A 72089-nucleotide genomic window follows, 5' to 3' on the forward strand; every position below is an offset into this window, starting at 1 on the left:
ATAGACTAGAGTTTTTCTTTTTATAGCTCTTCTCTCAAAAAGATACTTCTCAAAGTCCATCTTCAAGTGGTCCACGAAGCCCATGAGTTAAAACATCTCTTCTGGAAATCCTGGGTCCAAAACTGGGTCGTCGGATTGCTGACGTCATCACCGGAATCCGGTCACTGTTGTCGGGATCCGGTCACCGGAAAATTTTCTCTGGCCACCTGAATAATCAGAAACTGTCGTCAAGAAATTGTATCCTTCCAGCACCTGAACTCTACTTTTCTGCAGTTCAAACATTCACAAAATACCATGCAAGCCAATTACCTGTTCTTGCGAAAACGTACCCAAAAGCGTAGCTCCAAACTCATATATGCCGCGGCCGAATCATGCATCCAACACATACCGCCTTCGCGATTCACTGAAATATTATGATCCCCACTTTCGATTCAGAAATATGATAACCAAAACTGGTACCACCAGCTCACAATTCTTACTGCGTTTCCGCACTGTTTCTGCAGTCTTGTTCATGCACTCTGTAACTTCCCTGTAAATTTCAACGCCATACATTCATTCATCCAAATCAGACACAGCAGTATACACTTCACTTCTGCATCAGTTAAAACCTCACATTTCCATGACCTTTTGCATCTTTACAAGCACTAGTTAGCTTGCAGACCTTCATATACTTGTCATAATTCAGCCACACTTCCCTGTAACTCATACATACTCCAGTACTTCAGCCTCGTTGCTGTCACTTTCTCCGCTGAGTATTTCCTGCCACTCTAAACACCCACCAGACAGCCTGCAATGCCTCAACTGTATCATTGCTTCTATGCATATCACCACCAGTTCCGTTGATTACTCACACATCGTGTACCAGTCACCGCACCACCTCAGATTGAATCAAAATCATTACAACCCATGGCAACATCCTGCTTTAACTTTATTCTGCAGCTTCGAATCCCTGTAACTTACAGCACCACACCAAACCCATTCTTATCTGTCTTCCAACAGCAACACCAGTTCATCCGCCAACTCTACTTCCATCTAACTGACTGCAAAACCCATGTCAGTCTCCATCCTAAATCGTCACAATTGCCGCAACCTAACCACCAACTCTGCATTTTAGTTCATGTCACGCTATTTCAGTCTCAAGTCTTCATTCAATTGCCATCACAAAAACGCAACTTCATGTAGCTCCAGTACCATGTCCCATCTCAACCAGTTTGTAGCTGTAGCTTCCAGTTCATGCCTTCTCTGACATCTGCAGATTCATTGCCTTGTATCATCTGCGGCTGCACCTATCTGTAATTTGAGTTCATATCAACCCCACTGCATCACATACCAACCAACCCTTGACAAACATTTCTTCTTGAGCTACAGCGGCCACTTAACAAAATTCATCTTCACTTGCACCAGATCTCATACCCCTTTCTCAGGTTAACACCAATGCAATTCAGACCTGCTCATAACTCATTCATTCTTCCAGCTGATCCTGTAATGCCAATATCTGCGGCAGCAAACACGGCTTCCTCTCATATGTTACATGACTGCAACTCAGCTGCAACCAACTTCTCTTCTAAGCCTTCACACATCACCACCGACTCCATGCTTTCAATTTTCTCAGCTCCCCTGTTGCTTCAATAGCAGCTACATAGCATGACAGCAACAGAATCTTCCACTTCTGCTTAGCCTTCAGCGCCACCACCTGAGCCATCTATCCTCTGCAATTCATACACGGACCAATTTCAGCTTCTCGTCTCGACCGCACTGTCACAGCAGACTTAAGCTCCCTGCAACAGCTGCAACTCTCCTCAATCTCTCCGCAGTTCACCAACACTTCTCGCCATTCCTTCCAACACCTGCAATCTCATTCAAGCACAACATATCCAGGCACAATCACCATCTGGAATCATTAGCATTTGCAGCTGCTCCACAAACCATTCTGCACTTCGTTTCCCATTCTCCATCTCAGTCATACCACCTGAATCACCATCTTCCCATCTACAACAGCACTAGCTAGTCTATTACAGCAGAAGTTCTTATCCTCCAATTCTATTTGTACTGCTCAACCTCATCTCCTCAAATTCTTCACTGCCAACAGTTGGCAGCATCAGTTGTGGCTCAACCCGTCATCACCTGCAGTCATACAATTTTCAGCTTCTCTTCACTCCCATGAGCACCTCACTGAACTGCAGCTGCAACCAAACCATTCCATTTCCAACTGCGGTTTCACTTGCACCTGAATCAACCCTGCAACACATCATTGAACCAGTTGCTGCACTATTCAGCTTAATTACACATCCCTGGCAGCAATTCCACCTCTGCAATTGTAATCTGCTTCAAATTCTTCCTTGTCCTGCATCTGTAGCTATTGCAATAACCACCAACACAACTTGAACTGCGCAAACTCAGTAGCTCAATCACAGCTTGCAGCCAACAACAATTAGCAAACAATCCCATCTTCCTGACAGCACTAGACTCAATTTTAGAACACCACAAAACCCATTTGTATTTATCTCCAACTGCATTTGAAGAATTATTTCTTGCCTAACTGCAATCTTCTCGTTCAACTGATTCAAACCCATTACCAACTTCATCAGCACCAGGTGAAACTCAATTCAAACAGACCCATAACATTTCTTCAGATTCACGAAACCCTAACTTCCATGACCATCCCTAAATCTCCATTTATCTTCACCAAATCCTCAAGATTCAGTACATCAGACTTTGGTTCTTCTTCCTGAATTCAACCTAAAACCCTAATTCTTCCACTGATCTGTTTAGCCTCTCATCTTCGAATTCTTCTTTAGCAACAGCTTCCTGTAACAAACTCAAGTAAAACCCTTCTCTCTGATTTTCCTTCTCAATCTCTCTCAAATTCATCTCTGGGTGAAACCAATGATAGGATAGACTCTGAATTTCAGGTCTTGTGTAGTAATGATTGTGGATATATGCACCCCAGCTCTGAATAAGACACCCAGGATGAATCTAGGCACCCATATCTTGGATAGAGGCCACCAAACTAGGGTGCCCCATTATTTTCTGAACTAGTATTAGTGACGTAGATTGTCCCCAGTCCTTGACTGGCTACGAATATCACTCGTTTGCAGAATGACCAAATTGCCCTTCTTGCTCAAAATGAACCCTTACTTCTTCTTTTGCTCTAAACCACTCCATTCCACCTAATAACTCAAGTTCAAATATAAAATACATAATTTACAAGAAAACTCGCAAAGAAAGCATAAATACTAGATATAAAAGTAGGTGTTTACAATACCTATCAACTCGGCTTATATATTAAGCCATGTGGGTTTCCTCAATAAACCCACCGGTTTCCACGATAAACCGTATGGGCTTCCATAATAAGCCATGTGGGTTTTCTCGATAAATCCACGTTTGGTTTCTTTAATAAACCACCGGCTTCCTCAATAAGTCCCGTTTGGGCTTCCTCAATAAGCCATGTGGGTTTTCTCAATAAACCCACGGGTTTCCACAATAAACCCGTTTTGGCTCCCACAATAAGCCATGTGGGTTTCCACAATAAACCCATTTTGGCTTCCACAATAAACCGTGTGGGTTTCCACAATAAATCCGTTTTGGCTCCCACAATAAGTCATGTGGGTTTCCACAATAAACCCGTTTTGGCTTCCACAATATACCTGTTCTGGCTTCCAAAATAAGCCATGTGGGTTTCCACAATAAACCCACATTTACCGATATCAAATAGCTTGTGCGGTTCACACGTACACTATTTTAATAGGATACAAAGTACAAACACACCCATTTTCCAAAAAAAAATCACCCGCAAACCCACGAGCGGAAATCTTTATGCGCCTCCCCATTTTGGGGGGATAAATTTCTCACACACCTATATTTTTTTAAAATTATGTTTGTCCCACGAAAAAATTTCAGTTTTTCTCTTTTTCCAGTTTCATGAAGTTGAGATGCAATTTGAGATAATCAATCTTAATAAACTACGACCAAACAATGAATTTTACCGTTTAAATCTTTTAAAATCTCCATTAAATTGATAATCATCAATCAATCAGAAATTAAAATCAGTTTTCCAATTTTCCATTTTTTGTAAGATCAATCATATTAGGATAAAACAATTGTACTTCAATTAATTTTAAAACCCACATTTAGATTTTTCAAAAGCAGTGATTTGTATCGTGAAACACTATCTATTTGAATAAATTTGATAAAAATAGAGCATGATCAATCAACCAGAAAAATAGAGTTTCCTTCAATGTCGGTAGAGAAGAAAGATTCTCGGATAGGGAAAAAATAATAAAAACTCAAACCTATACTTAAAAAACCAGTAGAAAATAAAGATCTGCCAAAAACATTCATAACTCCATAACCTTGTGAACTAAGATCTAAACAACCCATTTCTTCTTCGTTCTGGACAACCCAAAGTGTAAAGCTTTCGATTTGATTGTTGAAGAGCTGGGGTAAAGACAAAGAAATGGAGACGAACACCATAATTACTGTGTCCTTCTTTCGGTTTTACGTATGACCAAATTATTGTGTTATCGTTATATTTTAGCACCTATCTACACGCATACAAATGTATGTCACGCATTGATACGTGGCCAGCATAAAGTGAAAATTGAAATATTATAACATGACACATTAGTAAAAACCTACTTTATTTGTTATATAATAAACATTTTGGGATTCTAATTAACTAAAATAACATGTACATTTTAAAGCAGTTACCTTTTTCCTTTTTTTTTTTGATGCCCTAGATTAGTGATCCCTTGACTACGTCCAAACTCCTTAAATTGGAGTGGATTTCAACAATTACAGTGCTCGAACCCCTACCTCCACAGTTAGAGGGAGCATGCCAACCACCAGACCACTTGGTGATTGGCTTTACCAATTACCATTGACTTCTGTTAACCTATTATGCGGTAAGAAAATGTTCATAACCTGTTATGCATTTACAAAATTTGTTAAATAACTTGTTAAGCAGTCCCGAAAATGGTTGCATAACACGTTATGTAGCAACATTTTTGTTAGTATTGAAGCCAACAAAGAAAAAGGCTGCATAACTTGTCATGCACCTACAATAATAGTTGCATAACTTGTTGCACAACTTGTTATGCAGTTCAGAGAATGGTTTCATAACACGTTATGCAGCTACTTTTTTGTTAGTATTGAAACCAACAAAAAAAAGGTTGCATAACTTGTTATGCACCTACAATAATATCTGCATAACATGTTATGCATTGGAGAAAGTGGATGCATAAAGCATTATGCAACCATATTTTTGTAAGCACTGAATTAAAAAAAATGATGCATAATTTTTATGCATCCAAGGAAATGGATGTGTAACATGTTATGCATAAATTAATAGATGCATGAACCAAAATATGGTTGCATAACTTTTATGCATCTTTTGTTGTGTCTGCATAATGTGTTATGCATCGTTTTTGGTGGCTTCATAATGGTTATGTACCAAATTTTCGAAATTTTGCTTAAAAGAATAATCGCCTCGGATTTTTTCATAAAAAAACTTAAATTTGGTATTGTTGTTTGTACTCGTTGAGTAGCTCTCTTAAAAAGCTTTCCAACGATATAAAATTTGTAAAATTCCAAGACACGGTTTTTTAGATATGTTATATCCAAGTTGCGTTGCCAATTATACCCTGAAAAATTAGGATGCATAACCCGTTATGTAGATATTTTTCAAAATTTCATATAATTATGGATCCCACGGAAACTAAATAATCTTGGGCCTGACAATAAGAATATTATTTTTTTTGGGCTGCGCTTAATTTTCCCTTTAGAGAAATGAGATGGAGACAAACTGGCGTACTTTTTCGGAAGATTTGAAGCCAGAGAAATGAGACGGAGGCAAACTGGCGTATAAAAGGATAGACATTTGTGTAAAGACCCTTGTTGAATCTGTTGCAAAAATTGCCCCTACAAGCAAATAACATATATACTGTTTTAGGTAATGGAACTTCTTTTATATTTTCTTTTACAGCTTGTTGAACAGTTATTTGACTAACCTTTCCTATTTTTTAATGGCCAGGCACCTATTTAAAACTTCAAAACCAATGGTTTCAGGAAAGTAACAATTTAACCAATGGTTTCAGAGGTCGAAACTAACTAATTCAATCTGGAATGCTGTCATGTTATTAAGCTCGTTGGTTTTCACTAATCTTTGTTGCTAAATTTTTAGATGCATATAGGTGCGCTAAATGTTGACGCATACAACTACTTAATGGAAGTTCCATTAAATAGATCCATTATGGAACCAGACCCAAATTACTGAGCAAGATCTTGGCTCTCACATGAGGCTGCATGTGAGCACATCAACACAACTTCTCTCAGTCCTTCAATGCCGTGTGCAGCAAAATCTGAGACAAGCATGTGACTAAGATGGCCAAAATGCACACTTAGTTGGTCCTGGGTTTGTATGCTAAGAGGAGTGCACTGGTTGCAAGCTAACTGAGAAGATGAAGCAGAATATGGGGATGTTTTTCTCTATTCCTGCACAATTTCGGAATATGTACGAGGTTACAAACAAAACTTCCAAGAAAGTTTCTACAGTTGTTCACAAAACTTGCATTGGCAGCCAAGGGATTTCCCATGTCAACATGCCATGTATGTGCTGGTCAAATTTGGATCAAACTGATCCTTACAAAAGTATTTGCTATGGGTTCTGGTTAGTTGCAATGTATGTGCTGGTCAAATCTGGATCAAACTGAGCCTTACAGAAGTATTTACTATGGGTTCTGGTTAGTTGCAATGTATGTGCTGGTCAAACTTGGATCAAACTGGGCCTTGCAAAATGTCTGATTAGTTGAGATGAAATGAGCGTATGTGTTTGTGTTTCATGTTTGCAGGTATTGTAGTAAATACTATGAGATGAAATGAGTTAATTATTTGTGTAAATCTTGATTTTGTTAGTGAAAAAATGGGGTTTCCTTTTTATATGTAAGAGCAGCCAATACTTCGCAAGGAGTGTTATGCCTAAGATGAAAGTTTCTACAGCTTATACTTGGCACAACCTAAACTTAAGTTTCTCGGTGTTCAATGAAAGGTTTAAAAGCAGACGTGGAAACTCTCAAGAGAGAATAGTTACAAATAGAAAAGGGCTAAAAACCACAAAATCGGAAGTTAACATTCCACGGCACACAAAGCCATATTAAGTACTTCTACAACTAATAAACAACTCAAAAACCTAACAATGGGCATAATGAAGAAAAGCCTGTAAGGAGTGGTTCTCATCAAAATCTATTAGTAACAGAGTTGTGTGAAGTTGAAAACTCATGAATTCTATCTCCCACAAAAAGTTATCTAAGGTAACGCAAGCTATGGTTGGAGATCTATAATAGAGATTGATAAATCAATACTCTGACGGGCTAATGACATCATCAATCTTCAGAATCATCTTGACAACCTGGGTGGCAAGTAAGAGCTGTTGTTGCTTACCAATCAGTGTCTCAAAAACATTCTGTTCGCGCATGTCATTTGTTCCGACATCATTGCAGTCTATCCCGCAGCATGGGTTGTTCTCCTACATCGACCATCCAGATATGTTATACAGTCCATATCATTTCATTTACACTAATAAAACAAGATAAGAGAAAATGATAGAATTTTACCTTGATCTGCTGAGATTTGACTGAAGTAAGAGTTTCAATGGGTTGGAGTCCACTATTCTCTGCCAATGCCATGGGGACAGCATCCAAAGCATCTGCAAATGCCCTTATAGCATACTGCAAGTAAAAAAGAAAACCTAACGTTATGCATTCATTCTCTCCCAAGGAGGTGGAGAATCTCCCTTCCATGAGAGTGGCCTTCGGCTCACCCACAAAATCACAGAATACGCATCATGAGGAGTTAACACAGCCCTAGAATAGTGGGGTTGGCAGTCATTCTCAGAGCTACAGTGTCGTAAACCAAGCCAGTGAACATTAAGGTCTCCCTTTGGCTCACCCACCAAAATCACAGATTACACATCGTGAGGAGTTAAAACAGTCCTAGAATAGTTGGGTTGGCAGTTATTCTCAAAACTAGTTGTGTCTTTGAACATTCGTAAACCAAGTGAGTGAACAACATTACAGTCTCCCTTTTTAAGTCCTGGTGTCCTACTGTACCATAGGTTACATGCGTACTCTCATGCACAATAACTTATGAATTTTTTATTTCTCATCATTGATTCAGGAATTAGAGGGTCCTTGAAGATGTTCATGACATTTAGAAACAGCAAAGGGAGCAAAATTTGAAATGTAGAAAGTAAGAAAAACCAAAGGAACAACAGTCTTGTACCTGCTCAACTCCAGGATACTTATCCGCAGCTGCCTCTACTGCAACAGAGCAGGATATCTCTGCTGATCCACCACCGTATACAATTGAGTTGTTGCGAATTAGATTCCTCGCCACACATAGAGCGTCATGAATGCTACGTTTCGTCTCCTCTATCATCATTTTGTTACCTGAAGAATCATGAGACACCTAATATCAGATTTTTCAATGTTTTTGTTTACATTGTAATGTACTCCCAAATGTGGATCTTGGCAATGTTTATTAAGTAAAGTGATGCAGTAAAAAAGCCAATTGCCCCTCCTAACCAAATGGTTGCTCTCTTCATAAATTTTAATTCATTGCTTCAGAAATTAAAAACTAAACTACCTCTCTGAATGTGTTAGTGCAGTTCGCTTCTATCAAATAAACAAGAAACTGGAGAGTGAATTGATGTTAAGTAGCTGCGGAACACTGGATGTCAAAGTTACTCAAAACACTAAAAAGTTCCACCCGACAGTCCGTGAGGTCAGGCGACAGTTTGGGGGCCTCAAGAAAAAACTATGTAGAGAACAGATGAAAATCAAAGAAATAGTAAGCAGTCATACAATTAAAGATGCTATGATTTTACCAGAGAAACTTCAGCTCACGGATATTGGTCAGATTATATTTCTTGAGTCAAACGTTACAGCTTACTGTTTCATGTGCTTTAATAAATAAATAATAGATCCAGAGACAAAATGAGATTACACAAGAAAAATAGATGTGATTTGAGCAGATTCATCATAATCAACAGTTAAATACCACTTAATCAGCAAGATTTGAAAACGGAAAGAAAAGGGAAGCAAAAAGACCTACCACCGCGGATGAAGATAGTGACCGCCCTCGAATTCGCACACTGCTCAATGTAGAGCATTCGATCTTTGGTTGTACCAAAGGATTTCTCTCTAACTAACCCAGCCTAAATGAATAAAAATGGTAACATATCAGAATTCCTCCAACTGAAAAAACTACAGCAGATCTTCACTATTTTCGCAACAGATCCATGTAAAGAAAAATCTAAAGAGTAAAAACTAAGTATTGTTTCATTGAACGAACTACAGAGTAGTACTAGAATGAGTACCTTCCCCAATTTTTCAGTTGTTAACTCTTGGAACCTTGGCACAATCCTTCCACCTATACAGACAAAGACAACATGCCATATATAAGTAAGTGCGAAGGATAGATTCGCTTACAAATCTTTAATAAGATGAGTTCATGATAACCTGTAGCTATTGCAATGAGCTCTAGTTCTACTCCACCAACCCATCTAACAGCAGGCAAGTTCCGATTCATCAATAAATGATTTGCCTCATCATCAAAACCCCATTGGCAGATAACTAGTGTTGCACCAACATCCTGAAAATCATTTAACACGGATGTTGGAATAAATGAAAGGATACATTGCAGTAGTTAATTTCCTTAACCTACATATCAAGTAACACTAAATACGACCTGATTCACAACTGTACCTTGCATTTTTGGACCATATCATCAAAGTATTTCTTCTCCTGTAGACGCAAAGTTTCGAACTTCTCAACCGTGTCAATGTCAACCTTATGCTTAGTCTTGGGTTTTGGAGGCTCAAACGGGCAAGTCAAGATAGCAATGTGTGCATCTTGAATTTGTTTTGGCATCTGGGGATGGCTCATATCCTTATCAACTATAATTCCATAAATTAGCTCAGTGTCTTCCAGCATCCCCCCTACCTTCCCCTCTATTTTAATCAAGTCTAAATTGACATCCTTCCTTTCCAGATCTGCAACAGCCAAAACTGCTTTAACAGCAATCTCGGCTAAACTTCCTTTGCAGCGATTGACACTGCAGAACATTGTCGAGTAGTTAATAATTAAGCTAAGATGAAAAAAACAGTAACCCCCACTAGCAAGAAAATCTAGTGTCTCATTAATAAATTATAGCCTACATTTTCGATGATAAGGTAGTCATGCAAGTCTGCACCAAAGGTTCAATGTTGTTAGCACCAAAAGTAAACTTGTGAGATATATGTTCCAAATGCTCAACAGCAACTTTAGATGCCATCTCATAACCTTCTGCAACCCTAACAGGATGAATACCACGCTCTAGTAACTTTTCAGCTTGTTCCAAAAGTGCACCAGCCATAACGACAACTCCAGTTGTTCCATCACCAATTTCATAGTCCTGACTCTGGGATAATTCAACCATCAGTTTTGCTATTTGATTGTCAACGTCCATCATTTGCAAGATTGTAGCTCCATCATTTGCTATAACAGTAACAAAAAAAAATTAATCAGTAATTACCTCACTATTAAAAACAAGACAATAAGAGACTGCAAGATTGTGAAGCAACTTTCCCCAATTGATGTAAGGGTAGGGAAGCTAAGGTGCACTGACAACTATCCTAATATCAAAACCTACCAACTCAGGCACTTCATTGAGCAACTGCTGCAGCCAGATCTTAGAAAACCCAAGTTTCAAAAACTCGTATCTTAGTAAATGCACGTACAATAACTCAAAACTCAAGAGATCTATAAACTTCGGTACTATATGTAAAACACAAGCACATAATAAGGGACAAGACAACTATTAGATACAACAATAGGGCACAACTCCCTGATAAAATGATCATAAACAACCTACTAATAACTCATTATACATCAATGTTAAACACAACAAACACAATAAGTACAGAATTTTGAGAAGCTAAGGTATGCCAATGTTCTACTACTAAAAAATCTGAGCTCCGCAACTTTGCTAAGCAACTCTTCTAGTCAGATGTTTGGTCCATGTCAGCATATATTCTAAAGTATAAAATGAAAATCTGCTAAGCAACATATCCTATACATCTTAAAACCACAAAACGCAAGTTTCAAAACTCATTTCGTACTTGGTAACCCAGGTAGAGAAATAAAAATCTACTTCATAACAATCCTACCCTAAACTTCACAGCGAATCAGTGGATCTTTTCACTTCCTTTCTCCTGGGATACTAGCAAGATTATATGGGGAAAGGACCAAGGTGAGGCGTCAAGATATAGCTTCAGACGCGACTTAACAATACTTCAATACCTTGAAGCAAACCGAAACAATATAACATACTTCTTACTCAAAACAAAACCATATTAAGCATAAATGTTATCAAACCCTAGTTCAAAGATCACAAATCTGAGTAAAACCCTAGATCTTTATTCGAAGTAAAAGAAAGTAGATCAAGTAAGTTCCAGAGAGAGATTGATATTAACTGATTGTGATATCTCCATCTGGAGATTGCATGATTTTATCCATGCCTTTAGGACCAAGAGAAGTTCTTAGTATACGTGCAATAGCTTTACCAGCAGCAATGTTAGATTTCTGCGCATCTAAACCTTTTAACCTACTTTTCTGTTCTTGTTCTCTCAAGATTATGAATGGCCTCCCATAATCATCGAAGGCCAAAGCCATCTTCACGAAGATTCAGCTCTTGTCTATCAGAGCTTCAGTAAATGGAGACTGCACCGAGAGAAAGAAGAGAGAGAGGGAGAGATTAAAGACGAAAACCTAAATGGATCTTATTGGCTTAGTGTTTTTAAGGGGAAGTTTTTGTTTCTTTTTGGTTGTTAAAGTCGATATTGGGCTTATGATGGGCTGAGACCAATTAAGTCCATACCACTAGACGAATATAAGGACCGTTTTCTTGGGCACTATTCCATTTTGGAGGGAGACTACTAAGTGATATGAACATCTACCCTACGCTTTTAAGGGCTGTCTTAAAGATTAGAGAAGACTAATCTGTCTTCACCCTAATTAAGATTATAAATAATCCTAATAAAAGGAAGTAAAAGGGTTCGTCGTGGGTTATTTGGCTTTTGATACTTCCATTTTGTCCAACATTAATGTTTGGTCTAACATTTGTCCAACTTAAGATTTGGTACTTGAGAATAACGTTGATCTATGTTAACTGTGTTAAATATTGACTTTCATTAAGAAATTGAATTAATTGAATGTTTTGTCAAACACAGTCAACACAGGTCAACGTTATTTTCAAGTACCAAACCCTAAGTTGGACAAATGTTAGACCAAACACTAATGTTGGACAAAATGTAAGTACCAAAAACTAAATAACCCGTTCGTCGTAGTGGTCGTCAGTGATTTCGTATGGTTGTAGTTTCAAAAAACATTTTAGTTATGGATTTCGTATGTTTGTGTGTTTTAAACAATTAGATGTTGGAGTTTCGTAGTTTGGTATGTATAACACTTTTATATTTGTTTTAATTGGGTTTGTGTTTGAATTTTATGTTTGTTTTATAAATAGAGTCCAACAACTCTTCAATCAACACTACAGGGTGTAAATTTTTTGGCAGAGAATCGAACGTACTGTTCGGCAACCTTTGACAAAATACAGGTCACCGAACACAAAGTTCGGTGACCTACTAAAACTTACCAGGTTGTCGAAGTTTGGTTTCAGTTACCTGTAAGATTTGACAGGTTACCGAACAAAATTTTTTGGTTACCACGCAACATTTTCGTAGGTTTCCGAACTTTGCCATGTAGGCTGAAGTCCAAGGCCTTCTTCAGTTTGAGGCTACAGAGAATCGTTCGGTTACCTCTTCAAATCACCAAAGAACCGAACTCTAAAGTTCGGTTTGCTCGCAACATTTTCAAAGATTGCCGAACTATTCTTTGTGGACTAAAATTTTGCTTTGTCCACAAGTTGAAAAACTCATCCTCTTTATACATAATTCACAAATATGCACTCTTAAGTTTGTTTTAGAGTGGTTTGTTTATCATTTGTATGTTTAGTTTGGGTTTGTGGCTTCAAAGCATAGTTCGGTTACCTCACAATTTCACCTGGTAACCGAACTCTGAAGTTCGGTTTGCTGGCTATATTTAAAGAGGTTGTCGAACTATTCTCTATATACTCAAATACTGCTTTTTCCACAACTTTAAAAACTCATTCTCCTGATGCAGAAATCACAAAATTGCAGTCTTAAGTTTGTTTTAGAGTGGTTTGTGTATCATTTATATGTTTAGTTAAGGTTTAAGGCTTCAAAACACAGTTCGGTTACCTCATAATTTCAACTGGTAACTGAACTCTATATTTCATTTTGCTCGCAAAAATTTTCTGGTAACCGAACTACTAAATTTTAAATTACAATGCTCTTTATCTGACACAAATATCGAGTAACGACTTTTTTTTTTTGAAAATATAGTTGTTATACACCTCCATGGTATATATATCTATCTCATAGTTAACTTTTTGTCATAAAATCTCATAGAAATAGCAGTTGCTAGTCCTAAATTTACTATAGAGGAAGATCTTTCTCTTTGCAGAAACTACGTACTGTACTATCCAAAGAGGGGCGAAGAAAGAAGAATGAATGGTAGAGTAAAAGTTATTGGGGGAAAATTCATGAGAAATTATGCTCCAACACAACAAACCCTCGTAACCGTGACCATCTAGCTTTGTTCATTCGATTTGGAAAGGTTAGAGATAGAGTTGTGGAATTTATGGCTTTATTTCGGATTATAAGGCGATATCGACTTAGGGGTGAGACATTCGAGGACATCATTTCAACATCAAAAAATGAATGGCGGAGATGGAAAAGAAAGAATTTCAAATATGAAGATCATTTCCGCATCCTTAAAGACTTTTTCGTAGCTCGTTTTGGATATTAAATGTTATGTAAACCATGTTTTTTAATCTTTTAATTGAGTTTTTTAGTAACTTCCTATATAGTTCGGCAACGTCCTGTAGTTTTAGTTCGTAACCGAACTTCTATCCGTAAACTCAAATTTAGAAGTTGAAACATATCCAAAAATTTCATAGAAAAACTTAAGTTCGGCAACCTGTGAAATTTGACTAGGTTGTCGAACAAGCTGTTCGGTTACGGTGCAGATTTAGCAGGTTGCCAAACGTGTAGTTCGGCAATCTCTGTTTTCCTACTTTGTAACTGAACTATTCTCTGTGAACTCAAAAAAATACTATAATTAACCCAATAAATAATATTACACTTCAAAAAACATAGTATTTGATTCATAAGCATACTTAGTACTATTACATGTGTCATTTAATCATCCTCAAGAACAATTTGAACTTCATGTACAATTTCGTCCGACTTCTTCTAAGCTTTCCACGTCTCCATGTTATGCTCATACATAACATACCAACTCAACATTATGTCGGGGTTAAATCCAGGCCAATAAGAGGTTCTGGATATCGGAGGCAATGGACAATCGTCTTCTAACCAGAGGCCTATAAAGTGGTTATTGTTAATCAGTGCAATCACTAATCTCCTTCGTTTAATTTGATCGACACACACGGTTGTTTTGAGGGTGAATGTGAAACTAGCATATTTAGAGAAATAATGTACCACACAATTGGATGCCTTGGCGATTAGGTCTCCGCATATTGACATGCTCATCCAATAATCCGTTGTGACCGGATTGCCCCCGTGAAGACGACTTTGATACTTAAAAAATTGCTCGTTTAGACTAGCATCCCATCGCTCAACATTGTCTTGTAAAAAGTCGGATTCTCTTTTAGTTTCCCCAACAACCGTTGCCTTACATGAGTGATTGCACACCCACCATATAGCTTGGCACCATGTGAATGGCTCTGGTTATTGTACAACAACATGAAAACCACAATTACCATCCGGATGAACGTCTCGGTGGATATAACGTATTCTCTAATGTATAGAGGTATCTCATTCAAATAGTCTTTATTTGGAGCCTTAAGCTTCACGTCGATGGTTGGCTTGGTGGTGATGTACATATCAGACCTTTTTTCTTAAAATCTCACTCACTTGTTTCGCCTTTCTCCTCAATACTCCTACCCCGTTTCTTGGATTGATCCAAGTACTTTGCCGCGGTGTGCTCATGGTGCGAAGGATCTCTAGTATTTTCGGTTTGCTCACTTTTCTTCTTATCTAACACCTTTGCATATTCTCTTGGTTGTTTTTTAGTTTCTTTTTTGCTTGGCCTACCTTTGTGTTTGTCTTTTTCCGGTTCATGAACATTCTCCGAATTTTGTGGATATATGATTATCCTCATGTCATCCCAAAAAAATTTTTTTTGGAGTTTTTTCATGCCCCGATACATCTATATTACAGTTCTCCCCATTTCGTTATCACCAAACTCTTCTCCGGCTTCTTCTCCATTTTGAGGAGGGATGAAACTTAGATGCTTCAAAAATGGATCAATGTCGCTTAAAGGGATTACGCCATGCTCGTAGTTGGTTATCATATGGCGACAGTGGAGACCCATAGACTTCTTCATGTTACAAACACACACCTCATCCCGCTTGGTTTGCCACTTATCAATCAACTCGATTCTATAATCAACAACTTTATACATTGTCTAGATACATTGTAATGGATTCCCTTGAACAATTGGTGATTAGCATATTTCCGGTCATTATGAATATACGGCTTTTTTCGGACTTCTCTTTAATTCTATCAAAGTCGCGCTTGAAGTAATTTTCCATAGCATTCCACACGGTTACGAAATTATCAGCACATCCAAATAGATTTTTCTTCAATCGGTGGTGAGCCGACTCAACCAAAATTGTCGCTTGATTTCCCAAGTGTTTATATTGGTTGGTACAGGCATAAACAAACCTCTCTTTTTGCGGTTCCAACCATTGTCGAATAACATACGATACAACATCGGGATAATCGGGAGTATCCCAATGGGCGATAAACTCCGCAAGATTTAGATGATATTCTTCCTCGGTAAGAGGCCAACATAATGACTCCCATTCACCGCTGAAAGCAACCCATTTAGCGTAATTTAGTTCGTATTATTTTTCAACTTCCTCTTTTGCATCCGCTCGTTCATCTTCCGATAGATTCTTAATCTCATCATATTCTTTTTTCTTGGGTGGAAAAATTATTGGCTTGCACCTATTCATCAAATTGTACCATACAAAGCATATTATGTGCTAATGGGAACACTTCCTCTATTGCATTCATCAATGAGACTTCATTGTCGGTCACTATAATCCCGGGAATATCATCATCTCGGAAGATTGCCTTAACTTGTTGTAGTGCCCAAATGTAACTAGGTTCTTGCCCATCCCTTAAGAAACAAAACGCCACAGTAAATGGTGACTTCGCCGGAGTACGCCCAACAATATTCAACAGTGGCATCTCGTACTTGTTCATCTTATAAGTGCAATCCATTATTAGAACTTCATGAAAGCATTGAGCCAACTTGCCCCCATTGGTTTTGGAAATCTGTGTCCAACCAGTTGTTAGTGCTCTATGCCAGATTGGAGATTGTAAGTCCAAAAACATTTTTGAATTTTTTAATGGTTAGTTTCATGGGTAATGTGCATTTGTCATAATCACAATTTCTCTGTGCTTTGCACAAATAAAATAAGGGATGTATATAAATTGTAGGCTCACAGCTAATGATAGTCTAAAGGCTTAGGTGAGCTATCATGATGTGTATTGACACTCTGCATCTTGTGTGAACACTCGTCGGATGCGCAATGAAGAGTTGTGTTATCTCTCCGTCCAAATCCACATCCTTTTGAACCGCGTAGTCTTTCTCTTTGGCCAAAAAAAATAATTGTTGCATCACTTGTCTATCTCTCCATTCCTTCTTTCTAATTGTCTCAATTGCATTGTAAATGGTGGAAAAAGATGAGTGGTTATCCTTGTTATCCTCCTTTAGTGTTTGGAGCATTTGAAACGGTGAAATACTCATTGTCCTCGTTTTAGCTACCTTGTCCATCTCTTGAGGAGTTAGCTTTTCCGCCATGAAATGTCCTTCAAGATGCTTCGTACGAGGGTGGTTATGACGACCTTCCATAACCCTGTAGAGAACCCATCCATCCAAATCTTTATTGTAAATAAATGTTAGCTTGAATGAGCATTTAATCTTCTTTGAGAAAGTTTTGTTCTTCCTATTTATCTTTCCTTTATAAACATAACCCTTCCTCTTGTGGCTTTTCTCGGAATCACCGCTTCTCTCACAAACCATTTCAAAGCGAGATTGGCTTTCTCTCCCTTTTTTTTTCTTTTTTTTCCAAAAACTAAACTTTATTAATCAAAAAAGCATTCAAGATTACATACCCCAAAAAGAAAGAAAGAAAGAAAGGGAAAACAACAAAAACATATACAAACAAAAAGACATAAGCTAAACAATCTTTAATATGGCTGGTCAGGCCATTCCAATCTAGCCAAGCTACTTGGTTTGTCTTCATAAGTGATAGTTTGTCCCTTAAAGAGGTAAGCACCCTTCTTTGCAAAGTGGTCATCAGAAAAAATGATTTCCCTATAAACATGCCTGTAAGAAACTGACAGAAATTTATCATGAACTCTTTGCCATCTAGCCATTAAGAACCAAGGAATCTTTTGGTGTATTAGAGATGTTATACAAGCCTCACAATCTGATTTGGAGAATAATCTTGTATATCTGATGTTCAATGGCCCATTCTATAGCTCTAATGCTTGCATAAAACTCTGCAATATAGTTGGTAGTCACCCCAAGACCTCCAGATTCAGCAATCACAAAATCCCCATATTGATTTCTGGCAATAAAGCCATAACCAGCAGTACCAGGATTGCCTCTAGAGGCACCATCACAACATAGAAGAATGTCCTCACCACTAGGAAGATAGAATAAAATTTCAATAATTCTAAACCTTCTCAAGTTCCTGGGCTGAATCAAAAAATACTGCATAATGAATACTTCAGTGTCAGAGTCCCGCATGGTCCCTTTCATTCTACATTCACAGTCATGTGCCATCTTCTTTATCTTATTCTTCATCTTGACAAGGTCAGGTTTTTCATCATCATAAAAAATCTAATTTCTTAAGAGACATAATTCAGTCATAAGAGTATAAGAACAAACAATCCAGAGGTCTTTGATGATGGGACTATCATGCTTGCAAAGTTTCAATACATCTTCAAAAGATAAAGGGTTAAGAAAATGGAAAATACCTCCCAACCAGCTCTATAAATTTTTACTAAAGTTGCAGTGCCAGAGAATACGGTTCTTGAGTCTTCCCCATGATGACATATGAAGCATCTAGAAGTAAACTGAAAACCCTTCTTTATCAAATTTTCATCAGTAGGACAAATTTCCCTTGTGATTTTCCAAACATTAGCTGATACAGAGGGAAGAACAACAACATTCAATATCTTTTTGTACCAGTGGAGCTTAGGCATGGGCTTTCTGATTTTCTTTACTGCATCAGAGACAGTAAAGCAATCTGAGTGAGAATTTGTCCAAATCAACAAATAACCTGATTTTATCACTGGTAATTGAGCAACATAAAAGAATTGAAGTAAATCTTCTGGAATACACCATTGAACATCTGCTATTAATTGGTTAACTTTTAGATTAGGATGTAAGAGAATAAAAGGATGATCAGGAAATAACTTTATAATTGGTTCCTCATAAATCCAACTGTCCCTCCAAACAGAATTTTTTTCTCCATTACCAACAAGCCATCTAGTGTTTTCTTGGAAGTCTTTGATGACCCATTTGATCCTAGGCCAAACAGAGGATTTTTTGTAGTAAGATATCCAATTACCTTATTTGTCTTCATATTTAACAAGAAAGAACCTAGCCCATTCATCTTGAGAGTTTAACATTTTCCATAGGAACTTCATCAATAAGGCTTTGTTCATGTCTTCAAGCTTCCTTATACCAAGGCCACCTTCCTCCACAGGGGAACAAACTTTATCCCATTTTAAAGTGACACATTTTTGCTCCTCAGCATTCCCTGACCACAGATAATTCCTAATGATTCTTTCACAGGCAGCAATAACTTTTTTTCGCCGTTTATAAATAGACATATTATATATAGGAATGCTGCAAAGGACATGTTTAACTAAAGTAAGTCTGGCCTGGAAATTTAGAAATTTAGCACTCCAAGCAGTGAGTCTGGATTGCATATACTCCACTAGGTACAATAAATGAATAAATTTAATTTTACCCTGTACCAGCATAACACCTAAATATCTATCTAGGAAATAAGATAGGTCCATATGGAAGAACTCAGCAATCCGTCTCTTTATTAAATCAGAAGTTCCATTGACAAAACATTTACTTTTAGCAGCATTAATCACTTGACCAGAAGCAGCTTGATAATCAACAAGTAAAGATCTCAAATGGGTAGGATGAATGCCATTCCTAATCACCATTGGTTGAATTTTCTTCTCAGTGACCATTTTCTGAATGTTTCTACTAAGGACATCTTCAACAATTATAAAAAAAATGGGAGAAAGGGGATCACCTTGCTTGAGCCCTCTACCAATGCCAAAAAACCAATTGGGCCACCATTTAGCATAATAGAGATATTTGAAGATTTAAGAAGCACCAAAATCCAGTTACAAAATTTAGCAGATAAACCAAGTTTCTTCATAGATATATACATAAATTCCCAATTGATAGTATCATATGCTTGTGAGATATCCAGTTTAAGACTCAAATTACCCTCTCTTCTAGTAGTAGACATTTCATTTACTAATTCAGAAGCAAGAAGAACTTGTTCATGAATATTCCTATCTTTAATGAAGGCACATTACTGGTGAGATATAATTTTATGCATGAAGTTACTAAGCCTAAGGGTAAAAATCTTAGTGATAATCTTAAAACAGAAATTACTCAAACCTATAGGCCTGAAACTTTGAGCACTTTTTGCACTTCTAATTTTAGGAATCAAAACAAGGAAATTTGAATTCATACCACTAGGAATTATGGTGTTCTACCAACAAAATTGGATAGCCTCCACCAAATTGTTGTTGATGATATCCCAAGCTGCCCAGTAAAAAAAAACAGTAAATCCATCTGGACGTGGAGCACCATCTTGGTTAAGATAAAAAACTTTCTTTTTGATTTCATCTGCATCAGGAATACCCTCTAAAAAGGTGTTATCATCTTCAGTAATAATATGAGGAACAACATCAAAGATAGAATCATTAATTTGAACAGGTTGATACTCAAATGTTTTACTGAAATAGTCAATTAAAACATTTGCAATACCATGTTGATCAGTAATGATGTTACCAGAGCTATCTTCAATTTCAGCAATGGAATTCTGTTGTTGTCTCAACTTAATACTTATATGAAAGAAACTGGAATTAATGTCCCCCTCTTTAATCCAATTTACTCTAGCTTTATCCCTTAGGAAAGTATGATAATTATTATCTACAACATCATATTCACCTCTAGCAATTACTAGTTTTTTTAACAGAGTAATATCAGAAGGATCATTATCTGGTTCCAAAGTGGTTGCTACAACTTTGTCCTCAATAGTTGTAAGATTAACTTTCACATCACCAAACACCTCCCAGTTCCAAATCTTTAAGATATTTTTGAGTCTTTTTAGTTTATTCATGAAAATAAAGATAGGATTACCAACTAACTCTTCATTCCAAGAATTTATAACAACTTGCATAAAGGAAGGATGGGAAAGCCACATCTTCTAGAATCTAAAGAGAATATTAACAGCTCTAGGAATGACAACATCAGAATCAATGAGATAAGCATGGTAAGAAATCCCTCTAGCACCCACATGATAATGCCATCCATTAAAAGTATCTAACCATTTCAAGTTAAAGAAGGCTTTATCCAAGTTACAAAGAATTCTTTTAGAACCATCTCTGCCATTACACCAAGAGAAATCAAGGCCACTTTTTGGAGCTTGTAAAAGACCACAGAAATATATACAATCCTGAAAATCACTCATTGCAGAATAAAGAGGACTTCTACCACCTTTCTTCTCGTCCACAGATAAAACAGAGTTGAAATCACCCAATAGAAGCCAAGATTTGTTTAATAAACTAATATCACATAAATTTTGCCACAACTCCCTTCTATTAACAGTGTAAGAATTAGCATGGACACCAGTGACCAAAACTCCACCAATTTCAACATTAATACATTGGTTTGAAGAGGCAATAACATAAGAAGAACTAATAGAGCAGTTCCAAAACAACCAGATATTACTTTACTATTAGCATCAGAGGCATTGTGAATAATCTTATGATTCATACCAGGAAGTTTAATAATATTCTTCTTAAATTTAATTTTAGGCTCTATAACCCAAACAAGAGAAGAATTATTTGAATTAACTAAAGAATAAAGTTTATATTTGGCCTTTTGTCTTTTAAGGCCTCTGATATTCCAAAAGATTACTTTCATTTAAAAGGAGGGGGGAGATAAGGAGGAGAGAAACCCCCTTTTTGAACCACATGTTTTAGTACTTCTCTACCGCCTTTCCTAGTGACAATAGTTTTAGTAGGCTTTGGAGGAGGTTTTTTCTTAGAAACTCCGGCCACCTTACTAGTCTCTCCAATATTAGTAACACGCGGTATAGAGCATTCAATATTAGGAACAATAGTAACATGCCGAGGAATAGTACCAAATTCCAATAAACTTGAAGCACCAACCTCCTTGATTTCACCATCTTCAGAGCTAGAATCCTCATCATTATTATCTTGAAGAATTTCATATTTGTTGGGACTTAAAGGAATACCAGAAGTAGGATTAGTAGCAGTATCTACCTGTTGGGAAGTAACCAAAATCTCCAAAGTGGGAGGAACCACAAGTAATGTCTCTGCAACAGTTGGAGGAGGATCCCCTGAGGTAACTGTTTTTGGTGGCAATGGAGGTTGTGGTATCTCAGAATTTTGCAAAGTTGAAGATGAAATATTTGGGGTTAAAATGTTCAATGAATTAGGAGAAACATTTCCATTAAGTTTTTTTTGGATGGGTAGGAGTGTTGTTGACATTAACTCCAGTAGGGATTTGTTTGTTGAATCTGCATTCAGTTGATAAGTGTCCAATAATATTACACTTACTGCAAAATTTAGGTAAGTTTGTGAGCATTACCCCATGAGAGAAAGCTCCATATCTGGTGATGATCCATAGCTTATTAGGAATTTGTTTTGCCAAATCCACTTCATTAAGAACTTTAGCATAAAAACCACTTTGGTAATTTAAGGTAGATGCATCAACCCTGATTGGATTCCCAATTGCTCTGCTAATTGTGAATAAAGTTTTTTCATCCTAATATTCCAAGCTTAAACCAGAAAATTGAACCAAAACCATTGCTTTAGAGGTACGCTGATTTTGTGATCTAAAATTAGGGATCCAGTTCCTAAGATTAAGAACTTGATCAAGAACTTCCCATCTTCCATATTTGATATAAGTCTTATCTTCAACATTATCTAGTTTGATAGTAAAAAAACCTTTACCCAGTGGAAGCATCTGACATTGACCCTTTAAGCTCCATTGTTTTTTCAAAATAGACACTGCTTCTGGAAATTTAAGACGAATAAGATCAAGCCTACCAATTAGAGAAAAATACCAAGATTCATATCTATCATTGTCATGTTCATCAATCAGATTAACAGAAGGATGACTACTAAATTTTTTCGAAAGATCCAGTATCGGTGGATCTATTTCAGAACCATCAACTTTTTCCTCAAAAACCATATTTAACCACCAAAAGAACAAAAATTATTACAAAAAAAATCCCTAATATTAACCAGATGATGAAAACGAAGCACCAATCATTGAAATATGAAGAGGAAACACCTGAATTAGTGCTGTGTTGACCTTGAAAATGTAAGAACGATGAAAAAATGGGGTTGAGTCGATCGCCGATTCACATAGCTCAACTCAGACCGATTATAAAAAAATCTACATGTGTATTGGCTTTCTCTCCCATTCAAAACTAATATGCACATGTCTTTTTCTGCATGTTGTTTATCCCAACTCTTTGTCTCTACCGCATCTTTGAATACCAAGTCATTCATGTAGTGATGGGATGTGTCATCGTACAAAATATAAACTAGGGAAGGTTGATTTTCTATTGGGATTGGATCACATGCAACCTACGAGAAATAACACAATGTCAATACCAATCACAAACAAGAAACACTTACATGTTCGGCAATGTCAAAATTTTATCGACCTTGTCGAACAAATAGTTCGGTTATCTAATTTCGTGAAAATTTTTGTGATCTTGCCGAACTTGGAATGACCGATTTTCTTCTCAGAAGTTCGGCAACAAAATTAGTACACTCGACTAAACCGAACTCCAAAGTTCAGTTAGTTATTTTATAAAATTAATTTGCGATCTTGCCAACAAAATTAGTATACCGAACTACTAACTGTATACTCTATAAAAATAGTTCGGTTACGTTTTCTGGAAACAGATAACCGAACTCTCAAAAACCTCCATTAAAATAGAGTTCGGTTACCTGCGTCTGCTGAAATAAGTAACCGAACTGCACATACAGAAAAGTCCGGTTACTTTTTCTACAGAATAGGCAACTGAACTACTATGACCTAGCCGAAATTTGTTCCTGAAATTTTCTGTTTGGCAAATTTATTGAACAATTCAAGCTACATTAAATAAATTTGAGACATACCTGAGTACCCATAACTTTATCTTCTGGTTGTGGCTGTTAAAATCCATCAATTTGGTCGTTAGCGTCGTTGATAAAATCCATCATTTCGCTCGTTAGCTTGAGTTTGGGGTAAAAAGCATTCATCATCTAACAAATAACTCATATCCGGGTCGTTAGAAATATTGACAAATATAAGGAGGTTCTGATTCTAAGGAGGATGTATCATCACAAGAATCACTCATATCATATTTTTTTGAGTCCTCCTCCTCTCTCAATAATTCTGATTTAAAAAACAACAACTATCCTATTAATAACTCACTAATCACTAATTAATCATTACACTAACACTGATTAATCATTACACTAACTAATTTAATTACCAAGGGATTTTTTGGTATTAATAAAAAATTAAGATAAGGGGTGACTCAAATTTACTTCAAATATCCACCCAGAAAAGAAATAGTAGTCCCCCTCCATGGAGTAGTGCCCAAACAACGGTTCGAAAATAATGGCTCTCAAGCTTCCTCCCGTAGGAGGTTGGGAATCTTCAATCTTGGGATTAAACGCTATAAGGTCGATTCCTTTGAGGAAGCAAAGCCTCAAATTTGCCATTTTTACATCGATTATGGGCATGGTAAAGTGACAAATTGGCATGGCTAAGTGGTAAAGTTTGCCATTTTTGAACTGAGTATGAGCATAATAAAGTGGAAAATAGGCCTGGCTAAGCGGCAAATTACCACTTAGCCAGATGAGGTTGAGTTTCTACCGAGCGGTCAAGACTCCACCGCTCGGTAGAAACTACACCAAACAATCTAGTCCAGATCGCCAGTCGTGGAGCCTCGACCGTTCGGTGAATACTAGATCGCCCAGTAATTCTATTCCAACGGCCACAACCCCCTCCCCTCATAAATACACCATTTTAGTTTCATTTGAACTCACACCCAATGTAGTCAATCTCGGCCGAAATGACTGAGATATCGTCGATAATATCAGTTTCGACACTGAGCCGAGATGAATCACGTTATATTTTCGGTACGATATTCGACCAAAAATCTTGTCTGAGATGGGCCGAAACCGATTAGCTGAGATTAGGAAATTTCGCACTTATATAAGGTACCGTAGTTATTAGCCAATTCACGTTATTTCCCATCAAAAGAAAACAAAATATTGGTGTTCGCATCATCAATAACAGCCATTGTATAATTTTACTTGATTAAAATATTACTGAGAGCATGAAAAATAGATATATCAACTGCAATAGTACATTTAAAGCACGTTTAAATTGAAAACACAAAAAGAATTGAGCAAAGGCCAACAAAATTCGTTATTTCAGGAAAATGGGCCCAATGTAGTCAATATCAGCCGTATCGGCCGATATATTGGGGATATTTCGGATATCGTCCCAGAACGATACGATAAGAAGGATATCGGGGATACGATATTCGCCCGATAATATCGGCCGTTTCGGTCAAATATCGGCCGTATCGGTCGATACGAAATTTTCCTACATTTCCTGATATGAGACGGTATTGGTCGTTTTCTATAAAGTTTAAGGGTAATTTTGGCGAAGAAAGTCTTCCAGGTGGTAGTAGAGGTGCATGTAGCTCTCGAAGCAAGTCTACTAAAGTTACTCTTTTGTTTTTTTGATAAAATTGATGTTATCTATTATATCTTATCCGAAAATGTGTGGAGAAATGTTTAATATAAAATTATAGTCTCTAAATCTAGAACCGATATTTCAACGATAATATCCCCGGTATAAAATCGTACCAGTGTATCGGTCCCGGCCGAGATGAACCGATATCCGATATTAACTACATTGAATGGGCCATTACAGTTAGACTCTGCAACAAGGTATCAACCATGTGCGAGTCTAACTCAGTGTGACCCAGTGAATTATCCATACCGATTTATCCCAGTACTACCCTCCCTAGTCAGCCAAGTTAACTACTCTGGTCAGGTTACACCATTTTAGTTTCATTTGAACTCACATCCAATGTAGTCAATCTCGGCCGAAATGACTGAGATATCGTCGATAATATCAGTTTCGACACTGAGCCGAGATGAATCACGTTATATTTTCGGTACGATATTCGACCAAAAATCTTGTCTGAGATGGGCCGAAACCGATTAGCCGAGATTAGGAAATTTCGCACTTATATAAGGTACCGTAGTTATTAGCCAATTCACGTTATTTCCCATCAAAAGAAAACAAAATATTGGTGTTCGCATCATCAATAACAGCCATTGTATAATTTTACTTGATTAAAATATTACTGAGAGCATGACAAATAGATATATCAACTGCAATAGTACATTTAAAGCACGTTTAAATTGAAAACACAAAAAGAATTGAGTAAAGGCCAACAAAATTCGTTATTTCAGGAAAATGGGCCCAATGTAGTCAATATCGGCCGTATCGGCCGATATATCGGGGATATTTCGGATATCGGCCCAGAACGATACGATAAGAAGGATATCGGGGATACGATATTCGCCCGATAATATCGGCCGTATCGGTCGATACGAAATTTTCCTACATTTCCTGATATGAGATGGTATTGGTCGTTTTCTATAAAGTTTAAGGGTAATTTTGGCGAAGAAAGTCTTCCAGGTGGTAGTAGAGGTGCATGTAGCTCTCGAAGCAAGTCTACTAAAGTTACTCTTTTGTTTTTTTGATAAAATTGATGTTATCTATTATATCTTATCCGAAAATGTGTGGAGAAATGTTTAATATAAAATTATAGTCTCTAAATCTAGAACCGATATTTCAACGATAATTTCACCGGTATAAAATCGTACCAGTGTATCGGTCCCGGCCGAGATGAACCGATATTAACTATATTGAATGGGCCATTACAGTTAGACTCTGCAACAAGGTATCAACCATGTGCGAGTCTAACTCAGTGTGACCCAGTGAATTATCCATACCAATTTATCCCAGTACTACCCTCCCTAGTCAGCCAAGTTAACTACTCTGGTCAGGTTAGATTCAAATGGGCCGGGAATTGATTTGATGGACGAGTGATGATTTTAAATTAACCCAATTGATACTCTCAGAAGTTCCTTGAATCTTTGATTATTGTGTGCGAAGAAGAAGAGGCAAAAGGTTATAAGTTTCGTTTCCGCTGCTGTTATTAGTAGAAACGTTCTTTTTAATATTGTCTGCAAGTGATTTGAACTAATAATGGAGTTGATGCTGCTGTCGATTGTCTTCATGAAAGTGTTGTTCTTGTGTTCTTTTCTTGAGAAGTTAATCCGGCCAGGGTGGTGACTAATGCTTCTTGTATGAAGAAAATATGACAAAAGAATTACCCATAAGGTGTTTGTTCTTATTACTCAGTAGAGTTGTACCTTCAGACAGTACGGTGGGTGGAGCATTTGTTTTTTCAAGGAAGATTGATAGTTTCGCAGTAGTTAAGGCATCAACAAAAGAATGGACTGTGCGTGATTTTTGTGATCATATGTATCGCAAAAAGGCCAAGGTCTGGTGGTGGAGTTTCATGTTTCAAGTGAGAAACCAAAATTCCTTTCAGTTGAGTAATATGGATAAGAAATAAAAAGTTTTGTTTAGTTTATCTGTTCATTCTGTTTCTTACGTTTTAAATCAATGATTTGGTTATATGGATGCATCCTAAGTTTGTGGATCCTTTTATTTGTAATGGATTGGATGGATTAAAGCATGATGTGTCCGTCATTTACAGACTGGTGATTAGTGTTGTTTCCTTGAAGTGTGTTTAGTTCAGCATGGTAATGATTTGGTGTGGTACACAATACAGTTGACGCAGTTGTATTTGCTTATGTATTTGTGCTTTTGGGGTTGATTTGTTTATGTCTGTATAACATAATGGGTGAAAGAAATGTATGTTTGAGTATAGTACTCAACGTTTGGTTTATGGGTCATTAAAAGACATACATAAGTTTCATACTCTGTGAAGGAAATCAAAGGTGGTGCAGTCCTCAAGCTAATCCAGTTCGGTTTTATAATGTGGGTACACAATGTGTACGAGTTTTTATTTGCAAAGGTATGCTGGCAGCAACTATCCTTGAAGAGGTAAACAAAAATTGATGTGGGCAGACTTTTATCCATGTTCATCCAAGAGAGGTCAGGTGAAGTAGCTAAAGTAGGGGTACAAGAAGTTGTGTACACCATTTTGCTGGTACTCGGAATCATGGAAGTGGAGCATTTTGGTATCAGTGGTTTCTCGTATGTGGGTAATAATTGATTTTATTCCTTTTCTTGTTCTTGATAGACAGATTTTTCGCAGGCCAAGCAGTGGTCAGATGGGGTAATGCAGACCTGTAATGGTCAGATGCGATACTGCAGACAAGTAGTTGTCAGATGCAATAGTGAAGATCCAATTATGCTCAATTTTGACTTGCAGAAGTTTTATGAGTCGTTGGTGAAAAACGGGGTATCGAAGCTTGTTTAGAAATTGTTTGGAACCTAAGAAATAGGTTTGGATTGTGTGGCGCATACAGTTTGATCAGCAGTATCAGTATATCTCTCGGGTAGAGAGTTAGAAGCCAAGGATACAACCAGGAGTAACAGTGAACCAAATTCAGCCAGCTGCCCGTCGTTAATTAAGGTGTAAAAAAAACCCAAGGTGATTCCATCAAGTGAGTTAATGTCGTACTTATATGTAAAGCGAGGAGAAACATTCAAGAAAGAATAACTATGCTCGAAATTGTTGCAGTTGTTCAAACTGAACCAGTTTAAGGGACAACGCAGAATACGTTCTTTGTAGTTTGGGTTTAAGGGAGGTTGTTGAAATCATAGATTAAACCCAACCTAGAAATGTTTTTTAACTTATATGATTAAATGTCATGTTTAACTTCTGTAGTTCTATTTCTTAAGGCCGCATCGAAGGACTCCTACAAGTGCTCCACATATGGATCATCAGTCGACTGACCATTTAATGAAGCATATGCCTACTGGTCGCGAGGAGGTAGGATTGAGCAATCAAATGGCAACAATTAAGTGTTTTTTTTACTTTGTCTATCTCTTTTATGCATTCTAATTTTATTATTGGTACCCAATTTGTGGGTGTCATTGTCTAGTGTGGGACGTCCCTCCACTTTTGACTTGCAAGACGACCTTCCTAAAGTCGTCGTGAGATCTTGAGCCAAGGCTCTAATGTGACGAGCATGGATTCTCATCCACAGGAGAGGCTAGCATATAAGCATTTTAAGGATGCCTTGTAACATTTTTTCCAAGGGATTCAAAGATGTTTAAACATTTGTTGTATGTAGTACCGAAGTAATATGTAAAAGTATTAGATAGGTACCCCCGATTTATATTATTTTACCATGTTAAAGAGGTAACTAATGAATATTTTGAAACCCCCTTAAAGAAGTACCCAATTTATATTATTTGACATTGTTGAATAAGTACCCGATAAATATTTTGGGACCTCAAAAAGGTGCCCAATTTATAGTATTTGAGCTTGTAGAAAAAGTACCCAATAAATATTTTTGGACCTCCTTAAAGAGGTACCCAATTTATATTATGATACCCAATTTATAGAAATACCTTATTTCGGAAGAGTTTTACCATATCTGTACCTTTTGCGTTTACGTAGTACATTCTATGCTAAAGAAAAATCGGAGGTATTAGTTATGTATTGATCATATATGTTAAAAAAAAAAAAGAAAAAAAAAAAACTTCAGTATTCTACGCTATACCTAATTAGCTATCGTGGATAACATTATTGGGAAACCATGCTTTCATGGGCATATTTTCTGTGGAGAACTTCACTTTAATAAAGAGAACAGGGCATTTTGTCTTTCAGACGATCCTATAAAATTGGTACCCGATAACATGATCGTATAAATTTCAATGAGTACCTTATTTTTGGAGGTACTATAAATTATGATGGGTAACCCATTTTGATGGTAGTATAAATTTACTAGGTACCCATAGCAGTCTGTAGTATAAAAACCTTTGGGTACATTGTTTTAAATTCCAAGGGAAAAGGTCTTTGCTTTGCGGGTATATTTGTGCAATCTGGTAGATTTAAGGAGGTGATGGAACCCTGGTTTGATGTAGCAGTACGCACGGCTAAATGAATAATGTACACATAGGGGTCTTTATTCCTGAAGTTACATGGTGTTATGCCGTACTTCGTGGACAACGATATTCTCCGTAGTTTTTCACTTCTAATATTGAAAATACAATTGAAAGTTTGTAGCCACTTTCCAAACCACCGCTGGAACAAACAAAGGAGCTGTTGCGTTCAAGTTGCTTATCATCTAGAGTCATTCCAACTACAGAATCCTGGACAACAGAACGATATGAACTACTACGTAATGCCAAACTTGGCTTTCCAACGTCTGTGCTCTTATCACTGTAAGGCATCTCTCCTTGCAACCAATGGACTCATAACTGATACATGACAAGAAACAACATCAAATAACATGACAAAGAAATGCCTGAAAGTAGTAACAACTAAAGTATAAAAACAATACAACTCACGAAGCTCAGCCATATCTGTAAATAAGTACAACATGAACACTTCAATTGAGTGAGTTACAAACCAATAATGCACCCCAAAGCAGATGAGAAAAATGCGAAATGTTCCAGCAACAAAAGTGCTGTATCACGCCTCTTAAAAAGCTCAAACCCAAACAAGCATGTCCCCAAGTTCCAATCTATATGATAAAGCAAGATACCATAAAATTATGTCAAGATAAAATACATGCACACAGGAATATGTTATACAAAAGGGCATACCAAGAACAATTATAGCAGCAGAATTAACGGCCCCCAACCAATTTGACTCCTTAGCAGTCAAACCATACAAGATGGAGTAAACAAGAAGCACGAGCAGTGATCCACTATAAAGAAGTCCAAGACGAAAAACCCTACAAAATTATACCATGTCAACAAAATGGAAGGTGACATAACTGTGAACAGGTAGATCAGATTACAAGTCAATGAGAAGTGTTGAAAAAGTACACTTCCACACATCATGTAATGTTATAGTATGACAAAGATGTTCTGATGAAGTCACTAAACTATGTAATTGAAATGCTAAAAGCAACAACAAAAAAAAGCATCAGATCCCGAGAAAAGGGTGAATCCAAATGCAAAAAAAAAAGAACACAATGAGACAACAAAGATACCACGACAATAAACAAAAATGATGACCTATGAAGAACAGAGGGCGTAAACTTGCCTACTGAATTGTCGCAGATATAACTCATTCGGATCAGGTGGTTCTGCTAATTCAAGCAACATGTCCTAATTCAATACAATCAGAATAAGAAATTTTTTACGACCAACGCACATATTTATCCACATCCAAGCCAGTACCTGGGTAACATATATTTAAAAGATTAACGGCGGTAATTCGCAATGTTGCAGCAAGATACGATTTCCTATGGAAACTATTTTATGTTTGGTCCCTTGAATAAACATATGAAACAATCAAAATAAAGTAATGTACTGTGGTTATTACCATTGAAGATCATTCGGAAAATAAAGATCATGTTAATTGCTAAAGCAATAGCCGACACACCAAAAAACAACCCAGAAGGAGAATATCGCTCAGACGCACTCGAGCCTGCTGTAACATACACGGCACAGAATTCATATGCCCAAAAGGTATACAGCCACAAGAAGATGAACCACAACAGCCCCTGTTCAAAAGTAATAAGTCAATTGATTGAAAAACCTAAAAGCATAATATATCAATGAGATAGTAGAGCGCCACTATCCTTAATTTCAATTTTTTTCTCTTTCAACTTTTGATCCTTTTAGCTTCTCCTTTTTTTTTCTGCCTCTCTCTGTTTTCTCGCTCTTCTGTGTTTATTATATTATATATGGTTACTTAAGTTTGTTTGAACTAAAAGAAAGTTCGAACGAAGTCACAATGACAGAAATATGTCACAGAAGATATGAAACATTGAAGTCACAATTAGAGTTTGGAACTATTCTTTATTATCTCTGTCCCTTGGTCATAAAAGTTCCCTTCCCAAACATGCACTGACAAAATTATCGAGAATCAAATCACAATTCATAAAGTACGGACGTGCATTTTATAAAGCAGTGCTTAGCAAAACTTGGATCAAAATAACAATGGCAAATCTCATGCAGAAATAATTTAGTTTTACAATCTAGCAAGCTATCATTGAATAGTGAGAATGCGTAATGAGTAGGTGATGGGCTTCATGTTTTTTTATAAGCTGAATTTTAATTTTAGGGTGTGAGGTTCCATTATGCAGAAGTACATTGTACCAGTATGCATGACAACATCTCGCAGTGACAAAATTATTTCTATAACCAAGTTTCAAAGGGTCGCAGCATCTCCATATTTTATGTTCTGTTCAAATTTTAGACATTTTTGTTAAAATAAACGAAAGAGCTAAGCTCAAAATTGTGAACCCTAAATCCTACTTAACATTCCATTTAACTCTGTAAATAGATATTATCTTTCTCAGGTGTGAACCTACAAAGTGCATGGTGAATGTATATCTGATTCAAATGTCGTTCCATTTTCAAACAGTGGTCAGGTTGAATTAAACATACCGAGCTTGTTTATCACAAAATCCACCACCCTCACCTTCTGACATTTCTACATGACCACCAGAATTCGACACCTTTTGGAACATATTCAAACCACTGCTGTACATAGGTTCGTTGCCTGACCGATCGCTGATTCTCCCACCGGACCACAAAATTACATTAACCACATCATTGTCGTCACCACCTAATCATTCATACAAACAAATCAAACTTAGATGACGCAATTCATATTTATTTGTGTACAATTAAAATAAATCGTCATCGCATACTAAAATGAAATAACCATTGGTTCTCCTTTCGATAGCTGAGAATGACATACTAGAAAAGCCCAAAGGCAAATACATAGTACCGGTGGTCGTTGAAATAGCAACACCACAGGGAAGAAAACCAGAAACCTTCCGCCAAGATAGGAAGGCCACCCACATACCAGAACAGGATGTGACACCAAAGTGAAAAAATAAAACCCAGAGACTTAAACAAAGAGCGGTTTGTTGAAAACACAATGGACCCAATTTCCCTCTCCACGAGACCTAGGGTTCTACACGTTTAAGCATACTGTGTTAGCTTGTACAAAGCAAGTATCACATACTTAGTACAAGCCTCAACAAAGGGGTGACACCACAAACAAAGATAGAAACAAAAACACAAAAGAGCTAAAGGTCACTGGAGTACTGCCTCCCAATTATATACAAAATCCTGAAATTTTTATCCCCATAACTAACTATCTGAGGTTGCCAAAGAAACAGGTCTGTCTTAAATTTCAAAATAAATAAATATTCCAAGCACTAAGTAAACAAGTTTCAAAGTTTCAGATTGAGTGAAAGATAAACTGAACCAGAGAGTCGAGTATTATGTGCATTTCTAGTTCACTCTTTATAGTAACAAGTTAAAATCTAATTTCTTGCACCTTGTGTTCAAAACATACGGGGTTTTTACAATCCTAACTACACCCATACCAAAAAGAAAACAATTAAGGATAGGCTTCATTAACTCTTCCATTTACATTGCACACATTAGAAAAAAATCAAAATCGATTTATGGAACTGATCAAAACTTCAACATATCATCAATAGAAATAATTTTTCCAGATGAGATGTGTAATCCTTGAAATCAAGACTCACTTCTAAATCAATCGTAATACCCCTTGGTTTGAACCCGAATCAGATAACCAACTAATTACAACTCCAATCTGATTCCATTCAATTCCCTCACCTTCAACTATTATGAGGATTGAAGTATGAACCCAATGAATTTTAAATGAGAAGCACGGGAATTAGGGATTTAAACCGTAAAAAGAGGGTTTCAAACACCAGAAAATTGCTATTACAATCAACCTATTATCTGATATAAATGAAAAAATAAATAGAGATATATACCTATCCCGTCTAGATTTGATGAATGAATATCCATCTGTCTCTGAATCTCCGCAAAGTTACATAAGATGAAGAAGTGGGAGCAACTGAAACAGAAATATGGAGGGTAGAGCCAACCCATATAACCTAACCTAACCAGAGTACTGATTAGAGAGGGTAGATTAGGTACGAACCGGTTTTGGTGACTGGGTGGGCTGAACTGAGTTAGACTCGCACATGGTTGATACTTGATACCTTGTTGCAGATTCTAACTGTAATTGCCCCTTTTCCTGAAATAACGAATTTTGTTGGCCTTTGCTCAAAAGAATTAAACATAAGGCAAACCAAATATATAGAAAAACAAGATAAGAGCACAATCACATCGATCTTCTTCTATGTTTTTTCTTTCAATCTCAGTTAATAAACCTCTCGAAATCTCATATGGGATTAGCCCTTTTAAGCGTGAGTGGTGTTGCTGGTGCGTCAAGTAGCGATAATATACTAGCAGTTGGTGGCGGGATCACTAAGAGACGAAATAAATTAAAATACCATGCCGGTGGAAGGAAGAGAGGTTGAAATGTTGAACACGAGTAATTTCTTCAACGCAAACTTCTTAAGAAAATCGAACAAGTGGAGGTCATGCATTTGTATCCTTCCACGTGGTCTACAGCTAAATTGACCGATATATCAACAACTTAAATATATCAACAACTTAAATATCCAACCACATCTCCCACACCACATCGAGAGTTGCGCTTACCTTCTCTTTCATTGGCTGGTGAAGAAAACCTTCGTTTCTGATTGGCCGAAATACAAGTTAGCCCCCTTACATTTCGTGGCCGTCAATTTCTAAATAAATTGATTCGATCTAATGTTCCAAATTGAGCGATAACATTCACCCACTTTTATATTGGTAAGTCGACAAAATCTTTGATTCTGATTGGCTGAAATTTATTAAAAATTCTCACCCCATATTTACATCTTTTTAATATAATCAAAACCGTTGAATTTGTTACATGTAAACTGCTAAAAAAAAGATTTATTAAAACCGAGATTTGACGAGTTTATATGGGAATATTTTTTTAACAAATCTAAGAAATACTAAAAATAAATTTCCGCTAACACATGTTATTCAACTAGAATTCTTAAAACCGAAATTCGTAAAAAAAATATGTAAAAAGTTTATAGGGAAATATTTTTTTATCTCATCTTCAAGAGAAGGTGGAAAAAGTCCTTTAATTTGTGGGGTCTATACATAGAGTAAATATAGGATCTCAAATCTAAAAAATCATCTCCAACAGTTAGAATTTCAACCCTTAGAATTAGAAGAATATTAGTTAAAAGCATGACGTGGAAGTGCAATCGGAGATGTAAATAACACTTTCTTGAACACTTTCATATTTAGTAATTGGTCCCTCATAATTTGTAGGACCCTACTGTAGATGGATTTATGTCAAACTGGAGTCTAAAATCCTATGTGTCATTAAAATAGGTAAATCTACCCTCTATTAGAGATGCTCTAAGAATAGCAAAAACCAAAGCGTAACCGAAAGAATTAATTCAGTGTATAAATGGTAAGCACATCCGCTTATTTATGTAAAAATCTTATGATATTAATAGTAAATACCTACGTTTATTTGCGTAAAAATCTACCATTATTATCGTATTCTTAAAAACGTGATGAAATTCCAATTATATATTTGAAGTATCCATATAAAATTTCTGATATTTCTTAAATTTTGCAAGCATTTAGTCAAGTTTAGATAGGAGCCAGTTCATTATACTTTGCATTAGTATAAATTGATGAAATGGGTTGGTATGCCCGACTCTTCTTTTCATTTGAGAACCAATCATCCTACTAAGCAATTGTTAATCCATAAATTTCGGTTTTTCATTTTTTTTTTAATTTGGTGTTGTTTTTGTATTTAGTATGGTCTATTTAGTTTAGTCGGATCAGCAATTAGTTTTTTTTTTTTTCTTTCTGATACGCGAAAGCCGGACTCAGACCCCTACCCAAACCCAGTCAGTTGGACTGACCCCACTGCCAGGCCCAACATCGCTGAATCCATTATACAACTAATCTATTACAAACCTTTACAACGGCGGGGCTTGAACACCTGACTTCCTCCTTAATGGAGTTGATGAGATACCACTGAGCTATGCTCTTGGACCCGGATCAACAATTAGTATTAATCAAGTATAATGTGCTTGCATTTTCCTTTAGGAGCATGCAGGCCACATCTGGTGTAACCAATGGTGGCATGAGTTGTCTTCACGATGTCAAACTTACTCTTGCTATGTGGTCTGATGATGTTAGTAAATGCATACTCTTCTAACAATTAAGCTTTAAAATGTTGGGAGGGTCTGCTCAGACTTCCGCTATAATGTTATTTATTATTTCTGTTAGTTTTGTTTGACGGTTCCGAACAAAATCAAATTCAATTTGTAACCAACCATATACCAGAAGTATTTATTGTTAGTGCGTTTGGTGTGTTTATGCACAACTAGTGAAGACATGCAGTGGATGTTGCGGGCATAACGCACCTGTTATCTCAAAACACAAACAAATCGGTTATATGCTCCTTTTTTTATAGAAAAAAGAGAAACGCAGCTCAACTGAACTACTATCTCCTTAGAACAACAAGGTGGTCATCTGGGCTGTGATCAGCACCATGATGAACCCCTAAAGTATGATAAAAATTATTACAGTTATCCTTAATAGCAGAGTTTGGAAAGGACTGTAAATTTGACAAAAGTAACTGGAGATTAGGGCCTTTCCAGTTAAAGTTCTGAAGTAAGGTGGAATGGCTAGATATCTGAGCTAATCTGGCAGCATTAGTGTTTTGCTGAGGAGTTAACTTGATAAGCCTTCCTAAGACAAAATCAATTTTTCCAACTTTCATGTTGTAGTTTTGAGTAGGATCTCCTTGAAATCTCTTTTGAACTTCTAGTTGGTAACCTTTTTGAATGGCTTGTAGTATTTCTTCTTCTTCTGTTGCAAAATCTATGTTGGTATTTTGCATTTCCTTTCCTCAGGATACTTCTAAATGAGCTCCTCTGCTTGCTCTGCTGAGTCCAGTTGTAGAGTCTTTGATGTTTCTTGCAACCACACATTGCCCTGAGAAAGAGAGAGCAACAAACGCAAAGTTAGTATAAGATGGTAAATCACTATTAGCCATGCTATTGTTTACTTCCAAGATGTGCATGCTAATCGTGATTCCAAGTTTTCCCTTATTGTTTCTGGCCAGACTATTGAGACTTGAGTCCTGCTCATTGGTATTCTCCTGTTACTAAAGGTTGTTTACTCTGCTAAAAATGCATTGATGTTGAGTGATTTTCAGAGCAGTAGTATCAGCAGAAGGTTTAGTATTCCTGAAAACCCAATCACATTTAGCTTTTCAGATGAACCATCATATAGTAGCAAATGTAGCATTCCAATTAACAATGGGATTGTTAGAGTAGAAACAACTGTTGAACCAAGCATGGAAGGAACCATAAGCAGTGAAGAGTTGATGATTCTCCCTAAAAAGATTTGCCCAAACATCAGAGGCAGTTGGAGGGGCAACAAAAAATATTTATTTACTGGAACACACAAAAGAACATATTACCAATACAATAAGCCTACCATGTCCACATTGACTGGGGTTGGGTATATGGGGTCTCGAAAACAGATAGCGAGCAATCAAAAAAATATTTATTTACTGGAACCACAAATGGGTATGTTGGAGGGGCAACAATGCAATACATATTTCGGTATTAATGGTCCCGTGTTAGTTCATGATAGCATAATGAGCGATAGCGAGATGCCTGCATGAATCGAATCCTAAGTAATCGACTTGCATGAATATGGAGCAAATTTTTTTATTTTTTTTATGATCGGAAAAAAATAGGTGTAACGAGGTCCGAACTCAAATCCTAAGTAACCGAATTGTATGAGTATGGAGATTTGTTTTTTTCAAGTTGATAAAGTTGGAGCATGGAGCAAAAGATGGAGCCGGAGTCTCAGTAGCCACAACGAATGAGATGAAGCATGGAGCAAAAGATGAAGACGAAAGAGATGATAAAAATGGAGAATTGGCCAAAGACGAAGTTGAAAAAGATGGGGGTGCAGATGACGTGATGAAGTTGACAAAGGCAAATGTTAACTTGTATACCAGTGCAGAGTTTGAGGTACATTAAAGTAATATTATTTTATATTGGATATTGCAATCCATTTTTGGAAGTTTAAAATTCTTGGTAATCTTCCCCCTTAAAGGCCTTTACAAATAAAGCTTTCACATTAAACGATGATGAAATCATCACTTCCTAGTGGCCTAGAAAGGCCTTTTCTAATGCAGAAGCTATGGTGAGGACACTTGGCATAACTCTATTGGTTTTAAGAATTAAAATTTGGTTACAATTTGGATACATCAAATGCTTAACTGTCCGTCAATAACGGTATTGAAAAAAAAGGAGGTAAACAATACTTATGTTAGAATTTAAACTTGAATTATTTAGTTACACCGTGTTTACACCTATACAGCTATACTTAACTGTATGGTGCGCGTCGTTTACGCAACAATTAATTACACCTTTCCACACAATTAACTGGTAATATAATGGCAAGGAGTTCGTTCCCACAAAGAACAGGGAGTTTCTAGTTGTTTAAAAAGTAACTGAAATGGGGTTTTTCGATTTTCAAATTAAAGTAACTAGTAAAACAGAATAATAAATATTAGTTTAAAACAATAAGGAGAAAGATGACTGGGGATTCATTCGCCGTCACTGAACCGAAGCCTAATTTAATGCAAATTTATTTCTTGTTGAACTTATATTGTTACCAACCGTAAAATAGCAATAAGCTCTGCTATCCCTCGGATTCCTATTGTCACTGGATACAGAAGCGCTCGATTACCAGCTTCTATCCAACCAACCCACCAATAATAAGCTCTCAAGGTATAAATTAGTCGAATGCTTTACACTCTGTTAATCAGGTTGATCCCAGCATCAGACACATAATCCCGGCCTGCTTATTAGTGTTATCTTTACACACAATTGCTTAACAAAATCCCTCTGTCAACTCTTGCAATTTACTACTTGTGCAAAGAGTTCATGTGACAATTACACGTATCACCCAACCCTAAACTAGTAGAAGAAATATTGATTGGCTAATTTAATTGATCATTTTAAATAACCCCTCAATATTCTTAGATAATAAAAATAATAAAGATAATCAACAATAAAATAAAACTTGAAATAAATGTGGCTAAATAAAATAATGTTTCATGGTTTAGTACTTTGAAATCATCCCTAATCAATTAGAAAGTTTAGCTACTCTAATTAAAAAGTATTGGCAAATAAATAAAGAGGAATTAAAATGAAACTGAAAACAGAAGCTCACCACAAAAGCCAGGAGCCATCTCTCTCTGTTTCTCGCTACAAAGGAAAAATGACCGAAGAAGAAGTGCTCTTTTTTTTTTGGTCCTCTCGAAACCTGTATTTATACCCGAAATCACCATAGCTTTTCCCTAAAATCCGTAATAGACAAAGATAAGAAAGTCGGTGGAAAGTTTCCGCTTTATGTGGTGATGATTCAGAGTAACATAGTGCACCTAAGAAATGTGTACATAGTTCCCAATCCATTGGATCATCCAAGTACCGCTTCATATGCTCCGTTGATCTGTCCAGCTTTATTTGGCCGCGTTGCGTCAGATCATTTCCATTTCCAAAACACTTCTAACATTTTCTGTTCGCATCAGAGTTTGTCGGACTGTTAACAAAGATCGAAAAAGAAACTCTCTCTGTCCTTTGCTTTTGTGCTACGTACGCGCCATCCTTCTTTCATTCTCCTGATACATGAATATATGCATGACCTGTACACGGTTTGCTGGACAAAGTCTTCTAGGTAGCGGACATGGAGGCGCAGGTAGAGAGACAATAGGCTATGAAACTGCTGGTAATCTGAGTTGGTGGTTGCCACTGATGAGAACAAGGGGAAGATGTCCAAGGGAGTGTTTACTGTGGCAGTATTGCATTTGGGATGGAGCTGATACTGTTGTTGTTGCAGTAATGACTAGAACATGAAGCTGAAATGGTGCAGCTGGTTATGGAGATGAAGCAGGTGGTTAGTTAATGGCAGTTGGTCTTGGTGACTGAAGGCAGTGAATGGTTGAACCTGAGCTGGAGTTGAAGCAATTGCAGAGATAGTTTGGTGCAGCTGAGAGAGTTGCTGTTGGCTGTGATGCAGCAGACGATGTGGGTTATGGCTGAGGAACTACAGGGGTATTTACCATGGGTTCTGGTAGTACTGATGAGAAGCAATGGTGGTGTTGAATATGAATGTAGTGTAGTTTGGCAGCAAGTGGAAGAAGCGGTGTGCAAAGGCTAGTTGTGAACTGAACTTGCAGGCTCGGAGAGGTTTTGATTGCAGCTACAGATGGTTGTGCAGTGAACAAATGCAGTGTGTATGAGTTTTAATTACAGATATCGCAGGAGGCATTACAGGCATGGAGAAGGATGTTGACTTAAATGGAGGTGACTGAAGTGGTACAGACTGCGGGTGCAATTCAGTGAAAGCAACTGTTGGTACACAAATGAGAATGGAATTGCTGAAGAATTGAGCTGAAACGAAGAAGTTACATGAGCTGCAGCTGATGAAAATGACTGTGCCAGGTGGAACATTGCAGGTGATTGAAGCTGCAGTTCAGTTACTGGTGATGCTTGAAGTCGAGTTACAGGGCTGGAGTATTGGCAGGATATGAAGAATGGCTCAAGGCGATATTACTTGGTGTTGTTGGAGTTGCATTGCATTGCAGGAAAGTAGAGTGGAGTTGTGGACTATGGGGTTGGAACTGGATGTGCAGTTGATAACAAGAACAAGGACTGGAGAAGCTACAACACTGAGATACACAGGACATGTTGGTGTTGGTTGCAGTGGTAGGTTGCTGGGGTAGTAGATCAACACAGCTGGAGTTGATGCAGTTACAATTCAAATGTGACTGGAGTTGGCCTGAGCGATGAAGAATGAATGTATGGTTGCAGGGAATGAGTAAGGGAGATTGAGCTAGTCGTGTTTCTGGTAAAGCTGGAACTGTGTAAATTGGTTTGTCAGTCCTAGGAAACTGACAGGCTCGGTAACATTTGAACGACAGTATGGGCCTGTATTGGGATGGAGAGTGAATCAGCTGGAGTTGTTCAGATCTTGGCCGAGTAATATTTTGAGAGAACTTATATAAGTTCTCTGGGGGTCTATTATGGATCGATTCTCTTCTACTACTTTTGTTAAAGGGTTTAGAAACATGATAGGTTCTCTCTTCCTTCTTGTTATGAACTCCTATGCCATAAACATGAGTTAATTTTATTTTGGTTAAGGAATAAGTTGGATTTCCAAACATGTGTTGTGTTCACTAAATTAGTTTTGTCTCCTTACTTATCGTTTATGATTTACTGATGATATTGTTACATGATTTGAATACTTGTTTGGTTGAATCTAGAATCAATTGAGTGTGTTTTCATCTCTATTGCTAGATTAGGATTTATTATACGCAAAAGTGATAGATTCCTGATTACAAGTAGCATAATTGTGATTATTGCTTGTAGTGATACATCCTAGTAGTCACAAGTGAGTCATAACCTTTGTTAAATCGGATTAGTGCTTTTACACGTTCGATTGCTTTGATTGGCCTGATTTTATAGAACTTAATGCATCTAGGGAATTAAACTTGATTAGTACTTTTACACGTTAGGTTGTTCTCTAAGGTAGAATTCATACTCACATCTTTTAATGTGTTTGTTGATGAAAATAGGAGATTTGCGGGATATACTTGCGATCAAGGTATCCTAGGGATTTTGATAAAAGAGAGATTAAATATCAATTCTAGTTATTGCTAAAAAACATGTTTGTGAATGAAGATGAATCCTTAACCAATATCTGCTCTACTTGATTTGCTTATTTATTTATTTGTTTTGTTATTATTTTATTTTAGTATATAAAAATCAGAAAAACCCCCCGTTGGTATTTATTGGAAACCGAAACAATTTGACAACCTTAGTCTTCTCTGTGGGAACGATTCTTTCTTTCCCTTGCTATATTTATATTTTGAGTAGTAATAAAGTGTAATATATTTTTGACGCATACGATAGCGATCATATGTTATTTAAAGAATATAGTTTATGTACATAAGGTTATTCTTGCCATTAAAATATTTTATTTAATGACATCATCAAATATCTTTATTCATATGACCCTCCTTATTTTTTAGGGGTCATTTCAATAAAGTGGGTTAAAGAATTTTTAAATGGGTTTTAAACCCAAGGTCATTAGAGTAAGAGAAAGTGAGGAGAGGGCCAAACACTTAATTCCCACTAACTAGATGACCGTGTCTACGGTGGGACCGACAAAACGATGAATTTATCAGGAATTCATTTTCCGGATATCACTTGTACCATATCTCATACTTGTTTCTCGAAACCTCTCTCCTGCCTTCTCTCCTGCCTTAACGGCTATTTTTCTTCATCTTCTTCAATTTTTTCTTTGACTCTGATTTTAGCTCTAATGCACTGTGAGTAGTAGTCCTACTTGTGTTCTCCTCTGCGCTAGAGGGAACATACAATGGGAGGGGAATGATATATGTTCACAGTCTTGAACCGATGATTATAGGTGACCTTGAGCTGAATGTGGTGTTTTTTGGGTTTACTCTTTTCCGATTTTTTTCTGATTAATTTAGGGCCGAGTCTTTCATGAAAATGAAATGATGCATCATATTTGAGCATAACCCTCATTTGCATTCATCTTTTTAGCTTAGATAATAAATCATAACATAGGTAACTTCTTTCGAACATTTAATTGCCGGAGCTTTTGATAACGGAGGTGGTTAAAGTTCTTAGAACGATTTGGTGGTTGGTATTTCTCAGACCATGATAATAACAATTTATAATTGCATTGCCATATCATTTGCATAATTGAAGCATATAACTTCTGCCTTTTTAAAGAAAACTGCAATATCATAAGCATATAATCTCATCCTTTTTTAATTATTTAATCAGAAATTATTACAGTGAAACAAGTAAATTTCCATTGATTAGGTTTAACTAAGGATAGAACTTCATGAAATTAAAAGCAGACTTTTTCATAACTTAGATAAGAAAGAATGAAGATCATCTATATTCTTCCATGGAGGGTCCATTCTCTGCTTCTGCTTTCTCCATCTCCTCATAATGGTTCTTTCCTATTTTGTTCTTGTAGCGCTCTCTCGCTTGTAAACATAATAATAATCTGTTCCTAAAGGCATATCCTCTAAGTAGATTTTAGCATCCAAAGACTTACCTCTTTCTATCTTAAACTGAATTATTTTCTTAGCATGAGGGCAAATTTTCTTCTTTTCTTCCTGATTCAAGTTGCAATATGCTAGGTATTGAGCTTGATAGGGATTATGGAACCTCTCTCGGGAACAATGGACACACCGATAATAGTGAATACGATGGAGATGATTATCTCTCCATCGCATAATTCTGGTAGAAGAAACTAATGCATTGATTGGAATTTTATCATGATTACAGGCCACTAGGGAAGATGGGGAATTAGGATCTGGTTTTTCTCTCTTGATTTCTTTGATTCTGCCATTGTTGGGGTATTTAAACTATCAACAACCTCTTCAACTCTCTTTCTTCACTTAATTTATGGATATGAGTCGCTTCTTCTTCTGCTAGCGTGATAATTAGATTCTCTGTATTGTTTATGAACCATTATTATGAGTTGCTCACATAGATTTTGACTTCATCATAATATCATTCTTATTAAGAATTTCTAGCTAAGTGTGATACTGAAAGTCCCATCTCAATTAGAAGACTTAAACTAATTTGTAAAAGTCCAACAGAGTCCAACTGTCAGAATTCATTAGAAAGTTCATTACATTACGAAACATAATTAGGGAATTAAACAAAGAGGAAATCTAGGAAATTTTAGCATAACTGACAGAGAAATATAGGAAACTACAATCAACAGTTGAACTTTTTCCATAAGAGCTTTACATGGTTTAAACGATTATTTCACCCCTTGCCTCTGCTGCCATGGCGGCTTCAAAGTTTCCCTTTCCTTTGTTCCAGTTGTATCTGGCCTCCATCTTTAGGACATACCTATACTCAAAGCCTAGAGGCATCTCACTAAACAATATAGTTGCATCTATAGGTATCCCTTGCGCAATCTGCCGTTCAACATCACCCCTTACCTCCTCCCCTAAACCTTCTTTGATAGTGGGGCACAAATTACAATAAGCCAAGTATTTTACCTGTTCTGCATGGAGAAATAAGCCAGTACCACACAAATACCAAAAATAATATTGTACCCTGTGGAGATGATCATCTCTATAGCGCATAACTCTTGTCATTGATATGGGAGCTCCTTCAGGAATGTTATCATGGTTACAAGCCATCTTGTGAACTCTTAAATTTGTTTGTGATCTTAGAAGCTGTAGTGATTTAGTGTCTGGAAATAAGGATTGCTAACCCTTTTATAGCATTACTAAGATATATTGGAGTGTTAAACCTTCTCCTCTACTTTCCCTAGAATTCTTGGATTTCTCTATATTGTCGAGTATATCGACATTTAATGGCTCTTCTAAGATCGCACGCTTTCTTATTTATGGCCTTGCAAACTTCTTGACTTTGCCTTTCACCTTCTTTAGTTAAATCAACCTTAATTAACCTACACTATGAGGAGCAGGAATAGACTCTTGAAAGCCCTTTATTACCCTAGTCTCACCTAATATAAGTGATTTAAATTGATGTTAGGTATGTGGTAGATGGCTTAGGTATCTACGGGCACTATCTGTATCACGATCTCTGAATTTGAAATTTGAATGTAGATTACCCTCTCTCGGATCGATGTCTCTACCTTTATTTGGATTTTAGGGTGTTAGTAACTAATGGATAAATCAACTTTGGTACTTTAGCTTGGTTTTTACATTACCCTTTAGGTATATACATATTCACTGTGATGTTACCTTTTCTCAAGACTTTTAAAAAAATTTAAGACAAACCCCAATAAATAGAGTCAAAGGAAAAGTTTTATACCTCCTACCTAGACTTCCACAACAATATCTTTCCCTAATGGTTGCCGAATTTCTATTGGCCCAAAAAAAGATGCCTTTTTTTCTTGGTTCCTGGATTGATCACGGGTGTATGTTGTTTTGTCAAGGCCTCAGTTTGAATCTTGTAGTTATTATCTATTTATTAGCTCAGTGTTCCCCCTATTTCTTATTATTCCTTACCTCTTTTCTTCTTTTTCTTATTAAGATGGGTGAAAATTTGAACTTGTATAAGCACCTTAGTGGTCTTTCTCTTGCACAATGTATGGCTAATCATAATAACATTGGGCTTCTTCCAACCCCTCATTCTTTTATCAGGGATTTTGGAACCAAACAATATAGTATTCTTGCTAGAGTTTTTTATACTGTTATTCTTCAACAATGGAAGTAAGGGGAGCACTTAATAATTTTTGGGGTAGTCAAATAACGTTTCAAATTAGAGAAGTAGACCCAAACTTATTCATCATCACTTTCAGGAAAAAGGAGGATTTTCATTGGATGTCATCAAATGGACCGTGGTACCCTTTTGGTAATGTACTGGCTGCGACAACTGCTTATCAGGGAATGAAAATTTCAACTGATCTGGTAAAAGAGATTCTTATCTGGGCTTACATATTAAATATTAAATTTGAACACCATGCAGAGAAAATGTTAGGCTTAATTACTGGTAAAGTAGGTCAAGTTGCCAGAGTTTATACTGGAAGGGATTCACCAGACTTTATACCAAGGGTACTTCTGTGGGTGAATATAGAAAAACCACTTATTCATCATTTTATTGTTAAGGTAGGTAGATACCCAGTTACGTCCATTTACTTCAACTACATCAACCTGCCTTCAAAATTCAGTTCCCATTATCTAAGGCTAGGACACAAAGTTGGTGAATGTGATGTTTTGCTAGGGAAACCACTAGAAGATATCTATGATATAAATGTCAACTCACCTTACCCTAGTGATGATACAAACTGGATAAATAATGTTTTGGTCCAAGTCTGGAATCCCAAGGATAATTTCGATCATACAGGAGTGCTGGTACCAGTACAAGAATATTTAAATCAGCCAGGTGTGAGAGAAACATTCCATGACATATTCAGAACTTATGTGGATGAAGAGCCGGCTCTGCGTGATGACGATCATGAGAATCTTCATAAAGTCCAACCACCTCACTCTTCTTCGTCTTATCCTTCGAATGCCTATGATGTGTTAGGCCCTTTTGTCATCACTGAATCCCCGTCTTCTGCTTTTGATGAAGATATGCCTTTAACATCTTCTTATGTGTTGGGAAAGAGAACTTTCCCGTACAATCTCCCTGAGAACTTTATACCCATTCCTTCTTCAGATGAATCGTTCCGATTCGCGAACTCAGAAACTTTTCGAGTCTTAGCTAAATCGGAACCTGGTGCTATACCTATTCTAGAAGCCGGTTCTGAACCAGATTTTTCTATTCCGGTTCCAAATAATGGTTCCCCTAATAGGTCTATTTAAGACATCTCAATTATTAGAAGATTATCTTTTTCATCGCCTGTTTTGGGGGAATCTCTTGAATCCTTAATTTCACCATCTGTGCCAGTGAGTTCTGCTCTAAATTCTCTGGATTGCATTCAACATTCATCATGCATATCATATTCATTTCATACGCCATCGACTCAGCCGAAGTCTGCATTTAAAATTTCAGTCTCTAATTATGTTTCTTCTTCATCTTCTGAGCAATTATGCTCAATCCCTTCACATGACGGAAAGGTTTTAGAAATTCATCAGTATGGATCAAACATGGCTAATCATCGGTCAAGATCGAGTACTTATCATCCAATTCCCTTCCCGGAGTTAGTTCCCCAATATGAGGAGACACAGGTACTTCCTTCTAAATCCCTAACTTTTTTTACAATCCCGTTTAGCCTAGTAAGTTTAATTCTTGCTTATTACACGTTGTGCTTCATTTATTGAATCTAATTACTAGGAATTCACTTGTGATCTGTGCATCCTTTTAGCTCTAGAAAAAACAATGAAAATAATAGCTTGGAATGTGCAGGGTTTGGAAACCCCTTCACAAAAAACCATCTTAAACAAATCATTGATGTAGATAGACCTGAAATCTTATTCCTGTTGGAAACAAAATCACAAAAACCATTAGTTAGATCTCTCTTGAAAGACTACCCTAATATACACATAATAGATCTTAAGGAAATGAAGGAGGTCTAGCTCTGGCTTGGGTAGATGGTTTTGCTTATGAAATTGTACAATGGAACACAAATATGATAAATATCCTAGTCCAAACTAACCATGAATCTAAGAAGTGGATTTTAACTTGTTTTTATGGTAGTCCATACCCAAACAATAGACATATAGCATGAGACTTTATTTCAGTATTTTCCGAACAGGTAGATAAAAATTCTATTCCTTGGATCCTACTAGGAGATATGAACATGATTTTCAGTCAGGATGAAAAAGTTGGAGGCCTTCCCTTCAAAAACACTGATAGTGAGTACTATCAGAATATCCTCAATAATGCCGGTTTATCAGATATAGGCTTTACTGGATATGAATTCACTTGGAACAACCATAGAGATGGTATAGCTAATATACAAGAAAGACTAGATAGAGCTGTAGCAAACAATGAATGGAAATCTCAGTTTCAAAATGCTGAACTGTCACACTTAGTAGCTGTGGGTTCAAATCATAGTCCTATTTCACTTAAACTTGATTCTATAGCCACCACACGTAAGCATACCTTTAAATACTATGATACCTGGCAAAAAGAACAGTCATGTATACAAACTATTAGAGAAACATGGAAATCTAGTCAGACAAAGGATAATTCCTCTCTTTCGCTTCTTTCTAATCCTCAAGAGTTGCAGCATAATCTAGAACATTGGAAGAAAAACATCTTTGGTAAGCCCAACAAAGAAATTAGGAAAGTCTTACACTAGATAGACATACTTAACAGTTCGAGTCATGTCTATAGGAAAGAAGAGAAAATTAATGACAAACTTTTGTTATTAGAAAAACTTTACGACACTCAGGAGGCGATTGCCAAACAACAATCAAGAGATAATCTGGTTCAATTAGGAGAGAGGAATACAAAATTCTTCCATACTAAAACACTTAAGAGAAGGAAATGTAATAACATAGAGTGTATCAATCTGAGTAACGGAGAAACAACGTTTAAAAGAGAAGAAATCAAGAAGACTCTAAGAGACTTCTACCGAAATCTTTTCTCTGAAGATCAAAACTCTTCAATACATGATTTAGATTTAGATTTATTTTCTAACATTAAATGTACTATATCTAAAGAGGAAAACACAAGCTTAAATGCCATTCCTTCTTCTCAAGAAATTTTAGTTGTTCTAAGAAAATTAAAACCAAACAAATCCCTGGACCAGATGGATTTCCGGCAAGTTTCTTTAAAATGAACTGGGATATTGTAGGGGAGCAAGTAACCTATACAATTCAAAATTTCTTTAGAACAAGATAGCTAAACCCTGAATTTAATAAGACTTTCCTTTTTCTTATTCCGAAAATAAGACACCCTAAGGACCCAGTCAGTTTTGACTTATAGGATTATGCAACATTATTTATAAGATTATAGCAAAAATTCTAGCTAATAGAATCAAACCTCACTTGGATTCCATAATTTCTCCATTCCAAGCTGCTTTCTTGTCAAATAGACAAATTTCAGATAATATTATAATTTCACAGGAAATTATTCATTCTTTCAAGAAAAAGAAAATTAAGCACGCTGGTATGGGCATCAAGATTGATACGTCAAAGGCATTTGACAGCGTCAATTGGGATTTTCTCTTAAATCTCTAAAGGCATTCGGTTTTGATCAAGCTTTTTGTAATCTAATTAAGACTTGTATTTCCACAACCTCAATAGCAGTCCTGTTAAATGGATGTCCAGATGAATATTTCAAACCCATTAGAGGCCTCAGATAGGGAGACCCTCTCTCCCCCTATCTTTTTATTATCTGTATGGAGATATTTTCTAGGAGTCTAATTTTAGCAGAAGAAAACAGTGAAATTCATGGAATAAAGATAACACCTAAGAATATCTCCATCTCCCACTTTTTTTTTGCTGATGATTGCTTGCTGTTTATTAGGGCTGATCTGAAAGAATGCCACCAGATTTTAAACATTATAGAAAACTTTAGTAGAGCCTCTGGGAAACTCATCAATTTCGACAAATCTGGTATCTTTTTTAGTAAGAAAATACAACCCAAACACCAAAGGATGATTAGCAAAATCCTTAAAATCAAACATATAGACCTAAAAGACTCATACTTAGGAACACCGCTATTTGTAGATAAAACCAAAATAAAACTTTTTGAAGGCATAATAGAAAAGATGGAACAAAGAATCCAAGGTTGGATACGGAAAGTTTTAGCTCAATCGAGTAAGATGATACTGAATAAGGCTACTTTAGCTAACTTAGCTAGTTATCAAATGAGTTGTTTTGTACTGCCCAAAAAGATAACCAACAAAATAGATGCCCTTCAAAGGGACTTCTGGTGGGGTAAAGAAACAAATTACAAAGGCTACTACCCAAAATCGTATTCTTGTTTGTGTAAACCTATTAACAAAGGAGGCCTTGGATTTAGAAATGCTCATAAATTCAACTTATCCCTTATAGCCAAACTTGCGTGGAGAATTATGACAGAACCAAAAGCTCTCTGGGCATCCCAATTGAAACCTAGATACTTCAGGAGAACCTCGGCTTTTAGAGAAAATATTCCATCTACTAGTTCTTGGATATGGAAGTGCATATACAAAGGAATAATTTTAGTAGAACAAAATAGCATTTGGGAAATAGGAAATGGAATGAAAGTCAATATATGAGAGGATAAATGGATACCTGAATTGCCTGAAAAACTTAAACAATACAAAACTGTCCATAACTCCTATTTAATGCTTGTCAAGGATTTAATAGACACCAATACAAAAAGATGGAATGAATCCTTAATCTATTCCTTGTTCCCTAGTTCTATAGCTCAGAAAATTTGTAATATTAGGCTGGCAAAAGAAGATACTCTGAGATGGTTACTCAATAAATCTGGAAAGTTTACAGTTAAGTCTATGTACAATAAGCTAAATGAAAAAATCCTAAATAATTATAACTTGGGTCAACCTGATATTTTCTGGAAGAAACTATGGGAAATACAAACCTCTCAAAGGATAAAAAAAATTTTGCTTGGAAATGTCTACAGAATGCAGTTTCAACCAACTTTAAACTTTCTAAGTTTAAAAGTGATCTCTCCCCTTCTTGTTCTTTTGGCTGCAATGAGGCTGAAACAATAGAACATCTGTTTTTACACTGTAAGTATGCAAAATTTGTGTGGGCTACTGACCCTTATCCCGTAGTTGTACACTTTGACAGTACTATACATTTTTTAGATGTCTTTAAAGAATGGCTAGAGAAAGAAAATCCTCTGATTCCCATAGAAATCATTATGACCAAAATTTGGTTTATATGGAAGGAAAGATGCAACAGAGTTTTTGATAATCAACAACAAACTTGCCAGCAAGTAGCTTTAGAGATACAGAGACACCTAGCTTTCTGGCATAAGGAAAAATACTTAGTTAAAAGTAAAGATTTGGTATCAGGAAACAAAGGAGATAAAATCTGGAAATTTCCAGAATCCCTACATAATAAACTAAACTTGGATGTTGCTTGGATATCAAGCAGTGTACCAACAGGCTTTGCTATAATCTTCAGAAATGATGCAGGTGAATTCACTCAAGGAAGAGCAGGACCAATCTCAGCAACTACCCCAGAAGAAGCGGAAGCTCTAGGATTCCTTCAGTCAGCTAAATGGGCAAGAGCTATGAAACTTTCTGATTTTAGTATGGAAGGAGACTGTAAGAACCTTTTTGATTATCTGAAGGGAGAGCCATCTCAAATCACCTGGCAGAACCAATCCATCATGGAAGAAGTGAAGGATGAAATTTCTTTTTGTAACAATTTTAAAGGTTTCCATTTCATTCCTAGAACAACAAATAATGTAGCTGACACACTAGCTAAGGAGGCTAGGCTCTTCAGAACTGCTATTAACTGGGATGCCAACCCTCCTTCTTGTATTCAGTATGTTTTAGAAGTAGATAAATCTAATGTCAGGGTATCGTCCACATGCCCAGTACTAGATGTCTCTACTGGTTTTGATGTGAGGGTTACTAACTCCCAAAGTTAGTTCTTTTATTGCATTTTAACTTACAAAAAAAAAAAGGATATCACTTGTATGTAACATTGACAATCTCGAGATAGAATAAAAAACGAAAATTTAACAATCAAAACCTTGTAAAAGGTAATTGATTAATCCCACGTCCAAACATGTCAACAAGTATAATGGGATGTGCACAAATTTAAGTGATAAGCGCAGTCTTACCATTCCGTTGTCTGTTAAATTATAAGAAACCAATTATAAGGGATTCAAGATTTTGGTTTTGAGGGCTCACAAAATAACAGAAAAGGGGTCATCAAATAGTAATCTCCAAAACCCGTTATCCCAATGATTAATTAATGTTAATGATTATGTTAACTAAATTAGACAACATTAGTGATATGATTAGTAATAAGATTAGACTAATTATTTGATTTATGGTTAATACTTGAAAATCAAAATTAAAAGTTCCGATAAGAAAAATTATGTAATTTTTTTATATACGGTTGGGAATTCATACATATTATGCCCCCTCATTCCACATTTATAATAGTTGAATCCATAGGAGGCTATGGAGAAGAAAAGGAAGAAGAGGCTATAGAGGAGAAGAGAGAAAGAAGAAGAAGAGACGTTTTTTTTTTCGGTTTAGGTTTAGCTTTTGATTTAATTAGATTTAGGTTTGATAATTATTTTGATTATCGGAGGGTATATTTTTATTTTTAATAATAAAATAGGTTCCCCTCATCCACATTTATGATAGTTGAATCCATAAGAGCCCCTACAACCAATTCCTTCGGTCCCTATAATAGGATTCAATTATAATGGACCCAAACACAAACATTCATCCAGTTCCTTCCATGGCATGGTTAGTCAAAAGGACGTATTTGACATGTTATCGGACTGAGATTATGTCAGTGTTAAGTGGAGCCGAATATAACAATTAGGGGTGTGCAACGGACGGACGGTTGCGAATTAGGGGTCACCCGAGTCCAATCCGTCAAAGTTGTGAATTTGGAAAATCCAAGCGTGTTCGGTCCAATCAATCGCGGATTTGACATCCGCGTATCAGCTGGTGATACGGACGTATGCGGATTAACCGCGGATTTAGTAAAAAGAAAAAAAAAACAACTAAATCCATCGAGTTTCTCTGCACGAAGATTAACACCTGCACCAAAACATCGTTATTGGATGACTGACGAAGCTATATTGAATTCAAAGGATTCGTGGTTATATTTTGCAATTCAACAGCTTTCCCCATTCGATCATACTGTAACAGATGGTGACTACTTGGGGAATGGAGGCGTAGAAGAAGAATTTTTCAACCCGTATTTATTTCCTCCAAGTTCGTTAGATCTTTTCGACAGTGTTCCAGATTTCCAACTGCAAAAAAGAGCCGCAAAAGAGACTACCGATCACTCTTGTTCTGGATTTGGACGGTATGGACATCGAATTTCTACAGAGTTTAGGTTCTCAATTATGTTTATTTGTATATCATAAAAATACCATGTCATTTTCTTGTCTGGGAGAGTGTATTTATCAGTAAGATGTATGATTCTTGACACTCCCTAATCAGTATACTGTATAAGAGACGGTGGTTTTCGTACGAGGTTTCGCTTTAGCTAATGAAAGTGCATGATGCTTGCTTGTCCGACTATTTCTGTTCATAAATATTTGTTCTTTCTTTGCTATAGAAACGTTAGTTCACTTCACATTAGATACATGTGAAGGTGCAGATTTCAGTGTAAAGCCAAATCCTAGTGTACGGAAGAATCCGTGGATTTCAAAGTCCAACTGCAACCAAACCACTAAAAGTGCGAATTTGAGAATCTATCTGTATCCGGCCCATAGATCTTACGGATTGGGTTTCATCCGCAATTTTTCGGATGGATACGAATGAAATCTGCGGTTCCGGACATTTTGCTCACCCCTAAAAACAATCCAGTTCTGTGCGAATGACATCATTGGAATTTGGAAGAAAGAAGGATTCACTCCGTTATTGGGCCGAGCATGCGACAGTTCTATTTAGCCGAAACTTGGAGTTTTACCCGAAAAACCTGTCTTCCTTACCCGGTTTTCTGAAACTGTTTAGATTTTTCTTCTCTGTATTTTTTCTTTCAATTCCATTTTTTAAAATCGAAACGATTAAAGTCTTATAACAATCAATTGATAACTAATATTTGTTTTTATGTAAGCAAATAGAAGTATAACGCGTTTTGATTCAATCAATTCAGCGATTTTGATTTTTGTTTAAATTGACAATCTAAAATCTCCCAAATATAATCAGATGCATCAGTGAATGGGTTTCCGTTAATCTCTGTTTGATAAAAGAAATTGGAAGGTAGTTTTTGAAAGTTTGTAAAACATGATCGAATAAAAAATAAAATTGAAAACCAATTTCAATTTTGCGTTACTGGCAAAATACAATGGACCCATCGTATAGAAGGCCTCCTTACAGTCGGCCGATAAAAATCCGAGAGAAAATTTTAAATTGGAGAGACAACCAAGCACGTGTAGTATTCTTCTCTCGGAAAAGAGGAAAGCCTCAAAGGTGCATTACAGTTCATCGATTCAAGATCGCGATCAGTTACATGACTGATACGAAAGGTACCAACAGTTATGAAGAATTCATACAGGTAACACTGATAGTCAAACATACACCAGGGATAATTAAGAACCTCAACAACAGAGTTACAAGATCAATTCTGGAAAAGATTTCCTACCATTCCTACCTGATTCAAAGGTAACAGGACTAGTTTAAATGGTCTTGGCTGGATTAAAAGTAATACATCCAGCTAAAAAAACAAATCTATAATCAATAGAAAAGTCAGGATCTGGAAATCCAACCATTTCTCAAGGGTTTTATCAAAATCATGGTGCTGACATAGGTAAAGAAGGATCCATAAATCCAACCTATTGTCAATGATTTCATAGTAACAGTATCAAAGGTAACCGGTATAACTTAACTCGGTTCTCATGTGACTGACTCGATACAGATCGGTTTGGGTCTTCATCTGTCTCGGTCTCGTAGCACTGTTTGTTGCTGGTGTCTTATATATGGGCCTTTGTTGTATCTTCTGTCTATGTATTTGAATATCTTTCTGTTGGTGTCTTTGTTGCTGCTGGTAAGTAAATCGAAATCAGAGTCATGAAGCCTGAAGGTGCTTTTTGGGAAGCTTTGATGTTGTTTCTGGATATGTGTTTGTTGAGAATTCTTTTGATTCAAGAACCTATACTGCTACACTGAGAAAATCAACAATAACTTGTGAAGAACTTAATGAAACTTACAATTCCCAATTAATAGATGCTACTTTGAACAACAACCACTTGTGAAATTTAAAAACCCAGCAGAAATATTAAGTTCCCAAAAACAAAACCCTAGAGAAAAACAAGAAATTGAGATAGAAAAAGATGGATAAACTAATGAAGATCAGAAACCCTAAAAGAAATACTTATAACTAAATCTAATAACTAACAACCGAGATTAAGATGAAGAAAAAAACCCAGTGGAAGTTCAATCTAATCAAGCTAGATTAGAACCCAAAACACTGATAATTCGCCTCAAACTAACCATAGAGACTAAATAGAGTACAGGAGATAGAAGATTTGATTAGATTTTCCTGCTCAGATTCACTCCAAAGGAGCATATCTAAGCAGGAAAATACTCAGGCTGCTAGGGTTTCAGTCTTCACGGATGGAGTTTAAGAAGACATTAAGCAACATTAATGTCTTTTTGAAGTATCATAGATTGTGATTAAATTAATACGTAAGTTACACATAGAAATTTCTTACGATAGTGTCATTTTAAACAATTTGGTACGAAAGACCAAGAATAACATGGTCCCAAATGCTGCATAGCTGGCGAGTCTGTCTACTGCTAGCTTGATTGCCCCTGTGTAGTATGGCTGGTTTAATGTCGTGGAATTGATTGTAACATGGTGGTGATTTTTGTCTCTATCTATGCCAAGTCCCAAGGTGTTCGTTGCCATCATTGGTCTGTCACCGTTCTGTCTGCCATTGAAATAGCCCAACTCACCAGGAGTTATGTCATTACTTTGATTGCAATGGGCCTTGAGTTTCTACAAATAAAAATCCATCATACAAATCCTAAGCTTCTCCCAGCCCCATTTTATATATAATTTGAGGGAGAATTACTGGTTTCTGGTTGAAAGTTAGGCCAAAAGATTGAATTCTAGAACTTACGGTCCTTTACCAATAGAAATCGAGAGTTTCCAATCTATTTATCAATTTTAGTTCTCTTCTCCTAGGCTCCTCCCTTCCCTCCTATCTTCTTTCCTAGTACTAAAACTCTCAAAAACCCTACTGAAAGTCTCAACAAAATGGTAAAAAAAAGACGAGATATACAACCTGCTAGTAAACCATGGTTGACAATAGATGAAACCTGTCATAATCGCTATTTGAGTGCAAAAATAATCATAAAATAAAGCTAACTCCCAAGGATTATGTTATCTATGAGTCGAGGTTATTCATGAATCCAAACTTCAGTTTTCTTCAACTTTGTTTTTGAAAGTGGCAGATTCAAATGGGTTCCTAGCTCACGTTATCACGCCCCTAATCTTAAACCTACTTAGTCAATAGGATTGTAGCCTAATACCGAAGTAACAACATATAAATCATCGGCCTTAAGGAATATAATTACATAAATCAAAACAAGATTAATTCCCAAGAACTCTGATACTTTATAGATGAAACTCCCAAAAAATATTAATATATATATATATATGTGTGTGTATTGTTTTACAAACAACAAGAATTCATCTATATGAAAGATACAAAAACATTCTTAAGCGGCTATCTGTTTAAACTACGGAAGCAGATGTCTTCAAGTACACCATCTCTTCGGTAAACTGAAACTGAAGTGGGAACAAGTGAGCACATCATCCTAAAGGGGTTCCCAATGGAAATAAAATAACTCTCAAGTAATCACTGACATGTTTTACAGTTCTAAAAAATATAAATTGGAAGGAAACAAGAAGAAACTAATCATACAACAATTTATGCATCACGAAGCAAGTGTCACTCTAACCTCGCCAAACTCATTGGAGAAGACGACGCTAAAGGAACCCTAATCAATAATAATAACATCATCCACACAGAGTTCCCATACAAACCATGATTCAAAATATTACCATCAAGATCAGAAAGTTAGACAAAACAAGTATAATATGCACACAAGTGATGTACCTCAAATAAAATAGTATATATAATAGCATAACGGATGAATTACCGCCCTACTAAGATACTATTCAAACGGATGAGTTACCACCCTACTATATTAATAAGCAGTAATATTAAAACGGATGAATTACCGCCCTACTATATTAATAAGCAGTAATATTAAAACGGATGAATTACCACCCTACTAAATAATATTATCGACGGATGAATTACCGCCTTACTTAACTTAGCTAAGAGTCGTGGGGAAACACAGACACTCCTCGCAGGGAAATCTAACAATGCATATCAAACACAACACTCATAGCAACATCGTACATACAGATACAACATATATGTCATACTCAAGATACAGGAAATAGAACATCACAGTATAATCTATCATGCACTAAAATAGTAAGGACTCATCAAGCTCGCAGATAAAAACAACTTAATGATTACAAGAAGGTTATAGAGTTCCCACCTGTTTTGAAGGAAAACCACTCCTACCTCGAGATCCGCGATCCACCATATCATCCTTTGAATCGTTCGTTGTTAATAAAAGAGTAATTTTTAATCACACCAGCACGCTGAGAATTTAGCCAATAGACTCACACAATGTTCATAACATAATCTCGTACAAGTCTCTAGTTATAGGTTAAGTAAACTATATAATGGTTCCAAACTCATTTATGTCTTTACACCTTTTCATTCTTTTCCTTTAGCATAGCTAAGGTTTATTAATTGAACTAGCTTGGTTCTATAGTCCATTAGACAAGTCATAAGAAGATCTACAACTTTGTAGAACGAACCAAAGGCTAATTCAGAGCATAAGGGGTCCAAAACATTAATTAAGATTTCTGGCCCTAAGCCTAAGTCCACGGGCCTAACCCGACACGGTTCACTGAACCAGCCCACTAGCTTATTCAGGTCAGCTAACGGTCACTAACAGTCAAGGGTCCAACTAATGGTCAACGTCCAGTCAAGTCAAGTCCAAGGTCAAAGGGTTAACTCGGTCCAGGTCAAGTCAACTTGTGGATGGGGGAAAATGGTTCGTTGGTTTTTTCAGGGAATTGAAGAGACGAGCGTGTTGGCGAAACTCCTCAACCGAGCAAACTGTTCAGCCTCACACAGATGCACTGCAAAGGGAATGCTTAGATTCGAGAGATAAGTTTGTAGCACTCCGGCCTAAACCAAGTCAATGGCCGTTCCAGAGTCAATTCGGTCGCAAAGAGGGAAATGGGTTGATCTGTAGGAGGGAAGCTGAGAATTGTGTGGGATCAATGGTGATCAAGGATTGTGGATGTGTTGAAGGTTCCTGCAAGTTTTCTGTGAATTGATGAGTTCGGATAAGTTCTGGTAGATTGATGAATTCTTGAGAGTAATTGATCGCTAAATTCTGTGTAGACGAGTGTTGTTTTCTTTCAATCATGGATTCAGAGACTTATTTATATTGTCAGAATGGTAAACACCTTGATCCTTGTAAGTGTAAGGTTTCTTGAGTGAAAGAGTGGGGAAGTGGGAAATCGTAGTGAAACCAGTTCCAGGTTGTGCGGAGACGTGGTTAACCGTTTGCACGACTTACTCACATTTCTCATCGTGGATGAATCCACGTGCTATAGGCCGCCAGACCAAAACCCTAACTGATATCCCCCCATGTGACGTGATTGATGTCTCACGGATCGTGGAGTCTGCATGACAGACGTGTACTTAATTAGTCAGTTGTTGACTATTTAGACAATGAGTCTAGGTTTTGTTGAATTGAACATGAGTAACGAATGCTCAGTGATTCATGGATCGAACATGCGTGTTCTTATGTTGATATTGCTCGTCTGAGAAAATATTGTTAAATTCGAGCAACTAAGCAAGTATTGCTCGAATTAATGAATATTTATAGTTGGATCAATATTTGAGTGACTGAGCAAGTATTGCTCGATTCGACAAATTACTGATAAATTGCCGAATATTGATAGTTGGATCAATATTCGAGCAACTGAGCAAGTATTGCTCAATTCGACGAATTACTGATAAATTGCTGAATATTGATAGTTGGATCAATATTCGAGCAACTGAGCAAGTATTGCTCAATTCGACGAATTATTTATTGGTGACGTGACCCAATAAAATATTAATTAAATTATCGGTAGATTACCGAATATTATATAATTAATCCAGATGTTGATTGCTGAATCGACATAAATTTATTAGTGTTTGAATCTTGCTCAGAATGATGATTTGTGGAGCGTTTCTTCGAAACACTAATTTTTGATCAATTGTTCGTCAATTGATGAATCACTAAAAATAGGTCATGAGTGATAGAGGGACCGACCACATGGGATGATGGACGTCCATTTGGAGCCCAAGTGCTCGAGTGAGCATGCACCAGGGTCCTTAGTTGGCCAGTTGGTGAAAGAATGATGATTAAATGCGGGTTTCATCATTTACTGAAATAGTGCTCGTTTGAGCATTAAGTGATAAAACCTAATTATGGAAAAGTGAGGGACCGACCAAGAGGGCATGAGACCGGCCCTTGGTGGTCGTAGGACCAGCTGATGGTCGTTTGAGCAAACTCCAGGTTGGTTGAAAAGACTTTGGGCCTAGTATGAACGATTGCGCAAATTAGGTCAAAATTATGAAAACGTGTGGGACCGGCTTGTTGCAAGCCTTAGATATGCCCTTGGTCGGTCAAGGGAGCATGCCCGTGTCTCAGTCCTGAGAGTTTCGGCATTTTTTGACGTGCATTTGAGCAATATCTTGTATTTTCAGAAGAGTTCGATCTTTGAGTGGAATTCTCGATTTTGCTCGAATGAGCAAGTATGCCCGTTTGATCAATATTTCGTGAATATTAAAATAATAATATTTTAATTTAATTTTTGTGAGTAGCCTAGTCGGTCATGTGACCGTGTTGACTTTTGGTTGTTTTATGGTTTGAGCAATATTTGAGAAAATATGGAGAAACCATAATTTTTGCTGAAACAGGGAAGTTTCATAAGATGAGAGAAATAAGAATTTATAAAAGATTAGGGATTGCAATATGTGGGACCGGCCACGGCTAGGGTATGGATGGCCGGCTAAGTTGCCCGATCCCGCAACACCTTTGCCTGTTTTAAATTATTCTTTTTCATGAAACCATGAAAATATGGAGAAACCATGAGTTTTGCTCAAACAAGGGAAGTTGTTAGAATGGAGGAGTCTTCATGAGTTCATGAAAATAGCAAAAATAAGGAAAAATAATGGGAGAGGCGTGGGACCGGCCACGGCTAGGGCATGGCCGGCCGGCTGGCCGGTGGGCTCGGCCCATGGGCGCCTCTTCATTATTTTAATGTTATTATTTTCTCTCTCCTATTTTGTGTAGGATTCCTCATTCGTCCATATTTTGGATGCTCGTTCGCGCATTTGGGTGCTCGTGCATCATGGTTGAGTACACTTGCACCATTTTATGGGACTCACTCAGGAATAGTCCAGATGCCTGATTGTTGAGTATTTATTACTTATTTATGAAATTCAGTGGAGAATGACTCATGAAATTGAGCAATAAAAGAGAGTAGTTTATTATTATCAATCCATAGGGTCAGCCGTGGATTCGACCATGAATTCGAAATAATAATAAAATAAGTATTATCATTCCATGGGATTATGGATTCGACCACATAATCGGAGTAATGAGAGTAGTTATTACCATCCCATGAGATCAGCTGTGGTTTCGATCATGAAATCGGAGTAATGAGATTATTTGTTACCATTCCATGAGATCAGCCGTGGATTCGATCATGAAATCGGAGTAATGAGACAAAATAGATTATCTTCGAGGAATTCAGTGGTGAAGGTCACGGTAAAATTAATCTATTACAGAAGGGATATTATCCAGTTAAAGCTTCATACCCATTCTGAGGTGCATAGTCAGGAAACAGAGAGTGTTTCCGAAGTTCTCAAGACGTTATTTCTCTAAATATTACGGAGAACCGCCTGGGTCTATACACGGTCTCTCTACATATTCAGGGAACAGTGAGTGTCACCGACGTCCTGAAGGCGTTATTGCTCTCAATCTTACGTAGAACCGCCCAATGGTTCTTCTATGTAGAGGTGGGTCTCTCTCATGTAGTCAGGGAACAACGAGTCACCGACGTCCTGAAGGAGTTGTTGCTCTCAATCTTATGGAGAACCGCCCAATTACGTTATTCTACATAGAGGTCATGATGAAATGCGAGGTATCGAACACTCAGCTAGTGAAGGCCTTTCAAAAAAAAAATTCACCATGGATCGTAAAATATGAATCATCACATGCCTGAAAGCCGTGTCAGAAACATACAGTATCATGATTTTACGATTTTGTCCTTTGTTGAAAATCCACCATCTACATTAAGTCCCCTGCTTAGTGAGGGACAGTCATGTTCTGCAGTAAGCATTAAATGGTGATTTTCTATCGACGAGATCAACGGTTGAACTCAGTCGTACAAAGGTATTTTCAGAATCCTCAATTTGCTCCAATGGTGTCATGTACGAGCAAATGTTCGGGTGAGGACCCTGATAGTATGATAGAGTGTCATCCCGTGAGCACGGAGAGATGAGGTACTGCGGATTTGGACGATCGGGCATCCTATTTTGGTCGGTTTAATATTTGCGGGCCCGAGCCCAAAAAGAAATCTTTGTTTTAGGAACAGACGTTCGTTCGTTAGTTAAGAAACAAACAAAATATAGTGATAAAAATTTAGTCTATGCGCTTTCACGAAAGCCAAAATTTTATTTTTTAAAAATGTGAGATTTCACAAAAGGGAATAAACTCTCGTTTCAAAGGTGGATACTCATACGAGAGAATTTTTTTTTAATAGACTTGCGTCTGTTAGAATAAAAATATTTGTCTATGAGCTTTCATGGAAAAATTTATTTTCGATATGTGAGCTTTCATAAATTTTTGAAAATACACTTCTCGTTTCAAAGACGGATGCTCGGGAGAGGGAGCAAAAATATATACATATATTCTCAAAGTTACATGAGTTTCACATTAAAATATATATTTTTGTAAAATCAATGTTTTGATTTTGAACAATTGTTGAAAGTAGATAATTATTCACGGTGAAAAATGTCTGTATGTGAGTTTTCACAATTGTAGAATGGACGTCTGTCCAATTTTTGAAAAAACAGTGAATGTTCACACAGTGAAAATTTATATGAAATTAAATTTTGATTTTCAACAATTGTTAGAAGTAAAAAAAAATTGATAAAATATTGTTTGTATGGATTTTGTGATCTGATAGTGTATGCACAAAACCAATGAGTGTTCACTCGGTGGGAGTCACTCACACGGTGAATATTATGTGAAATGTTCAATTATGGAAGTTCATGAATTGTTCATAGTTTTATGAAAATCACGTTATGGTTTTGAATAACGAATTTTGTTTCTCTTTGCAGGTTTGAAAGAGCGAACAAATTCTCGAGATTATGATCACTACAGCTAGTGAAATTGTAAATAGGTAAGAGTTGGATGGTTACCATTTTTGTTGCGTGTTTGTTATTGGTATATCCATGACTCCATGCCTTTCTCCTCAGATAATTGTGACTTCCAGTTACAATCACCCTCCTGGTTCTTCCGGGGAACGCTCCAGAAATATCAAGTCAAAGATGAAGACTTTTGCAGATGTTCATGCCGAGGTGAACCAACCTTTCAGAGACGCTGGAAAGTTGATACATTGTATGAAACTCGATCATCATCTGAGAGTCGTCCATGGTGGAATCAACGCTTTCTTAGCTTTAGCGGATGCAGAAGAGAAGCAGGGACGATATGAGTTATTACTGAAAAGGAAAGCTGAAGATGAAAGGCTTGCAGCTTATCAGCAAAAGCCACCGGATTCAGAAAATGAGACTAGAGGCTGAAGATGAAGTCCGATCTCGCGCGGAAGGCGTCGCTTCTGATTCAGATGTAGATGAATGAAGAATTTCGTCATAATTCGTCATTAGAAAATTCAGATTTCAGGTCTTCATTGAAAATGTTGTAGAATCTTCGTCCAATGTCGGATTTTCGTGATCTACCCATGTTTCCTCATCCTAAGAAAATTTCCAAGCTTTAGTCAAGAATCTTTTCGGGTTTTGAGCATGTTTAAGGGCCTAAATCGACGAAACAGTAAACTTCCAGGAGGTTTTCACAAAATTTTCAGCTATCATGTAGTCTAAAGTTTTGGCCACATCCTTTTGCTCATTTCTCCAAATGATGTGAATTTTTGATATGTTGTAAATGACATCCATACGAAGAGAATGGTATGTGGCCCACCCCTAGATTATTCACCAATTTCTCCCAGCTCGCTGCTTTGTGCGGGACATTGTAAAATCATCTCAGACGAGCTTGTTGTAAAACACTCTTGTTGTGTCTTTACACCATTCACTTGTGTCTTGAACGGTTGGTGAAGGATTTTAATATCATTGATTCATTTTATATCAGGACCCCTTGATTGATATATGAGCATGGTGCTTGCAGTGCCATCTTGCTTCTGTCAGCCGTAGAAACATCACTTCTGAAACCTTGGTCACGGGACCATAACTGAGGTTGCTCTCAAAAGGGGGTGATGTAATGACCATAGTTGCATGTCCTGGTGGTAGTATTATTTTTATGATGAATTATTAACACATGAGAGTCTGGTGCCACGGGTCTTGGACTGTGAAACTGATCATCATGATCAGTGGACCGTCAGTCCCCAGTATTTTGTTAAATCTCTCTTTTTCGTTTTCTCTTCTTCTGGAAAGACTTGGATAGAGGACCCATGTAGAAAATTGATGTAAAGACCTAGGTGGTAGAAGTTGAAGGTAACTTAATGAAGGACTTGGTTGAAAGACCTGGTGGACACCGATCGACTGTGGAAGTTAAGAATCCCGTCCAAGAATTGTTGCTTGCATGTTGTATGCTCTGGAAGCCGTAGGAACCTCATACGACGTCGGAATTCGATGCTTGACCCCAACTTTTGAATCTAAGAGACTTAGTTATCACATGAAAAAATAATGGCTCAATTTGGAGTTGTATAGGCCATCCAACGAAGCGTGCACATCTGTAATTTGTAATCCCGTACAAATTTTTCAGATTTCGTAGACCTGACAGTAAAGGCCATATCTTTCAGCTTGTATGTCCGATTGATGCACTCTTTTGGTATGCTATAGAAGAGACATAGACAAACATTTTTAATTGAGGAAACATTGTCCCATTCATCATCCATTGGTACGTTTTTGTAAACCCATGGCCTGAAGTGTGTTGTATCTCATTTGTAGAGGTGCTGAGAACATCTTGTAGAAGACTTGGGATTGTGCCCGCCCGTCGTGCAAGCTTCGAAAAGACTTTCATGTGAAAATATTTCATGTTTACACAACTTAATATGAATCATTAGTGCTTGGAGAAGTCCGCTTCATCGAGCAATACTTCAGAGAATGATTAATTGATGAAGCGAGGATATTGCTCATGAAACCGTTGTTGATGCTGAGATCACAATTGAATTATCTCCATAAATTCTTATTGATGCCGAGATCATGGATGGAGTTCCTCCAGATATCCTTGTTGATGCCGGTTCGAAGTTGCTTCAGAGACTGAAAAGGATAGAACCATGATTTTATGTGATCAGTGAAGAGAAGAAGTTCCTCAGTCATGCAGGGGCTTGTGATGTAAAGAAGTCCCGTTGATGAAGTTTCACGGAATCACCTTAGGTTTATCATTGTATGTTGAAGGAGTTAGTGCCATTCATGTATGAATGATGTTGCATCTGCTTCAGAAGTCTTATCATGGGATAATGAAGACTTATCGATTATAGTTCAGTTACACTTTGATCGTGCTGGTGTTGAATCAATGTCGAGATATTTGTGTTGAAGCCATATGCGTCATTACCTAAGATGTACTCTTTGATTGAGAGTACAATTTGAAGGCTTCTTAGGTGCTTGAGCGTTGAAGCGTCATATCCCTTGAGCATGTCTTAGGTTTGATCGTCTCGGCCCCAACTATCTTCTGTTGATTCAACATTCCTTTCGTTGCGGTATTGGGATTCAACACTTGTGCAAACATCAGAGCTTTCTGATTTTGTGGCACACATGGACACTCCTGCAAGGTTATGAAGAAACGTCCAAAGTGTTCTTTGCCATGCTTGGACATCATTTCAGTGATGAACGTATCAGTGCTCGATTCGGAGAAATGTCATATTCAACCACTTGGTAAAATACAAATGCGGTGAAGTTACCATTCATAATATCTTGCAGAGTTGCTAGAAGAATTGAGTCCCCATGCTAGGGTAGCATGTGAGGGAATAAATGACATAGACATGGGAGGAATGAGAATTGCCTGAGTGCGAAACCTATTGATGAATGTTTATGCATCTTTTGCAGGTTCTTGCTTCAACCTCGTTAAAGTTCGAAATTCCACCAAGTGCTCTGATGATGGAATGTCCGCCGAATCTTCTAGATCAAAACTTTCTTTGTTGGAGAGATGTTCAACCAAAGGCGCTCTGTCAGTACCCATCTTTTCAGCGTGGATCCACGCTCATCTGAAGAACATGTCATATCCTGGATCTTCCTGATTATATGAAACTTGATTTCTGTCCAGATTGAACTTATGTTCACTTTGAGAGTGATGTAGCCATAAGTATTTCCGAGCGTTCCTTCAAGGTCCCTGATTGAGATGGGATCACGAGTAGCTTCTTGTCGAGTGATACCTGCGGATCTGAGGGTTTTCAGTGGAATGATGTTGATGGCGGTGTAAGAATCGATCAACATTCTTCCAAATTCATTTCCTCTGAGATGGACTGTGGTAAGCAGTCCCCAGTCGTGCATCTCCTTGTCTGTGGATGAAGGTTCAAGGAGCATTTCCGGGATGGACGGACGTCTGAAACAATGTAATTCGGTGTCTTGAACATGTTTTTCCTTTGTTCCTTGGACAGATAGAGCAATTTCAAAGATATGCTCTATCAACGATTGAACTGCTTCTTTGACTGGTTGTTCAGAGAGTGTAAAGGCTATGATTAGGAGATGATTCTTGTGTACTCCTTCAATCCCCAGTTGAAGATATTGTGGATCAACCTTCTCTTTGAAGATGTGCTTCAAAATATTGCAGTTACTTGTTGGATGATTGATGAACCAATGAAGGCGACAATACCTGGATTCTCCATTTCTTCTTCAGTTAGCTCTCTCCTGACGAACGACAATTTTATTGCACCATCTTGAACCCAGAATTCTAGTAACTCGATTACTCCTTCATGAGAAGAGAGAAGTTTGAGTCTGTATGATCATTTCCCCGTTCGTTGATGTCGGGTCAAGGTTTGTGCATTTCAGGATTGGTTATCTTTTCTTCGTGCCTTCAGAGGAGCCTTGGATATTGGAGAAGCGCTCTGTGTATCCGCTTTCCTTCCATTCTTTTCAGAAACAAAGTTTTTTAAAGGCTAGAGATTGTACTGATTGTTGACTAGGCGTCGGCTGCTTCGAGGTTCCTCGACCTTGCAAACTTTGCTCTTTCCAGTAAAGCAGGTGCAGTAGTCGCTGATCATTTGGTTTCTTCATGAAGCTCTGAGAAAGTATGAAACCAGAGATTTTACAGCAAGGCTTTGTATACCGGGATCATTCCATTGATGCACAAGTCCCCTAGTTGTTGTTCAGTGACATTCGGGTGACAATCCAAAGCTTGGACTCTGAGCCTCTTCACATAATCGTTCGGATGTTCATTGCTCTTCTGAGACATTATTCCTAAGTCGGAGAGTGTAATCTTCTCTGAGACGAAGAAGTATTTCCGGTAGAAAGCATTAACCATTTTTCCACATCCAGTGATGCTCCCGGGTGCAATGTTGTTGTACCATGTGTATGCTCGACCTGTCAGAGATTTCGAGAATTCCTTCAGACGGACTACATGGTTGTGTTCAGATTCTCCTAGTGCTTCCAGGAATCGAGAGACATGTTCTCGAGCATTCCCCATTTCGTTGTACATAGTGAACGTTGGAGAGGTGTAACCCTTAGGGAGGGGATTCTTTGTGCAGCAGGATATGGAGGTTGATGACGATGAAAAAATGGTGTTTTGTCTTTTCCTCAATCCTCCATGAAGCGTTCCAGGTCCTCACGGGTGATGAAGCCTGCAGGTTCCTTCATTGGTGGGTTCTCTGCAGCCTTGTGGACTTTATCATCATCTGCTACACGGATTGGAGTGACTTCAGGATCAGCGGTCGAAGATGTTTCTTTGGATTTTCTCTTCTCCCGAGTTTTCTCTGACATCTTTTGAGTGAGAGTTTTGAGATAATTGCACAACTCTTTCTGTGTGTTAGCCATGTCAATTTGATTTTTGGAAAGAGTTTCTTGTACCTTCATGAGATCACCTATGGTGGGTGATTTTGTCTGATTTCTTCAAGAGAGTGGCCGAACAGGGGATGGTCTCCAATGTTGGTTTGAGGAGGAGTGGTATCACCAACACCGATGTTGGAAGCAGGAGTAGTTTCTGAAGTACCACGATTGTTGCTAGTGCTAGCGTTTTTTGGGTTAGGATTTGTGACTGAACCTGACCTAAGATCAACCATTTTGTGAAAATGTGAGATTGGAACCAAGAGATTAATCTCCCACTATGGTCGCCAATCTGTGGATGGGGAAAAACGGTTCGCTGGTTTTTCAGGAAATTGAAGAGACGAGCCTGTTTTCGAGACTCCTCAACCGAGCAAAATGTTCAACCTCATACAGATGCACTACAAAGGGAGTGCTTAGATTCGAGAGATCAATCTGTGGGACTTCGGCCTAAACCAAGTCAATGGTCGTTCCAGATTTAATTCGGTCGCAAAGAGGGAAATTGGTTGATCTCTAGGAAGGAAGCTGAGAATTGTGTGGGATCAATCATGATCAAGGATTCTGGATGTGTTGAAGTTTTTATGCAAGTTTTCTGTGAACTAATGAGTTCAGATAAGTTCTGGTAGATTGATGAATTCTTGAGAGTAATTGCTCGAGAAATTATGTGTATACGAGTGTTGTTGTCTCTCAATCATGGATTTAGAGACTTATTTATATTGTCAGAATGGCAAACACCTTGATCCATGTAAGTGTGACGGTTTCTTAGGAAATTGTGGTGAAACCAGTTCCAGGTTGTGCAGAGACGTGGTTAACCGTACACCCACTAATTTACTAACTCCTTCAACCGTTTTCACGACTTACTCAAATTTCTCATCGTGGATGAATCCACGTTCCGTAGGCCGCTAGACCAAAACCCTAATTGATATCCCCCCATGTGACGTGATTGATGTCTCACGGATCGTGGAGTCTGCATGACAGACGTGTACTTAATTAGTCAGTTGACTGTTTAGACAATGAGTCTAGGTTTTGTTGAATTGAGCATGAATGACGAATGCTCAGTGATTCATGGATACAACATGCGTGTTCTTATGTTGATATTGCTCGTCTGAGCAAATACTGTTAAATTCGAGCAACTAAGCAAGTATTGCTCGAATTACTAAATATTGATAGTTGAATCAATATTCGAGCGACTGAGCAAGTATTGCTCAATTCGACAAATTACTGATAAATTGTCGAATATTGATAGTTGGATCAATATTCGAGCAACTGAGCAAGTATTGCTCAATTCGACGAATTACTGATAAATTGTTGAATATTGATAGTTGGATCAATATTCGAGCAACTGAGCAAGTATTTCTCAATTCGACGAATATTGATAGTTCGATCAATATTCGAGCAACTGAGCAAGTATTGCTTAATTCGACGAATTATTTATTAGTGACGTGACCCAATAAAATATTGATTAAAATATTGGTAGATTAAGGAATATTATATAATTAATCCAGATGTTGATTGCTGAATCAACATAAATTTATTAGTGTTTGAATCTTGCTCAGAATGATGATTTGTGGAGCGTTTATTTGAAACCCTAATTTTTGATCAATTGTTCGTCAATTGATGAATCGCTGAAAATAGGTCATGAGTGATAGAGGGACCGACCACATGGGATGATGGACACCCATGTGGATCCCAAGTGCTCGAGTGAGCATGCACCAGGGTCCTTAGTTGGCCAGTTGGTGAAAGAATGATGATTAAATGCCGGTTTCATCATTGCATTAGGTGATAAAACCTAATTATGGAAAAGTGAAGGACCGACCAAGAGGGCATGAGACCGGCCCTTGGGGGTCGTGGGACTAGCTTATGGTCGTTTGAGAAAACTCCAGGTTGGTTGAAAAGAGTTTGGGCCCTGTATGAGCGATTGCGTAAATTAGGTCAAAATTATGAAAACGTGTGGGACCGACTCGTTGCAAGCCTTAGAACCGCCCTTGGTCGGTCAAGGGAGAATGCCCGTGTCACCATAATTCCCATGTCTCGGTCCTGAGAGTTTCGACATTTTTTGATGTGCGTTTGAGCAATATCTTGGATTTTCAGAAGAGTTTGATCTTTGAGTGGAATTCTCGATTTTGCTCGAATGAGCAAGTATTCCCGTTTGATCAATATTTCGTGAATATTAAAATAATAATATTTTAATTTATTTTTTGTGAGTAGCCTAGTCGGTCATGTGACCATGTTGACTTTTGGCTTTTTTTATGGTTTGAGCAATATTTGAGAAAATATGGAGAAACCATGATTTTTGCTGAAACAGGGAAGTTTCATAAGATAAGAGAAATAAGAATTTATGAAAGATTAGGGATTTCAAGGTGTGGGACCGTCCACGGCTAGGGTATGACTGGCCGTCTAAGTTTTCCGATCCCGCAACACCTTTCCTGTTTTATATTATTATTTTTCATGAAACCACGAAAATATGGAGAAACCATGAAAAACTATGGAGAAACCATAAGTTTTTCTCAAACAAGGAAAGTTGTTAGAATAGAGGAGTCTTCATGAGTTCATGAAAATAGCAAAAATAAAGAAAAATAATGGGAGAGGCATGGGACGTCCACGACTAGGGCATGGCTGGCCGGCCGGCGGGCCCGGCCCATCGACGCCTCTTGATTATTTTAATGTTATTATTTTTTCTCTCCTATTTTGTGTAGGATTCTTCATTCGTCCATATTTTGGATGCTCGTTTGCGCATTTGGGTGCTCGTGCATCATGGTTTAGTACACTTGCACCATTTTATGGGACTCACTCATGAATAGTCCAGATGCCCGACTGTTGAGTATTTATTACTAATTTATGAAATTGAGTGGAGAATGACTCATGAAATTGAGCAATAAAAGTGAGTAGTTTATTATTATCAATCCATAGGATCAGCCGAGGATTCGACCATGTATCGGAATAATAATAAAATAAGTATTACAATTCTATGGGATCGTGGATTCGACCACAGAATCGGAGTACTGAAAGTAGTTATTACCATCCCATGAGATCAGCCATGGATTCGATCATGAAATCGCAGTAATGAGATTATCCATTACCATTCCATGAGATCGGTCGTGGATTCGATCATGAAATCGGAGTAATGAGACAAAATAGATTATCTTCTATGAATTCGTGGTGAAGGTCACGGTAGAATTAATCTATTGTAGAAGGGATATTATCCAGTTAAAGCGTCATACCCGTTCTGAGGTGCATAGTCAGGAAACAACGAGTGTTGTCGAAGTCCTGAAGACGTTATTGCTCTCAATCTTACGGAGAACCGCCTGGGTCTATACACGGTCTCTCTACATAGTCATGGAACAGTGAGTGTCACCGACGTCCTGAAGGCGTTATTTCTCTCAATCTTACGGAGAACCGCCCAATCGTTCTTCTATGTAGAGGTGGGTCTCTCTCAAGTAGTTAGGGAACAGCGAGTCACCGACGTCCTGAAGGCGTTGTTGCTCTCAATCTTACGGAGAACCGCCCAATTACGTTATTCTACAAAGAGGTCATGATGAAATGCGAGGTATCGAACGCTCATCTAGTGGAGGACTTTCGAAAACAAATTCACCATCGATTGTAAAATATGAATCATCAGATGCCTGAAAGCCGTGTCAGAAACATGTAGTATCATGATTTTACGATTTTGTCCTTTGTTAAAAATCCACCATCTACACAACTGAGTTAAGGTCTGGACAACTGAGTCCAATCGGGATCAAATCCTAATTACTGAGTTAACTCAACTCATTCAGATGGGTGAGACAGACTGAGAAAACACCAAACAGACGAGTCAGCTAAGCTAACTGGCTGACTGTCTCAAAGCTTAAGCCATGGGCCAAGACAGTCCACTGATGAACCATAAAATCTAACTCCATCTCTGGAAACACTCCCGCAACAACAATTCAAGATTCAAACTCTCTAACTTCAATTTAGGTAACACTACACCTTCAACTTAAATCCCTACCATCTCAAACTAAACTCAACTACCCCCATCACCATGACTGTACCACATAGGTCAATTGAAAACAAACTCAATGCACACTACACCAACCGACTCGATCCTAAACAACTTTAGCTCATATCAAATACAATCCATGCAACCCACATTCACCATCTCAGTAACATCACCAACACTTTCCTCATCAAAACCTTCACCATTCATTCATATCCCTGTAAAACATCACCACCACAAGTACCAATTCCTATAACCTGCCATATACTCAGTTAAGGTCGAGTACAAAACTAATAACCCATCTCCCATATCTCAACAGTATCATCACCTAACTGTCACAATAACATCTAACCTCATTCTTCTACTGGCATAACTCCAACTCTTCTTTCAATCATTTGCATTCAGTACTAACACCTGCAACTCAGCTCACCACCTCCGAGAACTCAACAACAGAACAACAACACCATTTATATACATATCAACAACTTCTCGGACCTGTAGTTTCATCTTCAACTCTGTACAATAAATATCAGCAGCTCATTCATGTTTTCACTTGCATATAGTTCTCCCTAAATCATTCATCTAATTCAGATTAAAAGAATAGACACCCATTTATAAATCGATCAACCTTAACCAATTATGTTCTTATCAGAAGCTACATCTTCAATTCATCTTATCCACCAGCTTCTTAAAATCTAAATATCTAATTGCATTCTTCTCATTCTCATCTCAAACTCTACATCACTGTCATATCTCAACTCTTCTCAATTTCAATTACTCAACAAACATTCCTAATAGTCAATCAAAACTTCTTCCTTTGGTACAAACACAACCACATCAAGAACATACACAAACCCATCATATAATCTCCAGCTCTTCATTGACTCCACCAATAAATCCATGTTCTTCTTTATCTTCAAACCCAGAACCTCAACAGTAGCAGCACCATGAACGTTGATTCATCATTCTTCCATAACTTCTATGTCTCTATCATCAACTCATGCCACATAATTCAATTTCCCTTCTGAGTTCTTCTTATACACCCTAATTTTTAATTTACGGAAGAACAACACAAACCCTAACTCTCTAATATAAAAATTAAACCCTATATAATCATTTCTACCTTAGTCAATAACAAACCCATGAAATCTAATACCAAACCAAACTCAATCTCATAAAGAAATCAATCAAAATCGAAACACTAAATTTAATCTTCAATTTACCTTTTCTGAGAATTCTGAATAAGATCAACGAATCAACACCATCATCCTTCAATCCTCTCTTAAAGTTTACCCTACGTTTATTTTCGATATCACGACCTCTAAAACAATTTTTAGAATCGCTAGAGGCGAAGAACAAAAGAAGAAGAAGAAAAGAAAATAAGAATGAAAAAGAATGAAGAAGAAAGTGAGTTTATCTTCTCGGTTCGGCTGGGGATAAGTCCAACCAAATTACTGATGCGTTTTGAATAAGGGCAGCCACAAGGATTACTATTTTACCCTTTTTGCTAAACTGATGATCCCTTCTTCGTCCAGTATCCGATTGACGCGTTCGAGCAGACCATCTCACATAACTTTTCGAGATTTATCTACTGGTACTAGTTTCATATCTATATCATTATTATATTAATTTATATGCATTAAAATTCATCTCTAATTAATCGAGTCATTAGCGGCTTAGTCGTATCTTGACTGGTCTAATAGCGTTGACGAGCTTGAGGGTCCTTATACACGTATTCTTTCTGTCAGATAGTTGCTAGATCACGTATTATGTTGTTTTTTTGTTTCGTAAAATTGATGGTTACTGATCACGTATTATGTTCACTATATATATATGAATTTTTTCCTCCCTTTGCTTTAAAAAACATAATAGATTTAACTTCTGAGCATATACGTAATATTAGCTCGATTCACGAAAACGTAAAGGCAAAAATATTTCATTAGACTTTTG

General features: G+C 37.2%; 3 protein-coding genes and 1 long non-coding RNA gene across 9 annotated transcripts in view; 1 reads left to right on the forward strand and 3 right to left on the reverse strand.

Moving 5' to 3' along the window:
- Positions 1-2871, reverse strand: part of LOC113276504 — a 2997-nt gene extending 126 nt beyond the window's left edge. The window contains exons 1-2 of the long non-coding RNA XR_003324407.1: positions 310-2871; positions 1-206 (exon numbers count right to left, since the gene is read on the reverse strand). The exon at positions 1-206 is cut by the window's left edge and continues 126 nt beyond it. This is a non-coding gene — a long non-coding RNA (uncharacterized LOC113276504). The remainder of the gene's footprint in view (positions 207-309) is intronic.
- A 4189-nt stretch (positions 2872-7060) lies between these two features.
- Positions 7061-11811, reverse strand: LOC113276505 (T-complex protein 1 subunit epsilon-like). Its single transcript, XM_026526115.1, has 9 exons — positions 11510-11811; positions 10214-10532; positions 9762-10110; positions 9516-9648; positions 9374-9426; positions 9109-9211; positions 8278-8444; positions 7611-7724; positions 7061-7522 (listed from the first exon to the last, which is right to left on the reverse strand). Exons 1-9 carry the CDS (start codon positions 11706-11708, stop codon positions 7352-7354), a joined length of 1608 nt encoding a protein of 535 aa, XP_026381900.1. The 5' UTR covers positions 11709-11811; the 3' UTR covers positions 7061-7351.
- Positions 11812-29648: 17837 nt separating this feature from the next.
- Positions 29649-34079, reverse strand: LOC113276506 (calpain-type cysteine protease DEK1-like). Of its 6 annotated transcripts, none has more exons than XM_026526120.1 (7): positions 33697-34051; positions 32188-32334; positions 31084-31264; positions 30802-30938; positions 30357-30487; positions 30161-30274; positions 29649-30008 (listed from the first exon to the last, which is right to left on the reverse strand). In XM_026526120.1, the coding sequence occupies exons 4-7, from the start codon at positions 30861-30863 to the stop codon at positions 29968-29970; spliced, it is 348 nt and encodes a 115-aa protein (XP_026381905.1). In that variant the 5' UTR covers positions 30864-30938; positions 31084-31264; positions 32188-32334; positions 33697-34051; the 3' UTR covers positions 29649-29967. The 6 variants fall into 6 exon arrangements, with proteins under 6 accessions (XP_026381905.1, XP_026381904.1, XP_026381903.1 ...); XM_026526119.1 differs by having other exon boundaries at positions 33527-34051; XM_026526118.1 differs by lacking the exons at positions 29649-30008; positions 30161-30274; positions 30357-30487 and adding an exon at positions 33527-33609 and having other exon boundaries at positions 30805-30938; positions 32154-32334; positions 33697-34061.
- A 15629-nt stretch (positions 34080-49708) lies between these two features.
- LOC113273087 lies at positions 49709-50746 on the forward strand. The gene has a single exon (XM_026522856.1). The coding sequence runs from the start codon at positions 49709-49711 to the stop codon at positions 50744-50746; it is 1038 nt and encodes a 345-aa protein (XP_026378641.1).
- The last annotated feature ends 21343 nt before the right edge of the window (positions 50747-72089 follow it).

Source organism: Papaver somniferum, chromosome 4 (assembly GCF_003573695.1).
Source record: "Papaver somniferum cultivar HN1 chromosome 4, ASM357369v1, whole genome shotgun sequence".
NCBI classification, from domain to species: Eukaryota; Viridiplantae; Streptophyta; class Magnoliopsida; order Ranunculales; family Papaveraceae; genus Papaver; species Papaver somniferum.

Excerpts from the sequence above, each read along its gene's own strand:
- LOC113276506 (XM_026526117.1), bottom strand. The coding sequence starts at position 33,644 with ATGGGTTGGCTCTACCCTCCATATTTCTGTTTCAGTTGCTCCCACTTC. Across the intron at positions 32,335-33,526 it reads ATCAAATCTAGACGGGATAG|GTGGTGACGACAATGATGTG; the intron begins GTATATATCTCT and ends ATGAATGATTAG. Across the intron at positions 31,265-32,153 it reads TTTTGTGATAAACAAGCTCG|GGGCTGTTGTGGTTCATCTT; the intron begins GTATGTTTAATT and ends ACTTTTGAACAG.
- LOC113273087 (XM_026522856.1), top strand. The coding sequence starts at position 49,709 with ATGGGAAATACAAACCTCTCAAAGGATAAAAAAAATTTTGCTTGGAAA.
- LOC113276505 (XM_026526115.1), bottom strand. The coding sequence starts at position 11,708 with ATGGCTTTGGCCTTCGATGATTATGGGAGGCCATTCATAATCTTGAGA. Across the intron at positions 9,212-9,373 it reads CAACTGAAAAATTGGGGAAG|GCTGGGTTAGTTAGAGAGAA; the intron begins GTACTCATTCTA and ends TTATTCATTTAG. Across the intron at positions 7,725-8,277 it reads AGTATCCTGGAGTTGAGCAG|TATGCTATAAGGGCATTTGC; the intron begins GTACAAGACTGT and ends TTTTACTTGCAG.